Source organism: Anabrus simplex, chromosome 1 (assembly GCF_040414725.1).
Source record: "Anabrus simplex isolate iqAnaSimp1 chromosome 1, ASM4041472v1, whole genome shotgun sequence".
NCBI lineage: Eukaryota > Metazoa > Arthropoda > Insecta > Orthoptera > Tettigoniidae > Anabrus > Anabrus simplex.
In genome coordinates, this window is record NC_090265.1 from 388,016,725 (window position 1) to 388,088,813 (window position 72,089).

The window sequence follows — 72,089 nt, forward strand, 5'->3', positions numbered from 1 at the left end:
ATACGAAGCAGGGTTATTTAACTGTTATACGTGGACAGAATAACATGTATTATTTAAGTTTCATCAAATCAATGTGTATTGCTTCAGGACCAGTGCAGAATCTGTGTATTTATAAGATAATATTTAAGCAAAGAATGTATCTTGCAATTATGACGGGCTAAGTCAGAGTTGGCTGACACAAGGTGAAGCCGAGATAATGCCACACCGAACGGCTACAATTACAGGTCTGTCTAATTTAAATATTATGTCTTGTAGTTAGAGATGTAAATGCTTGTCCCTTTAAATTAATTGATTAATTAATTAATCATAACATCGCGTTGTGTATGTGGCGTGTGTAAATTTAAGTGTTGTGACAACGAGGATTTGCCTTGTCATTCTAGTGCGGAAGCGAATTGTCTATTATTTATGTCAGCGCGCGAAACTTTAAAATGTGGTTAAATTTCTTTGAAAAAATTAAAAGAAGTTAAATATTGCAATGAAAATCAATAAAATTATGTTCGGGCCGGTGCAAGTTACAATAATGATAGCGATAAAATAATCGCTATGAGTGCGTTAAAGTCAAATAACGATGTATCCAAAATAAATAATAATACTAATAGTAATAATAAAAATAATAATATTCACGTCAGGATAAAACTGAGATGATAAATTATGTGTTCAGCAGTAATGTCAAGCGAGATTTGCGGTTTATATCGAAATCCAGTGAAGAAATCATAAGTCAGCATTTTGGTGGGAAAATTCGAGAAGTTAATTGTGCGATTATTATGAATTGATTTGATCATGGGATCGCTTGTATTTAAAAGAGTTTCAAGCAAGAAGAAATGGGTTTGTAATGGAAATGAAATATTGTGAGAATAGTTAGGAAGATGTTAATGGCAAAGTGGGGCTGTATTTTATGAGTGATGTAGTATAAGCAGGATGCCGAGGATAAGAGGCCCTGTATTTCGACGGAGAGGAATTTTGTGACGTGGTGTATAGGTTGAGATATAATATTTCTGAGACAGGCTGTATAAGAGGAACGATGTCCTGTACCAATCCAGAACGATTGATGAATGTAAAGATTGTCAGATCTAAGTGAGCGCGTTGTAACGCCTATTTTAAGTACGAGTTGATGTTCTCCCATGATTACTATTTTATGTAAGACCGTAGGTAACGGCAATTAAGTCTAAGTGCCGGTTCTGTTTGATACCAGCGAAGTGTATTTTGTGATAGCCGACTTCACGAACAAAATGCATTCTGACACACGGTCAATTCTATTCTGTATTTTTAAGAGATGAAAATATCGCTGACTAGAAACAATGCTGGTGTGAAAAATTAATTTTATTAGAGTGATAGTTCAGCTTGAGTAGATTGATGAAAAGGTACTTCACTGGACAGTTCACGATGATACATGATTGGAGTGGTGACACGGAAAGTCAGTTGGAGCCTCACACTAGAGTTGTGCCGTGAATATCGTGATGGTAGTGATTATTGTCTTCAGTAATATTACGTAATGTCACACGAGAGATGAGTTGGTTTTTAGCGAATTTCACTTCATGTGTTAGAGTTTCAACGGGTATCAGATTTAAATATCCGGACATTGTGTTAAAAGTTTCGATTTCACATGACAGTATGAATGAAGTGCAGATACCATAACGCTGGCTCAACGATAGATTTAGGATGCTGCGTGTATTATATAACTTAAAGATAAGTAGACACAGTGACGTAGGCTCAACAACAGGATTAGGATGTTGTCTGTACATAGTCAAGTCATAGGTTAGTCATTTTTGCGAGTCGACTTGAACGATGTTATTGTTTGCCGTATTGGATATGAATGTGAAATATATTAGCAGGTACTATTCAGGCCGTGTTTCGGCGTAATTCTTACTAGCCAGAAGGTGCTCCCATAATAGCGTTGCATCCGTAGCGGCATGAATGTGAGGGTTGTCCTACGATGAAACCTGACTAATGGAGACTGATCCTTACTGCTTAGCCGCCGTGTTCAAGTTCGATGAACTTTTGTTCATATTTATTTACTTTTCTTTACTTTAGGATTTATTGTTCGGGTGTCCGGTATACTATGAAAATGGCGCATATTAACACTTAGTTGATTTTTGTAGGATTTTCACTACGAATGCGGTTTCGATTCGTTAGCTGATTAATATATTTTATTTTCCTTTTTAGTTATGTGAGATGTTGATCTACCGATCACTTGTAGTTTGGTTTAATGGGACAAGTGTAGTTAGACAGATTTGTAATTATAGTCGTAGTTATAGAAAATTGGAAAGATTTTCTTTTGTTTCTTTTATATTGTGGACTTGTATTTTAACTAATTTTAACGACGTAATTGTTTCTTAACCTGAAAGTTGGTTTAGTAAGAACATTTTCAAGTGATTTATCATTTTTCTTTAACTTCAGTGTTTGGCATTTCTTCTAAATGCATAATGAATTAACGTTTCCCTGCATTTCACAGTTTTTCTCTTTCAGAACGATGTAACGTAAGATCCCATCGGATCAAGTGTTGTTGGTTCCTTCTGAACATTTGTTTGGGGTGATGCATGTTTCAGCATCGGGATTTCTCTGTAACTTAAGGGTGTCATGAGATGACGATACATGGTGGAATTTTATTTTTGATTGCGACAATTGCTGTTAACTTGTAATGAACACCATGCTTTCAAGTAATATTTCCAACCTATCCAAGGCAACTTATAGAGGATTTGATTCGATTAAGGATCCATTGGGGGGGTGTTCCAATATCCGATAGGATAGTCGACTGGTGGATAACCTTAATTAAATGTAAATCTGGAATTCTACTTGTTGAAGGTCAGATTTTCCACCGATCGTGTGGATTAACTCTCAGTTATCGTTTGACTTAATGGTGCCCGATTTTCAGGTTTTATTCTCGTTTTCTTATTTTTGCTGTCCACGAATTTTACACTACGTTTTCATTCTTTGATTGACAATAATAAACAATAAATAAAACTTTACCACTCACGTTATGCTATGTGAAATTGTAAGTGATTTTTTGTAGCCTATTTAATAAATAAATTATCGTGATTTACCTTGAATAAATATTTTAGTAAGCACATTTTTGCTCCTCATTTGAAGTAGTTATGCTCTCCTCTGAACCCTATCGTTTGGTCGATGAAGTGACAGAAAAAAACTCGCAACGACCCCAAGATCCAAGAGTACTATATTGCTCTACTGAAGCAGCCGAGGCAGACGACCAACGATGGAATGGTAAGTTCAAGGATTCAGGAACACCAACAGCGTGTTCTTCGATTGTTGATACGCCCAGTTAGGTAGAACCACGCCTCCTCTGTAAAGAACACAAGGTGAGGGTCGATTGAACTTTCAGTCATTGATGACAGAAATCACTCGCAATAATGCACACCTGCTACAGAATCAGCTGGTATTAAACTATGAACACGTGTACATCAGTAAGGTTGGAGTTTTTAATTTTGTTGCTGTATTTGCAGAAATCGCTGAGACCCCAACTTGCTGTGCTAATTTCTGTAGTGATTTTCGTGGTGAACTTTTCAAGTTTTGAGCCAATTTCGTCTAATTTTCGTTCTGTTAACACTGTACGTCTTCGCGTGTGTTTCTCGTTTAGCATCGAATCGGTAGTCTCAGGCATATTCACAAGATCGCGAACTGAAGTTCTGGAAGGAGTCAATTGCTCTGGGAACTTCCTGACAAACTCCGCACGAATGCGACGAACCGATTCGTATTTATAACATACAAGAATACGTTGCTCTAAAGGTAACTGTTTTCTCATCTTCGCAGACGAACGTGAACTACTGACTACAGCGTGGGAAGTGAAGGACAGGAAGTGAGTCAGGCAGCCAAGTGGGCAGCGGGTGTTGGGGAACCCAGCCATCTGGCCGGCCATGGCTCAGTCCCGCGTGAGCAGACAGGTTTTATACGGAAAACCCTGTACATTGAGTTTTCAGGTAGAAGGTTGGTTGGATCATCAACAGATCCTCCATCAGCTGACATAAGTGCCCTAGGCATCACTGAAGAGGCGTACTCGGGAAACGAGAAGTGAGGTAGTTGCCTTCTCCACTGAGCCACAATGTCTGCCAAGTCCACCAAAATTAGTGCACCAACTGAAACTGTTCGTGATTTTTTCTTTTTACACCATCCAAGCCAAGGACTAGCTGCATAAGGAATGACATTACTAGCATCGCTCATACGTCAGTCACTTTCATACTGTCAAATTCACGGATGAGACCGAGACAGAGCAATGAAAGAAGCCACCAGTTTGTCCTAGCCTGCATTTCTGTTTCATATTTTTTGAAACCATGACTTTTTTTTCGTGTGGCTATTTCTAGCCGAGTGCACCCCTTGCAAGGAAGACCCTCCGATGAGGGTGGGCGGCATCTGCCATGTGTAGGTAACTGCGTGTTATTGTGGTGGAGGATAGTGTTATGTGTGGTGTGTGAGTTGCAGGAATGTTGGGGACAGCACAAACACCCAGCCCCTGGGCCACTGGAATTAACCAATTAAGGTTAAAATCCCCGACCCGGCCGGGAATCGAACCCGGGACCCTCTGAACCGAAGGCCAGTACAAACCATGACTCAACAGCACATTGAAGACATTGGCTTGCCAAGACGACTACTTTCGAGGCAGGTGACCTGCAGATACTGAGAGTGCTACGTGGTCAGTGTGACGACTTCTTCAGCTGTATTGCTTGGCTTGAACGTCTGGGTCTGCTGCCTCTGCTATCAGACAGCTCATGTTGGTCACACAGGGTTAAGTGTACCCCGTCCCAGGCCTCAGTCTAGAACTGGACTGGACTGGCCGGGAATTGAACCCGGGGCCTGCGGGTAAGAGGAAGCTATGCTCGTGGATCATGGGGCTGGCCAGTGAATATTGATAGAAATCAACAATATTTGCACATCTCCTATGTTATAACGGAGTGTCCCGTATTGAAGGAAAGAAGTTTTGTCACTGTGTACATGCAAATCTAATATCGTAGAAGTCCGAAGAGCATTATAGTTAAAAAATACATAAGAGGCTTGCAGTAGTGTCTCTACAACGCACTAGCCGCCAGCGTCTTGGAAATGTGTAGTAATCCTACTGATGAGCCTAGTGCTACACTGGGGCGAAACGCTGGCCATTTCACTATTGGAAACGCCTAAAGAGCTAAGGCGACACTCCGGAGATAAAATTCGCTATTTTGGTCATCTTGGTGAAATTTTTTTTAATGACCGAAATTCGAAGGATTGAGTTTATTTTTCTTGTCACGAAGTTATTCCGCTGAATTCAAACCATTTATCACTGTAATAATGCTTTGTTTGCCAATTGTAATTTTATATTTAAATTCTGTTTTCTCCCATAATATTCTTCCAAATGTAACAAAATTTGTATGGTATATGTATCATAGCTATATTAAGAAACCTGCGTATGGAATTTTTCATTGCAGAATGTTTTCAAATAATAGGGATTTTTAAGTCCAAAATTTTAAAAAGTATAAAATTACACAAACTTTAGTACGATATATCTCCTTACATAAATTATGTACAGAAATATTGATACGTAGTGCTTATCTACCTGATTTCGAATTTACATTGAAATGTTAATTAAATTTAATGAAAAATGGGAGTAAAACTTTCAAAAAATGTACTTTGGAAAACCTATTAATTGTACGGTATACGAAAGAAATGTTCGTGATATCTTTACTTTTATGTAGGTGATATTCCCACAAATTTTCGTGAAAACCCATGCATTAGGTAAAAATATATTTTTATCTCCGGAGTGTCGCCTTAATGTTTTTAGAATTATAGTTGCTTAAGGGAGACCATATATGCTATATGAAAGTGAGAAACGTTTTAATAATAAATGAAAACAATGCCAGACTCAGTTATAGGTATCGTAGCCACCAACTCACGCTTACAAGCTGAGACCTTGAAGCAAGTAGTTGAAATCCGAGGAGGAAAATGATAATTCCATTTCTCGAAGAGTGAGGGTGCTGTATGATGTATTCAGGAAAAGAAAAAGGATAATCAGACGCTCTTAATATTAATAGTGGAACATATTTAACCCATCGAAGAATGTAGCCGCTGACTATAGATACGACATGAAAGGCGGGAAAGTGAAGGAGGAGACAGTGTCAAATTCAGATTCCATCGCCATCGAGTATCGAGTAAAAACGTAGAGAGCCATGAAAGGCAGGATGTATGACAGATTCTGGATACAAGACAGACTTAGCAGAGACCTCAAGTTGAGAAAATTTTGAGGAGGAATACAAAGTTGTATAGATATGCCTGTGCATCGGTACCGTTCTGCGTTATAAAGGAGGGGAAAGAGAGGAAGAAAGAAAGGAAATGAAGTATTCTTGACGTTCAAGTACGCGCGCAAAGAACAACAACAAACTCCCCGTAACACGCTGAGGTTAAACGGAAGCTGCCATAGCAGCAGGATGACGGTCGTTCACCCTGTAGCAAAACCTATCCGTTGGTCTGTGGTTTACCGTGAATGACGACGGCTGTCAACCCATATGTCGACTGCAAGTTTTTTTCGGACTCACAGCTCAGAACCACTTGTAGGAGCGCGAACACCACAGCAGTGGCTTCTACTCGCTCACTTTCCACATGCCATCACTAGGGCCTGCATTCACATTCACCCATACGTATTTTTCTCTAACCGCAGCCCGGCTCCTTGGCTAAATGGTCAGCGCAGTAGCCTTCGGTTCAGAGGGTCTCGCGGCCAGGCTGGCTGGGGTTCTTACCACGTTTTACTCGGGACGCTGGGTGCTTTTAATAGCCTTAATACACCTCCAATTACCTCCAACACATGATATCACTCTACAAGCCCCCACAGAAACACGAAATAGTGAATATGTACCAGGGTGTAAAAAAATAATGATTTTGAAAATCAAAAGCAATTTTTTAAATGATTTATTTGATTTAAATCAGATTTTTCTATGTTACTTTTTTACTAATCATTTGATATTATTTTCAGATTCGTGTATGAAACATTATTTACTAAGTACCTAATGTTAATAATGAAGGAACAATCCAAATTCTATTTTAACAATATTTTGAATTGGGGTATGATATATTAAAGTTCATATTTTAAACCAGTTTTTATGTCTCATGACTTATCCTTTTAAATATAAAACACAAACTAGGAACTATTCTTTACACCGAACCCGTTTCTAAACAAGTTCTTCATTTTCAGCCACATTTATAGCTTCCTTATTTAAGTGCTTATAAAAATACAAAATCTTGGAAGATTTTTCTACATCAAGCCTGTTTCTTAACTTTGAATGAATAACACCAAATGTAGAAAACACACGTTCCACACCTGAGAATGGTGCTTTAGCTGTTAAGAGTTGTATAACGTTCACTATTATCAACTTGCCAGTGACATTTTCTTGACATTTCCACCACTACAAAGCAGACACACCTTGCACTACTTCATCGGTGAAATTCGTTGGCATAAAGAGTGGAGATTTTGCTTCATATTTCATTACTATTGATAGAAATGAAATTTCTCTATATTCTTCCCAGCCAAATGGAAATGCAGATTCACGCTCCGATAGATGTAAAACATATTCTGAGTTGATTAATACTGAATGAACAATGAAAGCCAGAAAATGTGCTGCAGCCAATGTTTGACAATAACATATTATTCAATCATATTAGTATTTGTGTCATTACTTCTAGATTTCCTTAACACTTGTAAATTCCTCCAAGTCATACCTCAGTATTCTTTCCACACTTTCACTGCTTGTCCAAAGGTACAGTCACTACTCTGAATTACATCGAGAGCCAATGCTATTGATTTTAACATTTAAAACTTCTTCAGCAATTCGCTTTATTCGAAGATCACTAATATTTATCTTACTGGAATCTTGAATAATCTTATTTTCTTCACAAATCTTCACAAGTATTGGCCATCTTTTAATGTAAGATAATCTTCACAATTAGTGGCCAGTTTTTTTAATTTTTTTTTGCTATTTGCTTTACGTCGTACTGACACAGACAGGTCTTATGGCGACGATGGGATAGGAAAGGCCTAGGAATGGGAAGGAAACGGCCATGGCATTAATTAAGGTACAGCCCCAGCATTTGCCTTGTGTGAAAACGGAAAACCATTGTCAGGGCTGCCGACAGTAGGGTTCGAACCTACTATCTCCTGATTACTGGATACTGGCCGCACTTAAGCGACTGCAGCTATCGAGTTCGGTGCCAGTTTTTAACCCTTTATAGGGCAAAACTTTTTTGTTCATAATGGCCAAAAAGTAACGTACTTACCTTCTAAAGTAGATACTGGAACCAACAAACCTTTAATCAATAGCAGCTAAACCATTTTATGATAATCACTGCTAAAATTGTTTGGCAAAATTTTAACCACAATCCTATTAGGGACATGCATATTTTGTGGTCAATAAATTAACCACATCCATAAATTATATTCATATATTGAATTTGTTTTATTGGACTCATCAACTATGGTTTTGAATATACATTCAGAGAAGAAAATCATAAATATCTCAAGTGGAAAAGCTAAATTCACAATATATTGGGTCCAAATGGGCGAGAGAATACAAAGTTTTGAAAACTATTGAACTGTTTTGCTCTATTAGTAAAATTATACTGTGGGGGGTGCCGAGTTAGACTGGTTCAGTATCAGAATATGAATCGGATGTTGAAACCAAAAATTGCCGGCTCTTATCTGTTGGTCCGGGTCAGCTGGATCATACATGCTCCCATCCGAATCCTCTTCCATCAACTGTGCACTGATGGTACCTGCCAGTGCTTCGCCACTGCTCGTACTAGTACCTGCTACTGATATGACTAAGGCATCCTCAGCATCAGAATCACCACCGGCTTCTGAATCTGTTCCTAGTGTATCCCACAGTCCCTCAATTTCAGATGTTCGTAGACGTGGCATGCTTCTGAGACAGTAAACATAAGAAAAAATATAAGAAAAACTGATTTATCAAAATAAAAGATACAATAATCATGCACCAGCATTATCTCTCTCTTCATCCAAAACTTCATTTTGCACTGTGGACTTTCTATACTATTTCAAAGAGCATCTAAACAAGCTGTAATACGTTTACGAGAGTTTTCAAGTTACTGCTTTCATATTATTATCTCCGTATCATCTAAGCACAATAGATTCTTATCAATATTTCAACTTTAGTCTACAAAACACACTTTGTACTCACCTAATATATCAGTAAAACCACAGGAAACTGGAGAAGAACCAATCATTTAGCAAGAAAAGCAAGACCTGCAAAATGAAAAAGTGAGGTTAGATTGGACAGCTGGTTACAAAGCCTAAGGTATAATCACATATATGGCTACAAGTCTCGCAATCAATTACAGCCATAGCAAAAACTATTACTTTTACTAATAACTCACTGATATAATATAGTATTATGCAAATCAATAACAGACATATTAACTTACCGGCTGAATAAACTTCGTGTGATGCTATTGGCTATCGGAAATGTATTGTGGTTAAAATTTTGACCACAAAAAAACGCGGGCGCTTCTCTCTGATGACCGTACTGAAAAGTAAGGTTGTGGTTAATATTGGGACCACAAAGCGTTCTAGCTGAACACTGATGATGATAAGGTTGAGTTTTTTTAGCTAAATATATATTCAACCTTATACGAGGTGGTTAATTAATTAACCACTAACCTATAAAGGGTGTAAGATTGAAGGCAGTCAGACAACGCATTGCATTGAACTTCGTGAAGCAGGATTAATGATTGTCCTCCTTCACTCCTATATATTAATCTGGCAAAATAATTAATGCAGAGGTATTTCACAATTTCTACTACATGTTTGAAGTGTACTTGGTAAGATCCTCGGGGAGAAGTTTCAAAATATGACCAGAGCAGCCATATGTTGCATAACTTCAATACTTCTCTTGTTCCTTTTCTTTCAGACCACCCCATATTTTCGCCATATTGCTTACATTTTCTGTAATGAAGCTTCTCACATTATACTTTAATTCGCTCTCACAACATTTCACTGAACTTATTGCAAGTTCAATTAAGTAGTCGTGTGCGAAGATGCCCAGATGTATCAACTGTGTTGAACAGATGTACGTTCACGTTTTCACTGATCACTGTAACACATAATGCACATTTGACCATCCAGCTAAGCTCATACAAAATGTATTCTCAAATGAATTGAAATACTTCTCTCTCTCTCTCACACACCCTCTCTCACTTTGATAAATTTCTTCAAGAACGAGTTCTGCTATCGCAGCATACGATAGAAGAATATAGCCAAGTTGCAACATACTTATGAGTCTTCCGAATTCTGAAAGATTAATGGGGCAAAAGGATAACAGAACACTTTACAGCATGTTTATTTAAGTTCCCTTTTTTGTTTTTACTGGTTTGGATAACAAAGTGACTAATCTGACTTTGGTTAATTTTTGGATACGGTCCCTCAGTGGATAGTTGGTCCGTAACTAATGATCTCCAATATTTTGATGTTGAAGGTTAAACTACTGGATCTGTGTCTGAATTTTGATCTTCATTCCCCGATGTTGCAGTATCAAAATTTTTTCTTGATTATCTTTTGTGCTGTTATATTTCTGAACTTCGTTCTAGCAACTAATCCCTGCATTTCTAAACCACAAGATTTGCATTTAGCTTCCATGCCCTTTCCACTTGAAGTGGGAAGTTTTTTAAATCCTCCCCACACTGGATCCAGGTTTCGGCCTGGTTGACACTTGCGACACTTTTACAAGTACAGTAGAACGCACTAAATATAGCGATCCTTCTATTAGAAAATTACTACCTAACTCTATTTCAAATGAACTGGGAGGAAAAGTAAACAAAAAACATGGGAAATGAGTTGGAATAGCCTACCATTTCTCAAAGTATTACAAATACTTCATATGTGTAAATTAATGTTATTTCCACGTTAATGGTACATGTACGTCATATAATGCCGTTTAGCTTCACTATTCACTTCAAAAAGCATTTAAGTTTTCTTTTTTAATCCATACTTGTGCATTAAAGTCAACCGCAGGGCAGTGGCGGCTCCTGCTGAATTATGCTGGTAGTTCTGTTCTGTGACTCCCATTCCATTGTAGCAAGTGTAACAGACACAGGTAAATTCGTATTGCATACGGGAAGTACAGAGCTCGTGTGGATCCGTCCTCCAACTCCGCGGAAATGCCTTACTACATGTTCTATCAGTGTGAAGTTACAGTCTAGCCTAAGCAAGCAACGGGTGCGGACGTGCTGAGTGGCGAGTGCCGAGAAATATGGTGGGAGTTGAGCAATATCGGGCTGCGACTGGGAGATGGCAGTGGAGAATGAAGAAGACTACAACTAAACGAACAGTGTGCAAGCAAGATCTGGGAAAGGTGGGAGAGGCGGTTTTGGTGGTAGCTGTGATAACTGTGTTACTGGTTATCGGGGGCGTGGAATTAAATCCCGGCCCGAATGCTAGTGGCAGCATCAGCTGGGATGACGTCGAAGTGATTAAGGAGGTAGTTAAAGATGCCTGCCCATTGGACCAGATTAAAGAGATGATACAAGATCAGTGGAAGGAGTTGGAAAATATGAGGAAATGGATACAAGAAAAAACGGAAGAATCAATGACCAAGGGTGAAGTAGTGAGAAATAAATTGGGATGGTAAGAGAGAAAGTTAAAAATCTGGAGGAGGAGGTGTTGAAACTGAAGAAAGTAGCAGAAATCAGCAGTCAGGAACGCATGAAGAAATGTATATTTATATACGGTGTGCAGGAAGAAGCGAGAGAAAACAATGTGGACATAATATGCAAAGTAGTGGAAGTTATTCAGAATAAAATGAAAATTAACTTCAGTGAAGTTGACATAGATGACGCGGAAAGGGTAGGTAAAGTGAGAGGACACACACCAATAAAAGTGAAGCTGTTATCTATCTTGATGGCGAACACAGTGCTAAGAAACTCGGGTAATTTACAAGGTGAAAGAATCTGGGTCAAAAGTGATATGGAAAGAAAGGGTGTGAGAATCTGAAAATTTTAAAGAGGCATTCAGTGAGAGCCAGACATCAAGAACTGCACATAAGGGGTCAACAGCTGGTGGTATCCAATGGCAGATGGGTACGAGTTTGGTCAGTGGCGACTGCAAGTAATCGAAGAGAAGCTCAAGCAGGAAGAATACATGGTGACAAGGCAAGATGGACGGCAGGTCGCAGATCGAGCGGTGGGACGAGACGAGGTAAGAGACGAACTCAACGCAGGGGTCAGTGGCCAGTGCAGTGTGAGATCAAAAACGAAGATTCAGGAGGTGGTGGCGGAGGGTGACTCTCAAGAAACGGCAAATATAGAGTGCAGTGGACACGTGCATAACAAAGGTGAAGGTTCGAGGGACGAAATGAAAGGAAGAAAAGCTATGAGCAGAGGGAGAAGTCTGAGTTTAAGAGATATGTGGTGTAAGAAAAATAAAGGTTCGGAGGACAAAGAGAGCAAAGAACGCCGCAAAATGACGAGAAAAGAGGGGCTGGAGGTAGAAGGAGATAGGGCCATAGTAACGACAAGTAAAAATAAGAGAGGAAATGAAGAAGGATGAGAAGGCAAGCTATAACTAGATTGGAACATACGGTTTGTAAATATTGAAGGATTGTTAAGTAAATTAGGTAATGAGTTAAAAAGTGCTGTAAAGTACTGGCACACTTAGAGACGTGGTTAGAAATAGGAAAGGAGATAACATGGGGGGATTTATGGTCAAGTATAAGTCAAGGAGGAAAGAGCGCAATAAGGGGTGAACGCCGGGGGTGGGGGACAGTGGTGTTAATAAAGGAAGAGATTAGTGAACTAATAGATGATATTGAGAACGACCTGGAAGAAGTGGTCTGGCTTATGTTTAATATGGGGAGTGAGGAAGGGAGAGTAGAGAAGGTATGCTTTGCTTTTACATACTGTCACCCCAAGAGCTCCTTATACGCTAATGATGAATTCTTTGAGGATTTATTACTGGAAACTATTATCATTAGTGGGAAATTTGAAGAAGCTGGAATGTTGCTACTTGGCGACTTGAATGCTAGGATAGGTGAGCAGAGCCGGATGTTCAGTAAAGAGGATGAAATGAAAATGGGGGAGAAAGACGAAGTGAAGGTAAATAAATAGTTATGGAGCAAAACTTTTAGAATTGTCTGCAGCAGGAAAATTCTACATTCTGAATGGTTGGTGGGATGGGGATAGGAAAGCGAAATTGACGTATATTACAGCTCAGGGAGGAAGTGTTATTTAGTAATTAGCTCAGAAGACATGTTAGGGGGAATCCAAATGATGGAGGTAGGAGACTGGGCTCAATCCCATCATGCACCGGTCTGGGTGTTGATAGAAAGAAGTGTGCGAAAGGCAAGGGACGGAGAGATAAGAGGAGGACATAGAAAGGTAGAAGTTACATCAAATATAAATCGACGGACAAAGCGAAAAGGTAATTGGATGCCCTTATAGAAACCGAGCCGCACTTAATTAGGTGTGGTTAGGAAGTTGCTTTGAGGGAAAAAATATTGACAGAGCTTCTTTTTCTTTTTTCGGGCGGGGGCCGAAGCCCGCTCCCCCCGCGGGACCATCGACTCAATCTACATGGCCTCCGACATGCTATTAGTTCTAAGAAAGAGATAGCAGGGAGGAGTGGAAGTGTGATACTACAGGAGTATCTGCCTGTCCCCATGCTCAGCATGCTACCAGGCCAGATGTGGTGGTGGTTATTAATAGTGGTGTAATCAGGTAGTAAGGGTCAGGACAAAACCACATAGGCAGAAATAGAAAGGTGCCTACATGTAAAACCTGACATTTTGTAGATGGCACATGCAAGGATGTGGGTCTGGAGAGGTCCAGGTAATTGTGTTAGTTGGGAATAGGTATCATGCACAGTCATAAGCCTATTCCTCGCCATGCCAGTTATTCAGGGGATCAGTCCTTCTGGGCACTGCTGTGACTAGCGCTGGCCGTGCCGGTTGCCGAGCCATGCGGCAATAGCGACTAGTGCCTGCCGCACCGCCCGACCCCCTTGAGGTCCCTCGTACCCAGTATTCAATCTCGGAGAATGAGGCCAAGCCCGCCGAGGCGGGGACCTGCAGGATGGTTGTGGGACATAGCGTCGGGCCTCCTTCCTCTCTGCCCGCGCCATGGCCCGGTAGACAGGGCAACTGCGATGGGAGGCCTGGTGGCCCCCCGAGCAGTTGGCGCACACCGGCGCCTCCCTAAGTGCTGCGCAGGCCGTGTAGTGGTGATCACCAACACAGCGGTTGCACCTCACCTCGAGCCCACGGCTGACCTGACGGTGGCCCCACCTCAGACAGCGGAAACACTGCAAGAGCTGCTGAGGGGGACGTTTTACTCTCACCTGACTGCCGCTACCTGCTGAGGTCCTCTCCTGATTGGCTCCTCGGCTGACTGCTGTCCTGGGAGCAGTCTTGGGTTGCGGCTGGGCGGCCATCTCCTGATGGGCCGGCGTCGCCTTCTGCTTCCTGGTCCGGCGTCGTCTTCTTCTTATTCCTCCCGGGCGTGTCTTCTCGGCAGGGGAAGAGGCCTCGTCCTGGTGGCCCTCCTCCCGGCCTGGTGAACCCGGGGTAGCTGGTAGTACCGCTGCGTCGCCGTCTTCTTCCTTCTCCTGGCTGGCGGTGGCGGCGTCGGTCGGTGCTAACACTCGACTGCATTTCCGGTCCTGGAGGGCGCACATCGAGGTCTGCAGCTCGACAGACACGATAGCAGGCTGGGCCTGGGTGGCAGCCTCCGAACGCCACGGGGCGTCCTTTTCCACTGCTGTGCTGCCATCCGCCATCAGGGGCGCCTTCCTGGATTGCGCCCGGGTGACCGGCCCTTCCTGGTAAGCCTGAGTCTGTGACCACTTCGTGGAGGTGGTCCTTGGAGGAGCGGTCTGCTTCCACTTCGCAGTTCCGAGTCGTTCAGCCTGGGTCGCACAGTTGCGGCGCCAGGGAGTGGCATGCTCCACCTTCGTAGTGGCGTCGCTGGTCTCCGGCTGGGTGGCTTGGACTAGGTCAGTGTTAACCGCCCTATGCCTTAGCCTCCTCGGCGTCTTTGTGATGGCCTCCCTGGTCTCCGGCTCAGCATGCCTCCTGAGGGCGCCGGCGTTCGTCCCTGGCACGCCGTCCCTCCCAGGTAGTCGGACGACCTGAAACAGAGTAGAGAGCTCCATCTCCACGTCGTGCATCCACTCCTGGTCGTGATGCCTTATGATAAGGCCTCCTGGTAGAAAGCTCTCCACGGACATGGTCGTCGGTAGCCTCCTGCCTCCCTGGAGGGGGCGCCGCACTCTGTCCAGGACTAGGGCCCGTTCGGAATGAACAGCGCGACCTGGCCTGTAGTAGACGAGCAGCGCCTCGTACTCCGGATCGGTGTAGCCCTCAGAGAAGAAAAAGCCTTCAGGGGGGTCACACCCGTCCCTGTGCGGCTCCGACTCCACCTCGGTCTGCGACGCGTCCTGCTCCTTCGGTGAGGACGGTGTCTTCGGTTCGGGGTGGTCCTCCATCCATTGCCGCGTTGGGTAGAAGCGACCTCCCCTGTAGATAACTCCTTTCGCCAACGCCATGCCATAGGAAGCGTCCCTGAAGTTCGCCGTGGCCATCCTGAAATAGAATCCTGAAAGAGAGAAGCGAGCACTGAGAAGTGCTCAGCTTAGACAAATGCTCCTTCGAAGATGTACTAATAAGTACAAGTGCCTGGCTGATACTTGAGAAGTACAGAGCGCCTGGCAAGGAGAGAGAGAGAGCAGAGCGAGAGGCACGCGTCCTTCCGCTACGGCAGTCAGCTCGTCCTTATTGACAGAGCGTTAGAATTAATTGTATACACAATTAAAAGGGTAGCTCAGACAGACAGAAGCAAGAGAAGCAAGGTGAGAGTGTGAGAGTGGAGGAAGGGTGGTATATCAAAGAGTGTCGCTAAAATAATACAGAAAAAACGGAAGAAGTGCAAGAAGAGAAGTTTTCTGTAATTTAAGGAAAGAATATAAACTTAAAATTGTTGAGAGGAAAAAATTATGGATGAAGGAACAAACAGAGTCAATAAATTTGGAGAGTAGGATGAATCAACCCGAAAGAGTATGGATAGAACATACAAAATTAATAAGGGAGGGAGGAGGTTTGATAAACCGAGCATTGATTACAATCAGTAGGTGAGCTACTTCCGTGAATTATTAGGACGGAACGACATATGGGAATTGTAGACAGGGGGGAAAAGGTCCTATAGAGAGATATAGATGCAATGATACGTGAACTTGATAAAGAAATTGCAAAAGAGGAATTAAATGAGGTGATAGGTAAACTTAAGGGTCGGTCGGCGAGGGGAAGTAATGATATCAACAACCGTTTTGGAAAGAAATAGGTAAACGTGGGCAAATGATAGAGGGCATAGTAAAATTATTTAACAGGATTTCCGACGGCGGTAAATTTCCAATAGAGTAGAGAGGGGATAATATGCCAAATTTATAATCAAAAAGTTAACGAGAATCTCCCGAGTAATTATATAGGGATAGCTTTGCTGGACTCATTAAGCTAGATTTTCACTGGAGTACTAGCAAATAGACTAAGGGACTAGGCAGAAGGGAATTCGGTATTGTCAATTTTTCAGGGTGGTTTCAGGAAGGTTAGAAGGATATCAAATAAAATAATGACAGTGAAGATGGTCCTAGAAAATTGCCTGAGCAGGGAAAGAGGTAAAGTATACTTAGCTGCCTTAGATTTTGAAAAAGCGTTCGATACAGTGAGTAGAAGAGCATTAATAGAAAAATTAGGAAGGTCGGGGGTGTCAAAACGATATACGAGCGATTGAAGCGATATATCAGAATGTTTATCGTTGCATTAAACTGGAGGAAAATATAATAAGTAGTCCGATAGATTGTATGATGGGATTAAAAGAGGGCTGCAAGTTATCCCTGATTCATTTAAATTATTCATAAACGATATATTGCAAGGACACGGAGGAAATAACTGGGCGGCGCCGGTAGTTAACGAGTTAGAGATCCCAGGACTGATTTTTGCGGTTGACATGATTCTACTGACCTTAAAAGGCGGGGTGCAGAGAAGTTTGAATGCGGTCTCGGAATATGCTAGGAAGTGGTCCCTGAAAATTAATGGAAATAAACCAAAGGTGACGGTATCGCACAAGAATAGAGGAAGAAAGAACGAAATGAATTGGGTGGTTCAAAGGGAGAGGATTGAACAAGTAGATAAGTTAGTATATCTAGAAGTGATTATAAAAAGAAGAGATGGATGGGAAGATGAAATAAATAGAGCAAAATGGAAGGGCGAGGCGGCCCTCTCAGTTGTTGAAATTCTAGAGTCAAAGTTCCCAGGGATAAATTATAAAATATTAAGATTAGTGCTAAGGACATTAGTGTTAAGTAGAGAACTGTATGGAGCTGAATTATGGAGCCTTGAGGAAAAAGAGATGTACTAAATCAAATAAACTGTAAATTTAGTAAGGCGGTAATGCGACTACCGCAGTGTACAGCGAACGCCGGGGCGGTATTAATGTGTGGGGAGTATATAGAATTGGAGTGCGTTAAGAGCGTACTGAACTATTGGATGCGTTTAAAAAGAGGGGACGGGGTGAAGTGCTGCAAGCGACTTACAAACAATAACGGAAACGTATGTATACTGAGAGCCTGTTCTCAAAATTTAAGATGTAGTTGGAGAGGGTGGGAATGGATTTCATTTGGCAAGAGATCTGGAATAGAAGGGGCAGTAGAAGCCAGAGGGTAATCGTAAGGAGTGTAAAGGATATAAAAATACAAAGGCAGGTAGAAGAAAGTAGAATTAGAGCATCCCTTAGTGTATTTAATAAGGTAATACAAGTCTCAGTCATAAATATTAGGAACGTGGGTAGGACGATGAGAGGAGATCTATTGTGGTGGCTTATGGGGTTGTACAAAATAAGGGGTGGATTAAGAATAAAGACAACCTACTATGCATATTATGTGGGCAGACGATTGATGACCTACACTAAGTAGGTCAATGTAAAGAAACAGAGAAGATAAGAGTGAAGCTTTTGAGTGCCAGTAATCAAGAGAATTAAAGTAAGGGGATGAGCAAAAAAATTTAGGGTGGGTGATTAAAGAATGGTATAGGGGATTAACTTGAATCGATATTTATGCGCGGTCAAAAAGCTATGTGTCAATAAATTTAAAGGAGTCGGAACATAAATGTATAAAGAGTGTATCAAAGATAAGAAATGGTTGGGTGGACTCAAAGTGGAAAGGTTGTATTAAAAAGATAAGAAACGGTTGTCTGGACACACAAGTGGTCATGAATTTACATGGAAAAGTAGAACAGTGTCTGTAGTATAATAAACTGCGAAGACAGCAAGTGGATATGCAAGAGAAACGGGGACACTAACTCAGCGGTTAACGAAATGCTATGACTCAATCAGCAAGTCTTGGTGTAGTGGGTAATACAAGGCTTGTTGACTCAATCACGTCAAAAGAAGCAGGTTATTGGCCTCTCATTGGGTGCCGTGTTGCCGTTCTTATCTCCGAATAAGAGAGCTTTTCTATTTTGATTAGATTATGTCATTATTCACTTGGATGCCGAGAGGTATTTTTTATTATTGTTCGTTTGGATATCTTCTCTCCGAATAGGAGAACAATCTCTTGTTTTGATTTGATTGCGTTATTTTTGAATTTTGTGTTGCTGGTAAATTTACATACATGCATGGGTTTGGATATGATGATATTTTTCTCCATCATAAGGGTCGATTAGCTTATATACTGTAAGATCGGGAGGAAAATAAATGTGATGCGATGCGATGCGATGCGATGCGATGCGATGCGATATATTAGTGTGAAGTCCCCGAAAATGTACTGAAAAAATACAGGTAGACGTACATCAATTTGTAAGACTTCGATTTCGAGGGACATCGACGATATAAAAGTTACAAGTACTTGTACAAAAAACAACAATTAAAAGCTTTCAATAATAGAGCCTCTCTTCCGCTTATCGGAAAAATGTTGATCTACTGTAGTATCAACACACTCATATTTACAGAGATTCCGAGATCTGCATGCATCTTTGGGAGGCGGCTTTCTTAACGTCGGTAGATACAGAGCGGGTCTCTGCCCACAAGTGGCCACGGCTGGTCCGTGGTCCAACAGCCCTGCACTCTGACCGGCCAACCGAGCAGAGGAGGGGTGTCCACGGCTCTGCCGTGGCTCTACGCCTCTGTATTCGGGAGACGGGAAAGGGCTGAACCTCACGGATTGTCCCCACCGTCGGCTGTCATGAGAATGGTTTTCAGTGGTTTTCTATTTTTCTGCACTAAGGCGAATGCCAGGACAGTTCCTAGTATAGGCCATGGACGCCAACTCCCTCACCTTCCCCGTGCATCTCCTTTACCGTAATAAATCTCCCGGCCTGAGAGACGGCGTTACAGTCTAAGAAGTTCCCCTCCCCCTTCAGGGGAGGAATGAAAACATTTTAGTAGTAGTAGTAGTCGTTAGTAATATAGTAGTAATAGTAGTAGTAGTAGTAGTAGTAGTAGTAGTAGCTTTCTTAATGGAGGGGAACATCATCTGATGGTACTAACGTTCCTGTTTTCATTTTCATGACTACCTAACTCGGAAGAATTCACTACCATTACAGAGAAACATGTTCATGATTACGTGCAGGCCTAAGAACTCGCTCATTCGCTTCGTACGAGAGAGAATGTTTTCGGTCGATAGATAGAATTATGCTTAAGTCAGGGCCCCTCAAACGCCCAAAATCTCACGCGTGCAGATAGAGGCGCAAGAGCTCCGTGCACTGTGCATCGCTGCCGCTCGGCATGGCTCGGATCAACGCTTCGTCTCTGGGCTACTCGGCTAAGCTCGGCTCAACTCGCCTATGCTCGGCTCAAGTCAGCCTGGATTTGGAGCGCTACGGCGCAAGTGGGGCAGAGGGAGACAGGCGGAGCGAGCGAGACAGGCGTGAGGAAAGAGAGAGGAAGCGCTATTGCTCCAAATCGAAGAGTGGGGGGTCTGCACTCTGTTCAACCAAGCCAAGTTGTCTCTTGCACCGTGCACAGTGCATGCACCACGCGCATGCACCCTGAGAGGCCCTGGCTTAAGTCCAGGCCATTTACACAAAAGGTACAGAAATATACATACCCCCAATCTTAAAGTACGTTGTTTGAAGACTTAACATGAGCAGTAAATTGATTTTGTGTTACTTAATCACAACCATCCTCTTTTATCACGCATTTCTCCTGTATTTAAGCTATTTGGGCTTTCTTTCTACTGAACAGAAGCATTACAACTATACTGTAGTATCTGAGAATGATGACTTGTAAGAATTTTAAACTATCAATATCTACACAGTTTTAAAAATCCTTTATTTACATTGATTATATTTCATTCATACCTTGCAATAGAATTTTAAATACCGGGCGAGTTGGCCATGCGGTTAGGGGCGCGCATCTGTGAGCTTGCATCCGGAAGATAGTGGGTTCGAACCCCACTGTCAGCAGCCATGAAGATGGTTTTCCATTTTTCGTCGTATATGAACCACGTACACCGTAGTGGACTGTACATCCACGATATCCCCTGCCTGTCGTAAGAGGCGACTAAAAGGGTAACTCTTGGGGGTTCTCAACTTAAGAGCGTGAGTTAGTGACCACAGGGCACATAGCTGAGTGTAGCATTGCTTCCACTTATTTCTGCCAGGCTCCTCACGTTCTCCTTTCCTATCCGATCACTCTTTATCATTTTCACACCAGGCTGTACCTTCATTAAGGCCACTCCTATCCCAGCGTCGCCATAAGACCTATGTGTGTGTCAGTGCGACGTAAAACATATAGCAAAAAGATAATTTTTATACAAATTCAGTGAGAGAAAAGGATTTTGAGTGAATATATTGTAATGTGTTCATTGTTCAGGTAACAACACTTCATACTTTGGTCTTATCGTCATAACAGCAATGGTTTCTTCTAGGCAGTCTTTAAATGTTAAATTTTAAATTATCTAGGATAAAAATGTGCTGTGTTATTGTCATGTGGCAAAAATGACTCCGCCTAAAGGATTATTCAATGAAAGAACACTTAGGGGTAATAAATACCCGAATAGCGTGAATAGCTGCCACCCCCGGAGGCTCGGGTTCGATTCTCGGCTCTGCCACGAAATTTGAAAAGTGGTACGAGGGCTGAAATGGGGTCCACTCAGCTTGCACATGTACCACATCGACATTACACTAAGAAAGTACTGCATACCAGGGAGCTGAAATTCCGTCTTTTTGAAAAGCTTCAGAATTAGAACTGCGGAAATCTCTAAATGTGATCCATTTCCTTTCATATCTGGGTGTTGATATCGAGAAGACAGCATATAGCATATTATATCCACTACGAAGGGCAAAGTCTCCCTAGGCCTCACAAACCTAAAATCCTCGGGCTCAGGAGTGAACAATTGATAAAGAGTGATCGGATAGGAAAGGAGAACGTGAGGAGCCTGGCACAAGTAAGTGGAAGCAATGATACACTCAGCTAGGTGCCCTGTGGTCACTAACCCCCAAGAGTTACCGTTTTAGTCGCCTCTTACGACAGGCAGGGGATATCGTGGATTACAGTCCAGTACGGTGTACGTGGTTCATATTCGACGAAAAACTGGAACTATTTTCACGATATCAGATGTCGTGAGGAATAAATTGAAACGTTGCAGTCGTAGAGACTGCTGTTTCAAAGGGTAGTAGAGGTGGATCTTCTTTTAAAGTGCAATACAACGGGAATGCTATCGCTACTTAACACCCACTAATCATTGGAGAAAAAGGAAAGGGTCCATTTCTCTAAGAAATAAGATAGGCCTATCGGAAAATGAAAGGAAAACGAAGGACGTGAAAGATACCCTAAGATACCCAAAACAATTTAAAGACGACCTAAGAAGTTTGATCAGGAAAATCAAAGAAAGGAACTTGTCATTAGTAAGTGGTAGCCAGGCGGAATGGCTCAGATGGTAGAGCGAAGAACTTGAGCCCAAGTTGGCGGGTTTCATCCTGGCTTAGTCCGTTGCTGTTGCCAGCCTCTTGTTGGTAGACTTATCGCCATGCAAGATAACTGCGGAACAAAATTCCGGCACCCCGGCGTCTCCAAAAATCGTAAATATACTTAGTAGGATGAAAAACCAATAAAGATATTAATAATAATAATCATCATCGTATAGCCTCAGCTACCATGTACAGGTATTTTAAAGTGACACCATACAGGATGCCTGCATGCCAGATTTGATACCCCAGTTTTCCACTACGAGATGACAGAAACGCAAATATTCTTCTTGGCAACATGTAACTAAGTTTTAATTAATCTTGTCGTGTGAACACCAATGTGCCACCAGAGAGATATTCTCATGCCGACATCGTACGACATTCAGTGTCGATATATTTTATTCTGCCCTTCAAAAATCCGACTACCTTTAAACCCGCAATATTGGGATCCGGAGGCCGCAGAGGAGTTGTCCTGTTAATGATGCCGATAACCTCTTGCGACGAGAGTTAGGTCGAGGTGGGGTTAAAGACACTGTTCAGTTTGTAAACAAGGTGGTAAATGATGTGTGGAACATTTCTCCTTATCAGTAACGAATCACACAAGTCTACAAAGTAACAATGAGCGCGTGCCGCACGTGTGTACTGCCCGGCGGGAGGAATGGCCGCACTACATCCTTCATTTCTAGCTTAGCGCTGGGAGCAGCCTTTTACAGCCTAAATTATTTCGGGTGATAGGTAAAAGTACTCTTTCATGGGAAGTTACTAACGCTTTCATCTTCTTCTTCTTCTTCATCTGTTTACCCTCCAGGGTTGGTTTTTCCCTCGGATTCACCTCTACCGCCTTAAGGGCAGTGTCCTGAAGCTTCAGACTCTTGGTCGGGGGGTACAACTGGGGAGGGCGATCAGTACCTCGCCCAGGCGGCCTCACCTGCTATGCTGAACAGAGGCCTTGTGGGGGGGGGGGGGAGTTTGGAAGGGATAAACAAGGAAGAGGGGCGAAGGAAGGGTTGTTGGTTTTTTTTTTTTTTTTTTTTTTGCTAGTTGCTTTACGTCGCACCGACACAGATAGGTCTTATGGCGACTATGGGACAGGGAAGGGCTAGGAGTGGGAAGGAAGCGGCCGTGGCCTTGATTAAGGTACAGCCCCAGCATTTGCCTGGTGTGAAAATGGGAAACGACGGAAAACCATTTTCAGGGCTGCCGACAGTGGGGTTCGAACCTACTATCTCCCGAATACTGTATACTGGCCGCACTTAAGCAACTGCAGCTATCGAGCTCGGTGGCGAAGGAAGGAGCCGTGGCTTTAAGATAGGTAGCATCCAGGCATTTGCCTGGAGGAGAAGTAGGAAACCACGGAAAACCACTTCCAGGATGGCTGAATCTGACTCGTTGACTGAATGGTCAGCGTACTGACCTTCGGTTCAAAGAGTCCCGAGTTCGATTCCCGGCCGGGTCGGGGACTTTAACCTTCATTGGCCTATTCCATTGGCCCTGGGACTGGGTGCTTGTGCTGTCCCCAACATCCCTGCAACTCACACAAAACATAAAACACTATCCTCCACCACAATAACACGCAGTTACCTACACATGGCAGATGCCGCCCACCCTCATCGGAGGGTCTGCCTTACAAGGGCTGCACTCGGCTTGAAATAGCCACACGAAATTATTATTATTATTGTTACCGTGTTTTGGTGGAAGTTATGCGCGAAAGAAGGTGCGGGGTGGTGAACAGGTCTCAAGCTACGAAAGAAAAAATAATTTAAAATTTAACAAGGTTATATTTTCTTTTCAAAATAACGAAATAACAAACATGGCAGGTACAGAGTAGCAAGGCAACAAAAGTACAATTACAATATTTAAAGGATTTGGGCTTCGAGCCCCGCGATCAAAATCCTTGAGCAATCAGCTCAGTTTTACCCCAAACACAAGTTTCAACAGAGGGGCAGAAAACCCCATTCATGCCTAGGAGCCCTTGCTCCAAAATACACAGTAAGGCCTCCTTGAGGCGCGCAGAAAACAAAATTTTCAAGAAAGGGTTACTTGCCCTTAAAATCCAAGCCTACCATAGGCCACTCCGAATTCTACCTTCAAGCTGTCCTCTAAGGACATGTACACAGGGGTAAAATACCCATCCTACTGAGGTCTATTAAGTGAGAAAAAGGATAATTATATGACCTCTAAAATAACAATTTGAGAGGAGGCGATCTGCACTCCTAATGCATTTGCTTTAAAACCTAATCTGGCTCTAGGCCACTAATGCAAGGGCTAATCCCATACTACAGAGGTGACTTTAGAAAAGAACAATTTACTTTACGTTAACGAAGAATAGGTTGAGAAAAATAAGTTCACCTCAAAACAATATGATTGGGAGCTCGAGAGGGTTAAGCACTCTCTATCCCGATATGCAGTTTAAAAGATAGAATAGATGCAAGTTTCTTTACATTTAAGGAAGGTTACATAATGGAAAAACTTCGGACCCGCCCCGAGAGTTAAACTGCTGAGCTAGCAAAGAAAGAAGTTATTAAGTGGCCATTACCTTGTTGTTGACCGCCGCCGAAGGAAGAGCCGCTTCCCGCCCCCTGCTATGTACTTTACACACTGAAAGATGGAACAGAAGTGGCCCGGAGACCCTAAAATCAGCAGTTTATATTCTCTCGCGGAAGGTTCGAGGCGTTAGGGGAATGAAAACACCCTCCCACAAGCACTTTATTGGGTAGAATACAGCAACCTATTCAAGTTGGGGGAAGATACATCCGATTGGTCAGAAATTAATAAAAGAAATTCGGGATTGGCTAAATACAAAACAAGGGGAAAGAGAGGGGTATACAGCCAACTTAAACAATAACAGAAAGAAATTTAACAAGAAACAAACTTTTGAAATAAAAATTTCTCCAAAAAATAGTTATTTCACTCCGCACTAGGGTGCACTATTGTTGATCTTCAGTAGTGTCCTCTAGAAGAGAAAGTTCACACTTCTTACTACAAGCAAAACAAAAATACGTCGAAAATGACACAGTTCAAAAACTCCAAAATTTCCAGGTAGTGTCATCTTCTGAGAAAGTAGAAAATTAATACCGTAGATAAAGTTCAGACTTCCTCCAGCAGAGGAGTTTCAACTGGCGCACATTTTAAATTAGCGGCGTGGAGGTGTACCGCCCGGTACAATTATTATTATTATTATTATTATTATTATTATTATCATTATTATTATAGGATGGCTGGGGAGGGAAAAGAACCCCCTCTACTCAGTTGACCTCCCGAGGCTGAGTGGACCCCGTTCCAGCCACCGTATCACTTTTCAAATTTCGTGGCAGAGCCGGGAATCGAACCCGGGCCTCCGGGGATGGCAGCTAATCACAGTAACCACTACACCACAGAGGCGGACTAACATAATGCCACAAATATTAAATACCGGTATTGAGATTTTCTTATGTTCTGGTGTCACGCGGCATCATAAAGTAGATCGAATATAAATATTGAAAATTCTTCAATAATTCTGTAAAATATATATTGCTGTTTGCTTTACGTCGCACCGACACAGATATGTCTTATGGCGACGATGGGATAGGAAAAGCCTAGGAATTGGAAGGAAGCGGCCGTGGCCTTAATAAAGGTACAGTCCCGGCATTTGCCTGGTGTGAAAATGGGAAACCACGGAAAACCATTTTCAGGGCTGCCGACAGTGGGGCTCGAACCCACTATCTCCCGATTACTGGGTACTGGCCGCACTTAAGCGACTGCAGCTATCGAGCTCGGTCTTTAAAATGAGGAAACTTTCGCATCATTCAGACGCCAGCCGACTTCCGCTTTTCCGACAGTAGCGTGAGAGCAAGACATTTAGCATACATACATACATACATACATACATACATACATACATACATACATACATACATACATACATACATACATACATACATACATACATACATACATACATCATTATAGACCGCTGTGCCTTTCAACGTTCAGTCTGCAAGCCTTTGTGAATTTACTAAACGTCGCCACAATTCCCTATTTGCAACTAACGCTGTGGCCTCATTTAGTTGTATACCTCTTAAATCGTTAGAAACAGAGTCTAACCATAGTCGTCTTGGCCTTCCTCCACCTCTCTTACCCACCACCAGAGTCTATTATTCTCCTAGGTAACCTATCTTCCTCCATTCGCCTCACATGACCCCACCACCGAAGCCGGTTTATTGCGTACCTACAGCTTCATCCATTGAGTTCATTCCTAACTTAGCCTTTATCGCCTCATTCCGAGTACCCTCCAGTCATTGTTCACCTGTTTATACTAGCCATTCATTCTCGCCATTTTCATGTCTGTTACTTCTAACTTATGAATAAGATATCCTGAATCCACCCAGCTTTCGCTCCCGTAAAGCAAAGTTGGTCTGAAAACAGACCGATGTAAAGATAGTTTCGTCGGGGAGCTGACTTCCTTCTTACACAATACTGTTGATTGCAACCGCGAGCTCACTGCATTAGCTTTACTGCACCTTTACTCAAGCTCACTCTACTCTAGAACTCATTCTACCATCAAGTGTCACTGTAGCACAATTGTCATCATACATGCCTTTGATTGATTTTAAAAATCGTTCCATGGTGTGGCGAACATCTTTTCCCTCGGTACCCTGTCATATGCTTTCTCTACATCTACGAAACATAAACACAACTGCCTATTCCCCTCGTAGCATTTTTCAATTACCTGGCGCATACTGCTAATTTGATCCTGACAGTCCCTCTGTGGTCTGAGACCACACTGGTTTTCATCCAACTTCCTCTCAACCACTGATCACACCCTCCCTTCCAGGATGCCAGTGAATACTTTGCCTGGTATACTAATCAGTGAGATACCTCGATAGTTGTTGCAATCCTTCCTGTTCCCTTGCTTATAGATAGGTGCAATTACTGCTTTTGTCCAATCTGAAGGTACCTTACCAACACTCCATGCTAATCTTACTACTCTATGAAGCCATTTCATCCCTGCCTTCCCACTATACTTCACCATTTCAGGTCTAATTTCATCTATTACTGCTGCTTTATGACAATGGAGTTTATTTACCACCTTTTCCACTTCCTCAAGCGTAATTTCACGAAAAACATTTAACTCCTCCCCTTGAGCTTGGTTGTTCGCGACACCACTAAGAATATTTTCTTTTACGTTGATAAGATTTTCAAAATATTTCCTCCACCTCTCCCGTGATTCCCTGGGATCTATTGAGTTCACCTGAATTACTCAAAACACTGTTCATTTCCTTTTTCCTCCCTTCCTAAGATTTCTTATTATCGCCCAGAAAGGTTTCCCCGCTGCCTGACCTAGCCTTTCCAGGTTATTACCAAAATCTTCCCAAGACTTCTTTTTGGATTCAACAACTATTTGTTTCACTCTGTTTCTTTCATCTACGTAAAATTCCTTGTCTGCATCATCCCTTGTTTGGAGCCATTTCTGTTAAGCCTTCTTTTTACGTATACAAGCTGCTCTCACTTCATCATTCCACCAAGATGTTCGCTTTTTTCCATCTTTACACACAATTGTTCCCAGGAATTCCCTTGTTGTTGCTACTACAGCATCTCTGTATGCCTCCCATTCTCTTTCTATATCCTGAACCATCATTCTGTCCACTGTTCGGAACTTCTCACTAATCCTATCCATGTACTTCTGTCTAATTTCCTCGTCCTGGATATTTTCTATCCTTATTGGTTTGCAGACATATTTCACTTTTCTATCCTATGCCTAGAGATACATAATTCACTAAAGATCAGATAGTGATCTGTATCATCGAAAAATCCTCGGAAAACCCGTACATTCCTAACAGATTTCCTGAATTCGAAGTTGGTTAAGATATAGTGTATTATTGATCTCGTACCCTTACCCTCCCATGTGTAGCGGTGAATAGCCTTATGCTTGAAGAATGTATTCGTAATTGCTAAACCATACTAGCACAGAAGTCCAGCAAACGCTTCCCATTCCTATTGGCTTCCATATCTTCCCCACATTTACCAGTCACCCTTTTGTATCCTTCAGTTCTATTTCCAACTCTCGCATTGAAATAGCCCGTTAGCACTATCCTATCCTTGCTGTAGACCCATCTACTTCTTCTTCTTTCTTTATTCATGGAGTCTATTTAAAAGTTCCTTTTAGCATCGACCTCAAAGATATTTTGATACCGTGTGTTTTCCTACATCTTCACCTAGTTTTACCTGCTCCCTTCAAAAAGTTGCAGGTCTTCTCGGATGTTTCTTCTCTCTTCACAAAGAAATCCCAGTGTGGAGATTCTAATTCTTCCCAGCGTCTCACATTCAAAGAGTTGTGTGTTCAGCTGATTCTTCCGCATCGTTGCATTTCCTACATAAACTGTCTCCCATTACTCCAATTCTGTGGAGGTGCTTTTTAAGATGGCAGTGTCCAGTCAGCAGTCCTTCTACCCAAATTATATTTTCTCTGCTGAGTTCCAGGAGTTCCTTATTATGCTTCTTGTTTGGTCTCTTTATTAGTTCTTTCGCAAGCCTGCATCCTGGAGCTTTTTTCCTTCCCAGCGTCTCACATTCAAAGAGTTGTGTGTTCAGCTGATTCTTCCGCATCGTTGCATTTCCTACATAAACTGTCTCCCATTACTCCAATTCTGTGGAGGTGCTTTTTAAGATGGCAGTGTCCAGTCAGCAGTCCTTCTACCCAAATTATATTTTCTCTGCTGAGTTCCAGGAGTTCCTTATTATGCTTCTTGTTTGGTCTCTTTATTAGTTCTTTCGCAAGCCTGCATCCTGGAGCTTTTTTCCAGTTTTCCATTTGTTTCTTTTGTACCCATTTTCGTATGTAGAGGCGGGCTTGTCTATAAGAGATCCCACGTACTAGTTCTGGGACCATAAAAGGTGTTTTTGACCTTATTCTTGCCTGTTTATCTGCCTTTTCATTACCTTCTATGCCTGCATGCCCAGGTACCCATATTATTTTAACAACATTGTATTCTGAGAGCTTCAGGAGAGGTATATGACAATACTAAACAATTTTGGATGTAACCCGGACAGCTTCAAGTAACTTAATAGCTGCTTGGCTATCTGTAATTATGAAAATGTTCTTATCTCTGTAGTTCATTTTCAGGTTTTCCTCAAGGCATGTAATGATGGCTATCACTTCAGCTTGGAAAACTGTAGTGTGTCTGACTAGGCTCATTTGGATTGATCTCCCAGGTCTTTCCCCGTTGATCCCTCCTTCTGTTCCCTCCTCAGTCCTTGAGCCATCTATCCACTACACAATATTTTCCCATTAGTTTTCCATCTGTTAATGTCCCAGTCTTCCTTTTTAGTTATCTGGGTCTCAAATGGTTTCTCAAATATATACTTTGGAATCATATGATCAGCTGGCATGTGTAAAACTTCCCTGTTATTACTCTGTTAATTTTACAGGGACCAAGATTGGGCCTTTGAGCCCTCCAGCATCCATTTTCCTCCAATCGATATGAGCGCATTCTAGCCTGTCCCTTAATGGAGAGAGATCTAGTAGAGTGTTCAAGGCTTCTTTCGGCATAGTTTTCATTGCCCCAGTTATGGCTACGCATGCCATTCTCTGAAGGCTATTTAGTTTGCTACTGACTTTTCCTTGACTTGATTTCATCCACCAAATGATTGTTGTATATCCACATTACCATCGCCGGCTTTAGACCCCATGTTGACCCGACTGCCCTCTTGCATGCATACAATAGGTTCTTAGGCCGGATTATGTTTCTTTCTATGTGTAGATTCCAGGTTAACTTTGTGTCTAATATTACACCTAAGTGTAACACCAGTCCTTCCATATAGATTTCTTGCTCAAAGAGCTTCAGTGTCCTCGTCCCCTCCAATGTCTTCCTTCTTGTGAAAGGGACCAGTGTTATCTTGCTTGGGTTGACTGTGAGTTGTTATTCTTCTTGACACCAGTTCTCCACAAGGTTAAATGACCTTTGCATGAGGTCCTGGATGACACTCATCACCTTACCTCTTACCACAATAACTAGACAATATGCGTATCCTTGTGTGTAAAATCCCTGTTCGTTGAGCATGGCTATGATTTTGTTCACCAAAGTTTCCACAGAAGAGGAGAAAGAACTCACCCCTGTGCACAACCTCGAGTAACTCTAACCGTTAGCGTCTCTTCAAACAGAGTTTCCTTTATTTTTCTCCCGCTTGACATGGATCTAATCCATTTTACAACAGTCTTTCTCAACAGCTTTAATCATTGAGTTGTAGGTTGTATTACTGAAGGCCCCTTCTATGTCTATAAATGCCGCCAGAGCAATTTATTTGTATTCTAGGCTTTCCTATAGTTTGCAAACCAATTGATGGAGTGCTGTCTCAGTGGATCTGCCAGGTCTATATGCAAACTGATTTTCATGTACAGTTGAGTTCAGTTTCACCGTTTTCCGGATGTATTTTATCCAGTATTTTCTCCATTGCTTTTAGCATGGAGTAGTTTAAGCATAATGGTCTATAGGCTTTCGCATGGGCATAGTTCGCCCTTCCAGGATTCGGTATAAATACCGCTTTAAGCTTAGACCATGATTTCGGCACGTACCCCAGAGCTAGGCTTGCTCTAAAAAGGTCTGTCAGGGCCTTGATGATTATCTCCCGTCCTCCTTGCAGGAGTACCTCATCTGGCCCCAGAGCCTTTGTGGGCTGAAACGTGTTGATTGCCCACCTCACACGGTTAGGCTTAAGTAATCGGTTGGCACAGTTCCAATCCGCTCTTAGTGATCTGGTCCCGGTTTCAACCATTTCTTCTCATTCTACATCCTCAGCCTCAGGAAAATGACAAGCTAGCAACACCTCCAATGTCTCCTTTCCCGTCTGAGTGTATGTTCCATCCGGTTTTTCCAGTGTTCCCACTTGATTTATATGTATCGTTTTAAGAATCTTCTGGAGCCTTGCTGCTTCAGTGCATGATTCCACTTTCTCGCAGAACAGTCTCCAAGAGTTTCTTTTTGCTCTAGGTATTTCTAGGTTATACTCAGTGAGTTTCCTATGATAAACGTCCCACATACCATTCCTTGATGATATTTTGTACAACGCTCTAACCATTTCATTTTGGTTAGATTGTTATTCCACCACCTAACATTTTTGGCGGTTTTCCTATCTCTAAGGGGACAGTTGTCATGGTATCCGGCTATAATGGCCTCTTCTATTGTTCCACTTCCTCTTCCAATTCCCTCCGTCCCCGTAAGTTCGTTTGGATCTTTTGTATACAGTCTGACCCTAACTACGATAAAATTCAATGCATCATAAAACTTACGAACTTCATCCTCATCTGCACCCTCACATGGTGAATACACCGAGACAATTCTCATCCTAATTCCTCCAGCTGCCAAATCTACCCACATAATTCGTTCATTTATGTGCCTAACAGAAACTATGTAGCATGCAATTGTATTCCTGATAAACAGCCCTACCCCACATTCTGCCATTCTCTTTCTAACACCCGTCAAGTACTCTTTATAATCTCCTATCTCTTCCTCATTATCTCCCCTTACCCGAATAGCATTAACTCCTAGCACATAAGATTCATCCTCTTTGCTAACTCAGCCAGTTCTATTTCTTCCTTCCATAAGCCCCATTAATATTGATAGCTCCCCAACTAATTCCCTTTCGTTCGCCAAGTGGTTTTCAAGGAGTCCCTCGCCTGTCAAATGGGAGTGGGACTCCGTTACTCCCATTTTAGGTCCGGGGCCTTGCTTAAAATGTTCTGAGTTCGGTAAATTCATGAAGCAGGATGCTACCCTACTTACACATAGTCCAAGTGAGGATCGCTCCTATTACGGGTTAGGGACTACCGGTGGATTGTATAGTCTTAGCCGGTTGATCACAAAGAGGGCCACGACTCAGAATATGTCCAAGATGTCCACTCCCATTCCGTAGCAACTGGTATCCCGACTCTCAGGACCACTTACTAGGCCACTCAGCCGTTGTCCATGGTTCACGAACTAGGACGTGACTACAGTAACCCACAAACATGAACCATGACATTTAGCAACTACAGAATAATATAAGCCCACGAACTGAAATATTATTATTTTAAATACTATACATGTGCGCAGGTGTATTACTCACCATTTATTTTAGACTAGCTGTAGTACCCGGCGTTGCCCGAAAAGTTTCTGAATGTTCACCTTGATTTGTATTAGCTGTTAATTATGTCTGAAGTGATTTTTTAGAGAATTCCTTATTTAGATGTTGATTCTTATATTACGATCTATTATGTAGTCTTAGAGTTATTTAGATGTGTTTGATTTCAAGTTTTAGATTATTTAATTTTCGAGAAAAGCATTGCCCATGTGGAATCTCGAAATGACTGGGAAGTATCTGATTCTTTCAAAAAGTAGTAAGTGATGTATTTACCCGTCGCTATATAGATATGATGAACACGATTTCAACTGTTATTGAGACTGTTACTAATCAGCCTTGCGACCCCAAAAGCAGTGGATTCGACACTAATCTTGATAATTTTAGACTATTTACTTTTAACCCCATCTCAGCTCCCTGTCACAATAGAGGCTGAATGTGAACTGAAACGATATCCAGAGAGTCACACTTCATCTCGGCGACACTTAAACAATAGATTCGACATTAATATTGGTTATTTTCCATTAATTTTACATGTCATCCCCTCTCATTCCCCACTCTTAGCAGTGGTATGATGATAAAAACGGGGTTAAAGTCAGGTTGTGAGATTCACAAATAGGAAAAGTCCTCTCAGTTTTAACTACTGCGTTGATGGGGTGAAAGTTCCCTTTGGGGATCATTGTAAGTACCGGTACCTAGGTGTTAATATAAGGAAACATCTTCATTGGGGTAATCACATAAACGGGATTGTAACATGGTTATGAGGGTATTTATGGGTTGTAGTAAGGATGTAAAGGAGAGGGCATATAAGTCTCTGGTAAGACTCCAACTAGAGTATCGTTCCATGTATGGGACCCTCACCAGGATTACTTGATTCAAGAACTGGAAAAAATCCAAAGAAAAGCAGCTCGATTTGTTCTGGGTGATTTCTGACAAAAGAGTAGCCTTACAAAAATGTTGCAAAGTTTAGACTGGGAAGACTTGGGAGAAAGGAGACGAGCTGCTCGACTAAGTGGTATGTTCCGAGCTGTCAGTGGAGAGATGACGTAGGAGTACATCAGTAGACGAATAAGTTTGAGTGGTGTCTTTAAAAGTAGGATAATCATATAATGAAGATACAGTTGGAATCAGGAGGACAAATTGGGGCAAATATTCGTTTATAGGAAGGGGAATTAGGGATTGGAATAACTTACCAAGGGAGATGTTCAATAAATTTTCAATTTCTTTGCAATCATTTAAGAAAAGGCTAGGAAAACAACAGATAGGGAATCTGCCACCTAGGCGACTGCCCTAAATACAGATCAGGATTGATTGATTGATTGATTGATTGATTGATTGATTGATTGATTGATTGATTGATTGATTGATTGATTGATTGATTGATTGATTGATTGATTGATTGATTGATTGATTGATTGATTGATTGATTGATTGATTGATTGATTGAGGTTTGGATGCTTCATCTCCATAGTATTTTTTTCCAGACGGTAAGTCATATGTGTACCAGGTTTCATTGATAGCTATTCTGGAATTTACCCATAATCTCAGTTATTCTTACATTCATTTTCACCCCTTCTCAACGTCCATTCTGACTGCGACTGCAGTGCGACTTAACTGGCGTCCAGGATGTCACAGTTCAACTCAGCGACATTAATATCAGTCGTTTTAGTTTATTTTTAAATTTTACCCCCTCCCCTAGGACTGCTAGGTGTGTTTTACTCCAATAGTATGTTGTTTATTTTTACATTTTACCCCCTCCCCTAGGACTGCTAGGTGTGTTTTACCCCAATAGTATGTTGTTTATTTTTACATTTTACCCCTCCCCTAGGACTGCTAGGGGTGTTTTACCCCAATAGTATGTTGTTTATTTTTACATTTTACCCCCTCCCCTAGGACTGCTAGGGGTGTTTTGCCCCAATAGTATGTTGTTTGTTTTTACATTTTACCCCCTCCCCTAGGACTGCTAGGGGTGTTTTACCCCAATAGTATGTTGTTAATTTTTACATTTTACCCCTCTCCTAGGACTGCTAGGTGTGTTTTACCCCAATAGTATGTTGTTTCTGATACCGTTGAAAATTACCTGCTTCCGCAGCAAGACATACCTCACATCCTTTAAACAAATTATTTGCCACTTTCTGTAACTCCGCTTGCGTAATAACGTGTATTGCACGAGTTATTTCGGCCTTCAGTTCTTCCACAGTACGGAAGTAATGTTGATATAGTTTACTCTTTAAGATTTCCCCAAAGATAACAATCACAGTAAGTTAGGTCGGTTGACCTAAGGGGCCATAAACCTGTACTCATTATTCGGTTATCAAAAACTGGATGCAAAGTGCGATATGTGCACAGTGTGTTTCCGTAGTTTCTGATTTTCGTACTAGGCAAATCATTGAAGCTGTACTTTTTATCGTTTACTGAGCGAGTTAGCTACGCGATATGCATAAGATCGCGTTGTATGTTCGATAGAGACATAAAGCTATGCCTTGAAAGAGCAGGTAGAGGAGAGGGAGGTTATAACAGCCGCTATCTTGCGCATGCTGCTCAGATTCTAGTCTTATTTTTTTCTCTTAGAACAAAGGTATCCCCTGACATGTTCTGAACACATGTTTCGTGTTCTATTCTAGTCTTGTTATGTTTTAATCACTTATTTAGTGATATGAACACACCAAACAATGTTCTGAACGCATGTTGAAGTTAACGACATCGAGTACAGTGTTCGATTCTAGTCTTATTATGTTTCAATCAATTCTTTTGTGATCTGCAAGTCTAAACATGCACAATGATGTAATCGCTGCAACACGTGTACACTCTTGCCTTCGCGATGTATGTTCGATACGGCAATGTCTTGACAGAAGAGGAGGAGGGGGCGGAGGAGGACGGCGCTATCTTGTGTAATTAGCGTCGGGAACCCCATCTTGTCGTAAACTAAGGATAGCCCCCTTCAAGATGGTAGATGATAGGTTAGGTTCTCGAATGCACTAAAGTTTTACTGTTTAATGATGATAGCTAACGGAATTTTTTAAATTGCCCACTACCACGTGTTTAAGGTAGTAGCCGTAAAGATAGCAGCACGGTGCTTTGTTGATTAAAGATGACCGCTGTCAAAAGAGCACGTGGAATTTCAAATTGCCCTCCACCGCATGCATAACAGCAGCCGCTATCTTGTGCAGTAGCCTCTAAGCTAGCTTTCTTCATAAGAGCAGCCGCCATCTTGCGCAAGCGTCCCTAGGGAGTCTCATAAGAGCAGCAGCCATCTCGTGCGAGCACCCCTAGACCGTCTCATAAGAAGCTATGTATAGTCGCCATATTTTAGAATTAGCCACCATCTTGCGCAAGCGTCCCTAGGGTGTCTCATAAGAGCCTATGTATAGCAGCCATCTTGCAGCCACCCTTAAGACGTCTCATAAGGAGCCTTGTATAGCCGCCATAGGCGTCAGGAAGGGCATCCAATCGTAAAACTGAGATTAGGCCCCTCCATGAGGTTAGGCTAGCTCTTTTACGCATAAAAAGTTAGGTTAAGCCCCTCCAAGATGGCGGATATGATGTTAGTTTCGCGCTCTTAGCCAGTGCAGTCAATGCGGCGGAGGCCTCTCCCGAGAGCGTGTGGATGTGGAGGCGGCGGAGGCCTCTGCGGAGGGTACTGTGGAGGTGGAGGCGGCGGAGGCCTCTGCGGAGAGCCTGCGGCGGCGGCGGCGGTTCCAGAACCATCTACTTATACTACTGATGATATTTCTGTGGTAATACTGTGCTACGATTTTTATATATAACCGATGTCCAGAAGTAATTGCAGGTGTATCTTCCAACATATCCAACTCAGGCTTATTAAATATGTAATAACTTGTCAGGTCTCATTAGTGTGAAATTCAAGTTCATCAGTAAAGGTTCTGTTTGGAAACTGCATGAGAAAACGCGTTAAACGCGCGCTCTGCTGTAACACCACTGCACGCGCGCGGACTGACAGTCCGCAATTGTTTGCAGGTTTCCTTTCCTTTCATTTCAATTATTTTTCTAAGAATTCCTTATTTCTCTGTTTTGTCAATCTATTTTACATCGTAATTGACGTAATGATCTACATTTGGAAGAACATTTCAATCCTTTAGGATAAATTCGAAAAGTTACCAACTGAAAATTACAAGACTTAGCAAAACGAATTGTAAATTAACAATAATTAATCTAAACTATAAACAAGGCATTTCTATATTAAGGCACCAAAAACAAATCAAAGCCAAGTCACCTCCCTACAGGCCATGAAGGCCATTGGAGGAGCGGAAGGTAAAGGCTTCCACCATTGTTAACCTCGACACGTGATGGGGTAGAGTGGTTACCTCTACGCCCGGCCGCCTTTTCCCCCAGGAATTAACCTGGTACTCATTTTTGGTGTAGGCTGAGTGAACCTCAGGGCCATATGCACCTCCGGAAGTGGAAATCTCGTTTCTTAGATTTTACGAGTTCCTGACGGGGATTCGAACCCACGTCCTTCCGGGCCAACCGAGCACGCCTTTACCGCCTCGGCCAGGCAGCCCCTATGTTAAGGCACCAAGTCTACTAAACCGTAACAGTGATAATAGTAAACAAAATTTATTATGAGAAACACTTGACGCGAACATGATCTAACGGAATGTGAAGAAGAGTAAACAGGGAAACATCAACTCAGTCTCGTCAGCTACCGACCGTCTTATTTTGACTGTGAACACTACATACAAAATGCATACGAGTAACACTTACACAGTAGAAAAGGTGAGGATATTTACACAGACAAGTTCAAATACTTTTGTATGCACTTCAGTCTTGCACATCATGAACAGAAAAATGAACCCTATCTTGTGAAGGATTCCACTACCGTAGATTGTACCAGTCTGGCTTTATTCGTCACTGTCTGACTCCATGTTGATTTTAATGTTAGCTGTGTTGCAGCAGTAACTGCATAAGTGTGCGGGAGCATGTTCTAGGCAGATGTATTTTTCACAACCTTTGCAGTGGAACCTTGTTGATCTGTTTTTCCTTCGATCGCAGAAATTGCACCGCCTCGGGTCGATTCTACACCAGGCCTCGTTGGAGGTTTTACATGAGAAAGTCCCAAGATTTCCTGAAGACGAAGCTGATTGTGGTTGGGATGTGCTCAAGTTGAACCTTCGATTTCAAGTAGTCGGTGAGGAGCTGCTTGGCTAAGATCTTCAAAATATCTTTCCTTGCGATTGTGCTGTTGGTATTGTCTTTGAAAATTGTATAGGCATTTATACCAGCAATATTTAGGAAAGAGAATAACACAACCAAAGTCCAACGTCGTGATGTTCTTGCCACGGAGTAAGTGCATTTCATTTCATCCACTTTATCAACGCCCGACTTCGTGTCATTATAGAAGGTAATCATTGAGGGTTTTGATCCATCCGAATCTTCATCAATAGAATCGTATTCATGGAAAGTAGATGGAACCAATACAACTTTGTCTCTTCTTTATATGACACAAGGGTAGATTTTTCTTGAAAGCAAAAATGCTCGATTCCACTGGCTGGTTGCTAGCAGTTGTCATAAAATAAAAGGGGCTCTTTCTTTTTTCAGACACACCCGCAATAAATGTGAGCTGCATGTGCCATTTCGACCACATACCATTCTTAAATCTAACGCAGTAACGGGAATCGAACCCGGGCCCCGAGGACGGCATTTAATTTTAACCGTTCACACTTCTGTGATCATTATATTACTTTCTTCATGCTTAGGTACCCTAAATTAGGCCTACTGACTGAAAAATTGATGATAATTTTGTCATACAATCTGTTCTTAATGTTATTGCAACTGCTCAAAATATATAAAAACTGAGTGCTTATAGATGACAAAATATATAAATTAGCATTATTTCACAATTCGCAGGTTATGGTAAAACTATTAATTACATGTAAAAAAAGGCAAAAAACTTATTTTAACAGTTTTTTGTTCTTAAATCCATTTTTAAATCCGAAACTCGCCTGTATCCAACACGGAAGTATTGTGGGGAACGCCCAGGCTTAGTCCCAATATGGCGGCTACTTGTGCGTGTCCTGACCTGGGTATATAGACCTTGGTAATAATTAGAAACGTTTTGCCATCTCTTGAGAATATTTAGAAGCTGGGGAAGGTCAGAGAATAAAAGAATACCTAGCAGACAATAGTATTCTTCCATGACCAGAGGAATTATATACTCACTGGTATGACAGAGAGTAATCAAACATGGCTGTAAGCAATCACATTACTAAGGATTAAAATCACAAACCGGTATGTCAGAATATTACTGAATATGTTAATCGCTTAGCAACCTGCTAAGTACAGAATGTATTGCGGGTTACGGTAAGCCTTCGCCTGCAATTATTGGAGTAGTGATTTCGTTATTTGATTTTCGGATTATTCAAAGTTGACTAAATTTAGAGACCTGTCAATGTTGGATGATCCTCCGGTAGGTATTTCCGGAGAGAGAGGAAACTTGTTTAGAAGGGTTATAGGGAGGTACATTCAGGGAAACGGGGCGGCCTAGTGAACGGTGTTAAGTGAACAGGGAACTGGAAATCAAGTAGGGATGACATAAAAATGTTAGTGCTCAACTGTAGAAGCATTGTAAACAAAGGAATCGAATTAAGTAATTTAATAGATATATACTTACCAGATATTGTAATAAGAGTTGAATCATGGCTGAGAAATGATATAATGGATGCAGAAATATTCTCACGGAACTGGAGTATGTATCGTAGAGATAGGATAAGAATGGTAGGAGGGGGAGTATTCATTCTGGTGATAGAAGAATTTGTAAGCTACGAAAAAGTTAAGGATGAAAAACATGAAATTATAGGTGTAAGGCTCATCTCTAAAGATAATAGGCAACTTGATGTCTTTGGAGTGTGCAGACCGGGAAAGGGTAGCGCTGACGCTGATTCAGAATTATTTGATAAGATAATCAGCTGTGTTGGAAATGATTTGAAAAGGAATGTGATAGTAGCAGGTGATCTCAATTTACCAAATGTCAATTGCGAAGGTAATGCGAACGACAGGAAGCATGACCAACAAATGGCAAATAAGTTAATATGGAAAGGGCAGCTGATTCAGAAAGCGATGGAACCAACTAGAGGGAAGAATATTTTGGATGTGGTGCTGATAAAACCAGATGAGCTCTATAGAGAAACCGAAGTAATAGATGTTATTAGTGATCTCAAAGCTGTTTTTGTCGTAGTTAAAAATAAATGTGAAAGAAAGGAAGATATTAAATTAGGACTAATAGGCAGTACCATATGGCTGATAAAACAGGCATGAGGGAGTTTTTAAAAAGCAACTATGATCGCTGCAAAATGGTAAATAAAAATGTAAACAGACTCTGGGATGGGTTTAAAGCAATTGTTGAGAAATGTGAAAATAGATTTGTACCTTTAAAGTTGATAAGGAATGGTAAAGATCCACCATATTATAACAGAGAAGTAAAGAGACTAAGAAGGAGGTGCAGCTTGGACCGAAATAGAGTTTTTTTTTTTTTTTTTTTTTTTTTTTTGCTAGGCGCTTTACGTCGCACCGACACAGATAGGTCTTATGGCGACGATGGGATAGGAAAGGCCTAGGAGTTGGAAGGAAGCGGCCGTGGCCTTAATTAAGGTACAGCCCCAGCATTTGCCTGGTGTGAAAATGGGAAACCACGGAAAACCATCTTCAGGGCTGCCGATAGTGGGATTCGAACCTACTATCTCCCGGATGCAAGCTCACAGCCGCGCGCCTCTACACGCACGGCCAACTCGCCCGGTCGAAATAGAGTTAGAAATGGTTATGGAGTAAGGAGAAATTGAAAGAACTTACTAGAAAATTGAATCCAATAAAGAAGTCAGCTAAGGATAACATGATGGCAAGCATAATTGGTGGTCATAAACATTTTAGTGAAAGGGTATGTATAGGTACTTTAAGGCAGAAACAGGTTCAAAGAAGGGCATTCCAGGGATCATTATTGAACAAGGGAAGTGTGTATGCGAGGATCTTCAAAAGGCAGAAGTATTCAGTCAGCAGTATGTAAAGATTGTTGGTTGCAAGGATAATGTCCAGATAGGGGAGGTGAGTAATACTAATGAAGTATTAAAATTTACCTATGATAACAATGGCGTTTACAGTAAGATACGAAAACTAGGAAAGCAGCCGAAATAGATAAGAGTTCTGGGGATATACTAAAGGTAATGGGTTGGGATATAGTACCATGTCTGAAAGGGTGATAGACATAATGCTGAAAATTACAGGCCAGTCAGTTTGACATGCATTCCATGTAAGCTTTTGGAAAGCATTCTTTCTGATTATATTAAACATGTTTGAGAAATTAATAACTGGTTTGACAGAAGGCAGTTTAGGTTTAGGAAAGACTATTCCACTGAAGCTCAGTTTGTGGGATTTCAGCAAGATATAGCAGATAACCTGGATTCAGGAGGCCAAATGGACTGTGTTTCGATTGACCTATCTAAGGCATTTGATAGGGTATAACATGGAAGACTACTGGCAAAACTGAGTGCTATTGGACTAGAAAAAAATGTGACTGAATGGGTGGCTATATTTCTAGAAAATAGAACTCAGAGAATTAGAGTAGGCGAAGCTTTATCTGAACCTGTAATAATTAAGAGGGGAATTCCTCAAGGCAGTATTATTGGACCTTTATGTTTTCTTATATACAGTATATCAATGATATGTGTAAATAAGTGGAATCAGCGATAAGGCTGTTTGCAGATGATGTTATTCTGTACTGAGTAATACATAAGTTACAAGATTGTGAGCGGCTGCAGGATGACCTCGATAGTGTTGTGAGATGGACGGTGGGCAATGGTATGATGATAAACGGGGTTAAAAGTCAGGTTGTGAGTTTCACAAATAGGAATAGTCCTCTAAATTTTAATTACTGCGTTGATGGGGTGATAGTTCCTTTTGGAGATCATTGTAAGTACCTAGGTGTTAATATAAGAAAAGGCCTTCATTGGGGTAATCACATAAATATGATTGTTAATAAAGGATACAGACTCTGCACATGGTTAGAAGGGTATTGAGTGGTTGTAGTAAGGATGTAAAGGAGAAGGCGTGTAAGTCTCTGGCAAGACCCCAACTAGAGTATGGTTCCAGTGTACGGGACCCTCACCAGGATTACTTGATTCAAGAATTGGAAAAAATCCAAAGAAAAGCAGATCGATTTGTTCTGGGTGATTTCCGACAAAAGAGTAGCGTTACAAACATGTTGCAAAGTGTGGCCTCGGAAGACTTGGGAGAAAGGACAGGAGCTGCTCGATTAAGTGGTATGTTCCGAGCTGTCAGTGGAGAGATGGCATGGGAGGACATCAGTAGACGAATAAGTTTGAGTAGTGTCTTTAAAAGTAGGAAAGATCACAATATGAAGGTAAATTTGGAATTCAAGGGGACAAATTGGGGCAAATATTCGTTTATAGGAAGGGGAGTTAGGGATTGGAATAACTTACCGAGGGAGATGTTCAATAATTTTCCAATTTCTTTGCGATCCTTTAAGAAAAGGCCAGGAAAACAACAGATGGGGAATGTGCCACCTGGGCGACTGCCCTAAATGCAGATCAGTAGTGATATTTTGAATAACAAAATAAAGTATATCGGTCTAGTAGAACGGCCGAACGGACTGGACAAAGCTGTTTTAGTAATCTTTTTAATTGTATTTATTTATTTATTTATTTATTTATTTATTTATTTATTTATTTATTTATTTATTTATTTATTTGCGGTGGTGCTATTCGAGGATCCAACCAGCCTCTGGCTGGTGACCTAGCAGAGAGACGTTGCTGAGAGAAAAAGGACAGACTACCAATATGGCGATACTGATTTCAGCTAATTAACTTAATGGGGCGTTACACTCTTACTCATTTTCAATATTGGCTAGAGGAATGACTCATAATGTAAGGCAAGTGACCTGTCTGTGGCATACATTATTTTGTTTCTTTCGTTTCGAGAGTCTGTGGTCACTTCAGCGCCCCTGGTGTCATATGTCGTCAGGGATCACCGAGCGGGTACGTTCCATTGTTTCCTGTGTTTGCTTGCTCTTGGCACGCGCGCCTTAACTCGACACGCAATTATAACCAGCGCTACTCCCAGTTTATTACGCTCAATAAAAGTGGGCACGAGCTCTGTCTGAAAGCCTCCACTGCTTCCGTGTTCGGTTACAGTTTCGTCTAACATATTCATGGCTACTTAACGAAGAAGTATTCACATGCGGCGCAGGTGATGGCGGACGAAAACAGTCTCAGGAGTCAATCCTATACGTATTAAGCTGAAATTTACCAGCTTTGAATTAACTACAGGTCAACAAGGATGACAATTGTCTTTTTTTTTCTAGTGGCTTTGCATCGCACCGACAGAGATGGGTCTTATAGCGACGATGGGATGGGAAAGGCCTAGGAGTTGAAAGGAAGCGGCCGTGTTCTTAATTAAGGTACAGCCTCAGCATTTGCCTGGTATGAATATGGGAAACTACGGGAAACCATCTTCAGGGCTGCCGACAGTGGAAGTCGAATCCACTATCTCCCGGATGCAAGCTCACAGCCGCGCGTCCCTAAACGCACGGCCAACTCGCCCGGTGACAATTATCTAGAGACAAGGGGTGCTCAGGAGGTCCAAACACTCCCCCCACCCCTACCACTGAAATTTCTCCTGTCTTTTAGAAAGTACTATACTGTTCACGCCATAAGCTTAAGGCAAGTGACCTGCGGAACACATTATACTTTTCCTCGGTGCTCATCGTGCCGGGACCTTCCGTGGGCATGCGAGACGAAGAATATGGGGCTGGACTAACACAACAACATATCGTTCGTATTCGTCGTAGGCAACTACAGGATCGCATAGCGCGAGGTGCAACGCCCAGCTGATGTTCGTCTCCTGTACAATGGCCCGTGTGCTAGTGTGCGGGTTTTGCCGGATAGCGTCGAACGCATCCTCTTCATTGTGAGTAGACTTCACGGAATGATCTCGAAGAAGCCGTGTCTTTCCCAGGGTCGCAGTTTCACGCAGACGTCTTTCCACACTCCGGAAAGCCATGCCTATCGGTTATCGTCTATCCGGATAGCGTTGTCGATAAGGCGTTGTGGCTGGTATGTATTCTGTCTAGCTTTTCCTTAAGATGAGTTACATATCCAAAGAGTAGTCACTGAAATAAATCGCGAGGAAGTGAATGAGTTTTGTGTTTTGTTGTGACCTGCCTGGAAGGATGTACGTCATACAGGCTTTTGTGACGAAGTAGTGTAGAAAAGTGCTCGGACTGGCAAGGTTCCCCCATTATGATAAATCCTGGGGTGAAATGGGAAAACGACGCAAAACCATCTTCAGACCTGCCAATGGAGAATTTCGAATCTACCATCTTCCGAATGCAAGTTTAGTTACACGGTCTGTACCGCTGTAACTCGCTCGTTAGACACCTATTTAGCATCTGAAAACTTTCTAATGATTAGAAAGATAGCACGTCAAGGTACTTGACATAAGAATGCCTTTGACATCAGTGCATATAGAGTGACTGAGTGTATGTGTTAGCTGGAGGGAGGTGGGTGAGGGTTAGCACAACAGCTTAACTACTGTCTTTCCACTTGCACTGTTGAGTTACGAATCCCAATGAATTCCGAGGTGAAATTTTCACCTAGTAATTACGTTGGATTAGGAAAAACACATCGCCTCAGACGTTTATTCAAAATCCACAGTGAACCAAGGGGGCTACAATGACCCCAAGAATTCAGTATAAACTGAGGAATGGTTTACGTTTAAGTGAAATGTTGTCCATGACTGTGTATACAGACATTTCCCTTCTGATTTCTGTCATAGTGTAGATAGCCTACCCTTAGTGATATAAGTAGGCATATACACTGAGTGGCCAAAAGACACGGGAAAGGGCGTCCCATAAGAAAATGTGCCGTGTATGAACCCTGAGCGTTGCGGCTAGCTGCGGCGCAACTGGTCAGTCTGTCACAAACACCAGTGTCGTGAAGATGGCAACACGTCGTGAGTTAACCGACTTTGAACGTGGGATGATCAACGGCGCACAACTCATGGATCATGACATTGCGGAGATTATATGTGAATTAGGTTTTCTGAGGTCAACAATGTCGAGGGTAGTTCTTCAATATCGCAGAGAGAATGTTACCACTCGCGTAAACCGCCGCATGGGAAGACCACAGGTGTTTAACGAACGGACAGCACGTCACCTACCAGAACCATACTCAGCGCTCGACGGGATACTGTGATTCAGGTCACCACCCAGTAGAATTTTGGGAGTCAGGAACCCATTTCTACCAGAACTCTAAGGATGCAACTGCACCACATAGGCTTCACCAGCCGACGACCAACTCGTGCCCCTTTGCTGACACCACGACACAGAACTCAACGACGTGCATGGGCCTGCAAACATCGGCAATGGACCCTGGAATAGTGGCGGCGTGTGGTACGGTCCGATGAATCCTGGTTCCAGTTGTATCGAGCTAATAGCTAGCCACACAAGAAAAGGAATTGTGACAGACGAAGCCTCTTGTGACGCGTACCGACAGGCTGGGATTGCTCGTTAATGAGCGAGGCTGGTTTGAGGCGTTATCTGCTACGGGCGAGACCTGTTTTCAGCACCTCAACGGAAGTACCTCGCCTCACAGATCAAGCCTCTTGTAATGAAAGCATCGAGTGGACAAAGGCACTGCTGGAGAAATTTATTGAAATGTCTGAACAGCAATTCCTGTTGTATATTTCAAATCTTAGAAAGACCGCCCGGTAACTCTAATACTCAGTGTCGCAATCGCGTGTTCCTCGGGTGGTGATGTGACCGTATGCTCTGTCTCAGCTGGTTGAATATGGGGCAGTGTGTCATGAGTCTAGTTCTTGTCGGCATGGCACGCGCTTGTCCTTGGGCAAGGCGGCCAACAGTTCCCAACCTGAAGGGGGAGCTCTAGCTGGTTCGGAAAATAAAAATAGAAATAAAAAAGGAAGAAAGAAGAAAATAGCTGGAATATGTTGCCGTGCAGTTGTGCTGGATTAAAAGTAATGAAAAGATTATTAATAATATCGACGGCGTGATATGTGTATTTATGAAGGTGTATAAAAGTGAAATTTGACTGGACAGTATTAATGATATCACGTGTGAATTATAATAATTAGTAACTGAATTTATATTTAATTTGAATGGTATACTGGCAGAAAGTAATGTGAATTTAATTAAAGAAACTGATAAGAATTCAGTACTTGAACTGAGTCGTACTTCCTACGATGAGTGGAGTACTACGTTACTTAAAGCGAGTCATACGCACGCACATTCTCACTTCGCCTCACTTCTAGCTGCTGCTCACTTCAGCTCACTTCGTTGTAGTCATTCTTTAGCTATATTTGGGACATCGATCTACGTGAACGTCAGTGGAGATGCAGCCATCGCCAAGTTATAGTGGACGCATTTCCAGCGTTAAGCCTCTACTTAAATTGTGCCAGCCTAGACGACTACAATTAGTGTTCAACCAACAGACGTCGAAAAGATACAGATAACTAATAAAAGTACGTGTTTTTCTATAACAACTTGCAGGATTCTGCTTAGGACTTTTTCTAATTTAATCTATACAAGTTTCAGCAAAATTATCGGGAAGTGTAAAGTGGAAGAGGACCTCTACAGCATTCATCACAAGATGATAGGAGTTCGTGCCGGATTCTACAAATATTCCATTATGAATTACTAAGTCAACGGACCGGCGCCAACAACAGAGAAATACAAGGATTTCAACCCTAGAATGTTTGATTGAGGACGCCAGGAGCTCAACATGAAGACTACAGTATAAGTTAAGTCGACAACGTATTATTTATATTTGCTCTTTGTAGCACTTTATTTCTACTCTTCTTCTTTTGGTGTGGTCTTGTAGTCTTGTAGATGATTTATTTCTCCTGATATTTTACTAATTGTTCCCTAATATGTGAGGTAGGACTTGGAGTTTAATTCGTGTACTTGTTCAGATTCCTAACCACGTGTTATTAAGTTCTGAAATGACAGATCAGTTGAAGTTATCCATGTGTTATCGTAACCATCCTTTCTTATTTAACGAATTTTATTATATTAGTGAGTTAATCTGTGTCGTAGGAATTTATTGAGGTAATATTTTCCCAATATTTTTCAACAGTTCCATGATATTTAGACTTACATTCGTACCTCGTGGTAATTGTAGTATGTCATCAGGATGTGAATTCCGGAATGAGATCATAGATTTATTAGGAGTGCATGAGCAGTGATATATCATTCGTAATGGTTTATTTAGTCATCAAGACGAATTTAATGGGAGTAAGGATTGTTTCTTGGACGATAACATGTTCTTACATAATTTTCTGACTACACATTGTGTGATATGCGGTTGTATGAATATTAGTCGTCATTATAATGTTGTTATAGTACGTGGAATTTATGTGGATTTAGTACTATACCCTACAGGGCATAAACAACAATGCATAATCGAACTTACCTGCTTACCTGTTACTAAATAAATGCACCAGCCTAGCTGCAGTCGGCGGACGGTCGATTACTGGGTTCTCGTGACGAGAGTATGGGGTTAGGAAAATATACTATATTTCTTTTAAATTACGAAATGAGGAACTCAGTTGCATTTTAAATATATAATTTTACAAAGCCTTTCTGTGTTCATAATGAGTTTTTCTTTACAATAGATAGCACTCGTAGTGCAAGAAAAAAATGCCATAAAAGCTTACATCTATAATTTCCAAAGACAACTTAAAATAGCGTGATGATTATGCGCGGAGGTGTAGATCAGTGAACCCAAAGAAAAAAAAGGAACGTGTCCCCTACATGGAACAGCACCAATAGACCTATAAAATGAAAAGACATGATGGTAAGATCAGGACTGTTTCGCAGAAATAAAGCCATTGAAAAAGGGCCCCCGCACATATTGGGGAGTACACACACAAATAGCAAGTTCGGATCTACTACTACTGGCATATCTCTCCCTATCCCGCATAGAAATATATATATGGATGTGAACTCAGGTCCACCAAGCGATCATTATATTTACAAGATATACAAATACAACTAATTCCTTATCGTCAAGATGTCCTATGTATAATTCATGACAATATTAACACGTAACCGGAAAGAGAAAAGAAAAAAACAAATCAAAGAAACATCACTGTCAAATGCCTCTCTGCCTGAAGGGGAATGCCTTACCATACAAATAAACATACACACGGATGCCAACAATAGACATCAAATTAATCTTCTGGAATAAAAAAACACAAGAGAAGCAGAACAAAATTAACAATTCGCATGCAGACATACAAGACGAAAACTCCTCTTTAAACGGGTGTGGGTCGTGTCTTTGACCTGCTGAGTGGGTTGAGGATGTCTCCCTGGCTAGCAGCAAAAAAACAGTAAACAAACACACCTCCTCGACCCAGTTCCTCTCAGCTGATGCGAACTTGACGTGACAAGGACTCTCATTCTTCCACTCTTACAAGCAGGCATATCGGCTTCTTCGGCCATTCCCAACACAAGGGATCATTTACTTTCACAAATACAAAAAAAGCTCAATCGCCTGGCCGCATCTAGGGCCTATCTCATTAAATCAGGATACTCTAACATACCAGTTCATAATGAACGCTAGGGCGCATCCTTCATACCGCACAACATCTCTTCCTTGAGTCCCAGGTTCAAGTCAAGTGCACAGTGAAAAACTCCGTCGGAAATTCAGATAATCTTACTGTTACGACGTTGCTACAGTTCATATGCCACCTCACCCAAATCACTGGAAAGCATGCAATAACCACATGCAGATCCCGACATAAATTTAACAAACATTTTATTCCTACCTAGACTCCGTATTAAATTATCAGAACTTTCCTTTGACGACACTTACGTTGCGCAGATCCCTCTATCCTACCCAACAGAGAGAAACGATAAACTACACTGAGTAACTCTCATTTACAAGAAAATTGTATACAGATCCTAAGGAATATACTAATCTAATGTACGCAAACAAACTCCCGTAATACTAGGCACTCTTCTTCCTATCATGTAACCTAATTTCAACCATTGTTGCTGCATAAAAATATATATATGCTTTACACATTAATATTATAAAATCATCTTAACGAATGGCCTGATAGGCTATAATCACATCATCTACCAATTATTTATAAATTTAACTACTGTATTTCTGCGCAACAACCCCCGATCTTAACACATGCTTACTGTAAGTATGGTTCACTTGTCTATCATTCTGGAGACATCTTCCTCTCCTTCCGGGTTGAATCGCCTGCTTAAGCCATCATGGTAGTAGTATGGTCCTGAGTCGATCTTCTAGGTCCAGTCTCCATGTGTAGCTCGTTCATGACGTCTTCTTCTGTAAGGGCGTCTCGTCGGTCGTCTTCTTGGGGTTGTGGCCGGAAGGTCGTAACACTCGTCTCTGGCACACGGCGCAGGTCTTTACTAGAATGAAATATCTACTTTATTCACAGCACACCATCTCCCGATATATTTTATTCCCTTTTGACATGGGAATCAGTACTGGCTATATGTAACCTCAAAACTGAAACCAACACTGAGTCATTCGTGGCAATTTACTATTTCCTGCTCCTCTGATCTAGTCTTCTAAGTCTAATAGGAATAATACCGATTGCTCTAGCTTATTATTATTATTGGTACTTTCTTTGCACTTCGCCAACTTCACCCTCACTGCTTCATAATGAAGTCTATAAATACGGCATTCTTTAGCGTCAATTAATTAGGCACTCGTGATATCACTGCAAAGCGTCTAAATGTTATCGTACACTTGAATTACTACTGGAAAGTTTATAAATCTCCGATCCACTGAATCTAAGTTATCGCTACTACACTTAGTATGCACAGTCTTTGTCGTAAACAAAGGTTTCTGGCGTAAATACAAGCAGACGCGCGGCACGCACGGACAGCAGTCTTATCGTCGAATGAATCCCCTCCTTCCACATCTTTCAGCTCTTATAGGAGACAGGAACCCACGCGACGCCCTGGGAAGCCCCTGGAAAGAACTTGAGATTGGTATGCAGCCACTAAACAGTTTCCCACGGTCGGCGGCTGGCCACGTAGTTATTAATCTGATTATTTATTAACAGCATTACACGTATCGTTGGCTTCGTAAAATTCTAGAGATAGTTTCTATCCTCTTATTATCCTGGAAAACCTTCAGATAGAGGAGATATCGCTCAATTCCCGTGATGTGGTGAACTTGACTGCTCCCGCTTAAGATTGTTGTTAGGTTAGCATGGTACTTCCCCAAACAAATCCTTCTCTCTTTCTCTCTTCCACATATTCTGTCTCGCTCATGCATCGCCTAGGGAAATCACCTTCTGAGTTCCCGCATTCTGTATGGCATCACGCCCTTCCAGTTGGCGTCATATTGCGCAATATTATTTCTGCGTTAAATATCGTTTGTTAATGACTGAACAGAATGGTACAGTACATGTGTCAGGTGTTAGTGCGACGATATTTTAATACATGATGTTGATCATGGTAGGAAATAGATAATGGTTCTTCGAGATTATATAAAGTGTAGTCGCTGTGATAAAGTCTTACTCCAGAATTCTGTCTAAATATTTAGGAATAAGCTTATCCTGATATAACTCATGCAAGTCACTAATTCAAAGCTTCGAATGTATGTGTGAATCTTACTGGAGGGCATTAAATTTGGAAAGTAGATTCTCAAATAAATATCCTGATAAGATTATAGTTCGATACCAGGCGATCTCACTTTAATCGCCAGAATTCATACTCACGTGGAGACTTCACATTTTCAATGGCACTTCTAAATGGGCCTAATGGAGAGTGATGATGTTAATTTGTACATGGACGCGATGTAGATATTGTAAATGTTTCTTCTTTAGAAATTTTCCTGTGGATAGTTGGTAGAATTAGTCAGATTTTCTAGTGATAAGATATTTCTTGTGCATTTCAGATGTGATGTATTAACAGAGGATAATCTGTGACAGTTTAGTGGCGTTTAATTTATAATTTTGGACAGCATTCCAACGTCGATGAATTATTTTAAATGATTTTTTAGAGGATTAATAATTTCGATTCCTTAGATGACCACGTAATAATAACGTTAGATTTTAGTTCTCACGAGGAGATAAGTGGGAAATACTTTGAGCAGATATACTCGACGTCTCGAATTCACTCTGCCAAGCACTTTCAAGGTACAGTTAATGATAATAAATATTTAATGAACGTAATTTCACTAATATTTTGATATGAGAAGAAGTGAATTTTGTAAAATTTGAATATCTTTTTATCTCATACACTTCATTAAAATTTAATGTGTTTTTCAGGCTGTTTGCGGAATTTGATACACCATCCTCATTTTTCAAGAGTCCAAAAATGTCAAATTATTAAATTAATATTAACAGACGAAATATGTAAAATACTGAAAATAACTCTGTTAGAATTGTAGGGCAAACAAGTCACGTGTACCACCTCATTTGTTTGAATTATTTTTATGTCACGTCAACAATCATCAGTAATTTAACGTAGCGATCATTTCCCATAATCATTGGTATCAGGATGGCAAAGTTTATTTTATTTTGAATAAATTATGTTATAATATTCATTGAATATCAAATATTCTTATTTCCGAACCTCATGTTAATCCTGCCATGTGTATTTATCCAGTCAGTAATCTTGTCGAACTGAGTTTCTTGTTCTTGTCTCTTGTGTCTTGTTCAACGGCTAGACCTAGTTACGGGTACAGTATGCTTTGCCGCATTACAGCACGGTATCCACTTTCTTCAGCTTAAAAACTACAATACCTACAATAAATACGCTATCAACAAATCATTATGTATCTGTGTTACAAATCAAATATTTAACGTAATAACGAGAAAAATCGATACATGCTTACGTAACAGCATATCGTAATCGCTCTGGTCCATTCTCAAATAAGTCTTGAAATCGTCCGGTTCATTTTCTCTCAGGTGTTGTATGAGGCGCATATGACTAAAGCTGCCTCGCTCTCTTATCCATTATTTCATCCACTTCGATCGGTTTTCCTTTTTGCATGATTTAACATACAGCGAAATGCACATTCCAACAAACGCAACAACAAAATTTTCTTTTCCTCTGGACATTGTCTGCTTCGACGTCCATCACACAGTTCTAAGTACGGCAGGTCCGATCGGCGAGGATTTCAAACTAGTTTGAAAGACCAGCGGATGAGGCTTGGCTTGCCGAGACGTCACGGAGCATTCAATTAACGGGTGGGTCTGGACAGTTGACAGATCATGTTGCACAACACGACAGGCTTGGCGTCACAGTTGATGGCGAGCAGCGGGCCTGGTCTCTGAAGGTCACGCCTGACAGGCGGCCCGTCGGATCTGGCCCCAAAGGCGAGGCCTGCTAAAAAATATTTCCGTGTATGGCCAGCTATAATGGGCGCGTGAGAGTGTGGTGTATGCCCCATGAAACTATGGATCCTGCGTGTCAACAAGGTTGTGTCCAGGCGGGAGGTGGCTCAGTTCTGGTCTGAGCGGCGTTCTCATGGTTACAATTAGGCCCCATTTTCCGGCTGCAGGGAGCCCTGACAGGTGCACGTTATGTGGACATTCTTTTAGACCATCTGCATCACTTTCTGGCCCTAGAGTACCCTGATGGAAATGCCATGTTTCAACAGGATAATGCGCCATGTCACCGCTCTGTAGTTGCAAGCAGGTGATTGGAGGAGCACTCCAGTGAAGTTACGACCATGGATTGGCCCTCCAGATCTCCCGATATTAATCCAATCGAGCATTTATGTGATGCTGTCGATGCTGGTGTACGCTCCATGAACCCCGCACCAACTACCAATAAATTATGGGTAGCAGTGCAAGATGCGTCGGCCCAGATCCCTCCAGAACGATTCCAACACCTTGTAGAGTCGGTGCCTCGTCGTATTGATGCTGTTTTGAGGGCTCGCGGAGGAGCAACTCGTTATTAACACCACATCTTCCCATGAACTTCGGCCACTCAGTGTTTAAACAGAACAATATATCGTTACTTCCAGGTGACTTTCAATCTATTTTAGTTTTGAATATCTCTAGTGTAACGTTTCGAAGTATGTTTTGAAAGTCATCAACGACGGTAAGGTAAAAGTAAATTTCCCTGTTTCATAGTTCAGAAACAAAGGAATGGAGTTCAATTTAACTTATATATCCCATAATTTGTAATAATGTTACTGGATTTACGTCCTGTTAACTACATTTACGGTTTTCGTAGACCCCGAGGTGACGGAATTTAGTCCTGTAGGAGTTCTTTTACGAGCCAGTAAATCTGTCGACACGACGCACAGTGTGCCGAATCCCCGTTCTAGGTGGAAAAAATTAATAGCATCGTTAATAGTGTAGGGATCATATTAAAAGTTGGCACTATACCGTTTTCGAGGTCGCTGAATTCATATCTGGCATCGTCTAAAGTGTACGATGTTCGGGGGTAAATATATAGGGGCGAGGGGCAAGGGGGGGGGTTTAAAATGACCGAAAGCAACAAAAGAATCGTCTATTTACGGGAGTAAAAACACGATTTAGATGTGTATAGTTTATAACAGTGGTAAACATACTATTTAAAACTGGATAAAATTTGAATAACAATGTGAATATCAGTCCAGTATTCTTGTTAGATCTTATTTGAGGGAATAGACGAAGGCACTGTATGTACATTCTTCCAGATTGAAAACGTATTTTAAATTGGTATTAAACATAGAACAACGAAATATGAACAAAAAATAACATTTATTTTTAAAATAAAAATATATTCGTCAAAACCATAAGAATATTCCTTTATAACAAAATTTCATTTTCGAGTCCTGTTAATGACGTCGTTTTAGTGAAACACACCTTACACACGAAAACAATAATATATATATATATATAATATTTCCATATTAAAAAGTCAACATTACACTCAGAAACATTTCGTAGAAGACGTGAAAGGATCATATTACAGTATTTACAAGTAATTGTCTCATCAATCCCATCCCGTTCATAATAACAACATGTCCAATGTTCATTCGTCCCCTGATTCGTCTGTAGAGTCCAGAGAATCATAGTCGTTGCTATACTGGTCTTCTTCATTTGATGTGAAAGGATCTTGGGAGTCAGTAAGTAACTCAATAGCTTCCATAGGTATATTACCAGGAGTTTTACGTGGCATTGTTCGGTACTTGTTTAGTAAGGGATTTGATGTAATCATCGACATCTTAAGCAAGTCTCTATTCGTTGAATTCCTGCTACATTTTCGAGTATGAAGTTCACGAAACCTCCGACAATCTTTATTTCTAGCTTCTTGAGCTTCTTCAGATAAAGTTCTTATTGGCACAAGAAAATGTTTAATTACTTGAGTACTGTGTACTAAAATGTTATGCAGTTACCGGCATATAATACCATGGATATAGTTTAACATACAAAACCGCAGTTTGCGCACCTAATTCTTTGAATATATTCACATTTATTTCAGACCCAGAAGGAAGAACAGCTAGTAATACATGATATATTTTTATTAAGCCTTCATCTTTTCCCGCTTGATCGAAAATAATCTTCAGCAGCAAACGCGACTTCCTCCAAACTACGCGATTCGGTAATATCACAAACATTTTGCTTCTTCGTCTTTACGGAAGAGTCCTTAAATTCCTTAGGGTGACGGCCGGCTTTGTTAGGGACACAACTTGTGTTCGGATCATGCGCTGGATCAATGTCGTCTTGTTCACTTAACACGATGAAATCCATCACATTTAACCAATCACCGAATTTCCCTCGTGCACTCTCCCATTTTGTTAATATTACGGGATATCAATTTAATTTTGTTTCTTAGCTCCTGAAATTGATTGTCAGTAAGAGTTGTAGGCTCTAATTTATCCATAACATATTGAAATATGACTTCTGAACGACTTCTTTACGACATGACCGCCACGCGTTGAAATATTCTTCTCGCGGTAACGCCCACCTAGTCACTGAAAATAAGAAAATAAACCATCATGCACATTCGTGCGCAACCAAACCACTACAGATCCTGAATCTACATTAAATTTCCCATCGAATGACGTTTAAAGTAAAGTGGCACTATGAGGCACTCATAAAGTTTTCTTCGAGCAAATCCTAAAAAAATCTAATTTTCTACAAGTGTTTCCTTTTACAACGCACTGTAAATAATTTATTTAGTGCAGAACGCTTGTATTATGTTTGAAAGTGAGAACACATACCTCTTTTCACTATTCCATGAGCCACAGAATACAATACATCCTTGAAATTACTAGAAACACAACGTTCGGTTCACTCTGACACCTCCTATCAACTGAGTTGATAACCGCCAGGAAGACGTTTCAGCACCTGTCCCCACCCTCGTACGCACCAGAAAGCGGAAAGAAAGACTGAAGGTCACCATCTGGTTTATTCACTATCAAATGAGCCAGGTTTCGCTTTGATTTGCGACAGTGAATTTTTTCCACCTAGATATGGGATTCGACACACTGTGCGACGCTGACGTATCTGAGCACCTTCAAATACCACCAGACTGAGCCAGGATTGAATCTGCCAAATGGGGGTCAGAGGGCCTCTCAGCCCGGCCCCATAATTTGTAGTTACACCGATAGATTGCGCATAGGTGCACAAGTTGGTAAACCAGAACCATGGCATGGTAACACTTGCAAAATGGCGAAGTTACTGGAGGAGTCACGGGAGGGGCTCCGTACGATCGTCCACTTTCTACGTGCAAAACCACGAAAACTAGCCAAATTCTCGGAAGGACTGCGTCTGCATATGAAGAGAAAATGATGTTTGTCCAACAAATGTGGAAGTAGTGTCGTGAATTTGCAGAGGCTAGAAGGACTTTGAAAGACGACGAGCCGAATGGCCGTCCATCAATACCCGATGCATTCTTTAACACCATTCATGTATGAAACAGGTCGACAGACGTGTGACGGTTAATCGGAGGTTTTCTACTAACAAGACGCTACTTTCTATCTCGTGCGGATGTACGCGGTAGAATAATAATACGATATCCCCTGCCTGTCATAAGAGGCGACTATACGGGAGATCATAAGGGCTCTCAACTTGGGAGCGTTAGTTGGTTACCATGGGTCCCCTAGCAGGTTCGAGTATTGCTTTCACTTACTTGTACCAAGCTTCTCAATTTTATCTTGACTATTCAACCTCCCCTGGACAAATCTTGTTCTCTTGTGTACATCAGTCATGGTGTGTGGAAATGATGCAGGTTTGTTTAGGGTCTCGAACCACCGAGGTGGCCCTGAATGAGATCGGTAGTGGTTATTGAGGGGTTTGGGGAGTAGTAGTACAGTAAGAGGTTGTTAGTGTCATGGTTGGTTGGAGTGGGGGAGGAGAGGTGGGGGCCGTTTGGGAAGGGTATTTGTTCGTGTGGGTGGGTGTGTTTGAGCTTGGCGGTGGTGTTTGGTTTAAATTGCCTGATTGATGTACGGACAGCCAGGGAACGAGACTGCGTGAATGCATAGGCAGTTCACGCATCTCGCCTGGTCTCGAGGCACCTTGCACTCTGTATGACGGTGAGAACCGCCACATCTATTGCCTTTTTTTTTTTTTTTTTGCTTTACGTCGCACCGACACAGATAGGTCTTACGGCGACGATGGGACAGGAAAGGCCTGGGAGTGGGAAGGAAGCGGTCGTGGCCTTAATTAAGGTACAGCCCGAGCATTTGTCTAGTGTGAAAACGGGAAACCATCTTGAAGGCTGCCGACATTGGGGTTAGAACCCACTATCTCCCAGATGCAAGCTCACAGCTGCGCGACCCTAACCGCACGACCAACTCGCCCGGTCACACCTCTTGCAGCGGGCGTTATTTTTGCAGCTATCTGCACGATGGTCCAGTGTTAGGCAATTTAAACAGAGTATTGTGAGTGAGGGTTGAGAGGGACGTGGTTGTGGCGTGTTTATGTTGAGGGTGGGGTAGTGTGTGTGTGTGTGTGTGTGTGTGTGTGTGTGTGTGTGTGTGTGTGTGTGTGTGTGTGTGTGTTAGTTGTGGTGGGCTCCTAAGGCTTGTTTAGTTGGTCTGAAGAGGGGGGGTGGGGGTTGCTTCTCAGGAGCATGTGTTGGGGAGATGACTTGTTTGTGATTGACAGTGACTCGTGTGGATTTTTGAGCGGTAGGGGTGGGGTGGGGGTTGGAAATGCTTTGTGATTGCATATCTTGGCTGGGAGGCGAGACCTGGAAGGATTTTTCATTTGTTTGCGGATTAGTTTGAAAGGATTTTTCTTCTGTCAGTGGGCTGGTTTGAATGGAAAAGTCTAGAGTAGGAGCGGGGACTGTTAGGTCTTGTTTAGATTTTCTTTTTGGAGTGATGGCATCTACTGTGGGTGGGGTGATTTGAATACAGGCGTCGTTTGAGGGTGGAGTAGCTTGAGTGTAGGCATGTTTTCCTGATGTGGTGGGTAGGTGGGAGCGAGAGGGGACTTTCCTTAATGGGGTTCTTCAATGAGCACGAGATGTTCATTGAAGATGGGCGTAAGGGTACTGATGATAGTTTTGCTTGTTAGAAGAACTGCGTCAGGATCTGTGAGGGGTTGGATTTGTGGTGATAGACCAACATCTGACGCTGTTCACGCCCCTTATATACCCTACTAGACCTGGAAACAACACTGAACATGAACAACTCTAATGCACTCTGGTGGCCGTTCTACCTGACACCGAGAATTTCATCTCTAATTATTTACATACCCGCCGATGGTGTGTACGTACGAAGTTACATTGACTTCCGAACATTTCTTCTGGGCGCTTCAATTATTTTGTCAGGCAGTGTATTTAATAAGCCGGGCCCGTGGTGTAGGGGTAGCGTGCCTGCCTCTTACCCGGATGCCCCGGGCTCGATTCCCGGCTAGGTCAGGGATTTTTAACTGTACCTGAGGGCTGGTTCGGGGTCTACACAGCCTACGTGATTAGAATTGAGGAGCTATCTGACGGTGAGATAGCGGCCCTGGTCTAGAAAGCCAAGAATAACGGCTGAGAGGATTCGTTGTACTGACCACACGACACCTCTTAATCTGCAGGCCTTCGGGCTGAGCAGCGGTTGCTTGGTAGGCCAAGGCCCTTCAAGGGCTGTAGTGCCATAGGGTTTGGTTTTTTTAGTGTATTTAATAATTTGCTTTACGTCGCACCGGCATAGATAAGTCTTATGGCAACGACGCGATAGGAAAGGACTAGAAGTGGAAAAGAAGTAACCGTGGCCTTACTTAAGGTACATCCCCAGTATTTTCGCAGTGTAAAAAATTGAAAACCACTGAAAACCATATTCAGGGTTGCCGGAAGTAGGGTTCGAACCCACTATCTCCAGATTGCAAGCTCGCAGCTGCGTGACCCAAAGCGGGCAGCCACTCGCTCCTTCCTCATACAAATAAAATGGTTCCAGTGGTGCATCCTCAAGTATATGATCAGTATTATCCTTTGATAATCTATTCATTTGTTGACATTACAATAAATATTACTTATTCAATAAGGTTAAGTTGGTGATCATTCGTGCCTGGGAGAGTGAGCTTTATTTTTTAGACAGTCCATTCATTCATCCAGTCAATCATGAATGCGCTCTCTCCCCAGTTGGTGGCTATCCGTGACTGGGTGAGGAGACTGTTTACGGATTCATTTATGCACAAACACGATTCAATGATGTAATAATTCATTCAGTTCAGTCACTCAATTTTTTCATCCATTCATGCATGAAATTCTCCCAAGTTGGTGATTATCTGTGACTGGGAGAGAGGACTTTATATTTTTATACAGTTCATTCATTCATTCATTCATTCATTCATTCATGAACGCTTTCTCCCCAGTTGGTGGCTATCCGTGACTGGTTAGGAGAGTGTTTATTCATTCATGCACGAACACAATTTAATCATGAAATCGTTCACTCACCAATTCATGTAGTCATTCATTAATTCATTCATTCATTCATTTAATTCGTGCAAAATGTACGTTGTAATTGTAGGATAACTCTATAAAGACTGATGTCACAGAAGTAAGCAATAATACAATTTAGGGAGGGAAAGATACATTTTTGTCTTAGACTATAAGGTAAGGTAAGGGTTATTCTGCCCGAAGGCAGGTCCGCACCTCCGCAGAGGTGTTACTGAGCCGGAGTTTACGTGCGGTAGGGTGGCCAGTTCCTTTCCGCTCCTCCATTCCCTTACCCCCCACCAACAGCGCGTGGCAACCCATCCAACTCCTGACCACGCCCAATGTTGCTTAACTTCGGAGATCTCACGGGATTCGGTGTTTCAACACGGCTACGGCCGTTGGCTTAGACTATATAACTCTGATTTTTTTTTCCTAGAGAGCCTCCGTGGCTCAGACGGCAGCGCGTCGGCCTCTCACCGCTGGCTACCGTGGTTCAAATCCCGGTCACTCCATGTGAGATTTGTGCTGGACAAAGCGGAGGCGGGGCAGGTTTTTCTCCGGGTACTCCGGTTTTCCCTGTCATCTTTCATTCCAGCAACACTCTCCATTCTCATTTCATTGCATCTATCATTCATTAATAAATCACTTTGGGAGTGGCGACCCCATCGTACTAACAGCCTATATCTGCTTCATTCATTACATCCCTGACCCGGTCAATGACTGGAAAACAGGTTGTAGGTTTTCATTTTTTTTTCCTAGACGTTAGCAAACTTTAAAGAAAAAAACTACAATTTAGAAATTGGATTGAAATAGTTAATAAGCTTAATTGTAATGCTTATTATGGTAATATATAATTAGTAACAAGGAAAAGAATGCATGTATGAATGAAAATAATACATTTTGGATTACAATAAAAGATTACTCCTTCTCCAGTTTCAGATAAACCGTAACTGAGGGATGGGAGTATTCGATTCTATTCAATGGGTTCAATCCCCGGCCAGGTTGGGGATTTTAACTTCGTCTAGTTAATTTCTCTAAGTCGGGGACTGGGTGTTTGTGTTTATCGCCCTATATTCGTCTTCACATAAACACAACATACCCCACTACAGATACACCACTCAATAGAGAACGCAGCCCTCCACACAGAACTAACGTCGGGAAGGGCATCTGTCCGTTGTCTTGTTTTTCAATTGTTTGACGCCGCACCGACGGAGACAGGTCTTCTGACGACGTTAGGATAGGAAAGAGCTAGGACTAGGAGGGAAGCGACTGTGACCTTAATTAAGGTGGAGCCTGGTGTGAAAAGAGTAAACCACAGAAAGTCCGGCCCCGCGGTGTAAGGGGCAACGCGTCCGCCTGTCACCCGGCAGCCCCGAGTTCGGGGGTTTTAAATTGTAAATGATTAATATCCCTTGCCTGGGGACTGGGTGTTCGCGTCGTCCTTAATGTCCCTTTCCTCACATTCAACACTCTACACTTCCGCCATTCTCAAATACACGCAGGTACACAACATATGGAGCAAAGTAGGGGGAAAAGATCTTCTTTGGTCGACGTCCCGAATGAATAGCATTTTAAAACCCCACAGAAAACTATCTTCAGGGCTGCCGACAATGGAGATCGAACCCACCATCTTCGGAATGCAAGCTAACAGCTATGTGACCCAAACCGCGTAGCTACTCGCTCGGAGCATCAGACTGAGGGCCAAATCCATATGTACGGTATAATTCGTACTCATCCCCAACAGGCTGTAGGAAAATTTGAAGAAGTAGAAGAAGAAGTGTTGCCTAATTTAGTACCCTATTTTAAGACTACATTTGTGCCTAAAATTCCGATGTCAACACAACATCTCAGATCTAAACCATACCAGCTCTACTTGTGTACCCCTGAATAGCACGCACACACGCGCGTGCATACTGGACTGCCGACCGGTCAGCTGCGGCATGGAAATCGGCGCGCCGACCAACAGCAATATTCCGTCTGCAGTTTGGCCAGCAGCGCAACACGATGCCCATAAAATAGCAGCAAGTACCTCATTAATGTACCTACACCCTCACTTTCATCTAGTTATTATTTTTATTTTTTTGGCTTAAAAAGCTAATGAAAGTTTTACTTTTGGCTGTGCGACCGAGCACAATGGCGCCTGAACACGTGGTCCAACCACACACTTCTCCAATTAACGACCGTGAAATTCATGTAAGGCAATCCGCCGATGGTTCAACTTAACACCCACAGCAGCTGCACGAGCAAGTGATACACTACGAAGGCATAAATAAAATATTGACAGGCTAACTAACACCGGGACGTCGCGTCGTATAGCGTCCATCTCACGCCCAACATCTAATGGGTTGTAGAAATTAGCTACTGATTGATATTTAGGTCTGAGAACTTTGTTATCTAGGCCATCCACATCAAGATTTAAAAAAAAAAATGCAGTGGTTGTAGCAGTCGATGTTTTATGAAGGTCAAGCTTCTTAGCTGAATGGCCAGCACTGAGGCCTTTGGTTCAGACGCTATGAGGTTCGATTCCCGGCCGGTTCGGAAATTTTGGTGATGATGGTAGTGGCCTAATTGTTCTTTTTTAACAATTTGCTTTAGTAGCACCGATACAGTCCGCCTCTGTGGTGTAGTGGTTACTGTGATTAGCTGCCACCCCCGGAGGCCCGGGTTCGATTCCCGGCTCTGCCACGGAATTTGAAAAGTGGTACGAGGGCTGGAACGGGGTCCACTCAGCCTTGGGAGGTCAACTGAGTAGCGGTGGGTTCGATTCCCACCTCAGCCATCCTGGAAGTGGTTTTCAGTGGTTTCCCACTTCTCCTCCAGGCAAATGCCGGGATGGTACCTAACTTAAGGACACGGCCGCTTCCTTCCCTCTTCCTTGTCTATCTCTTCCAATCATCCCATCCCCCCGCAAGGCCCCTGTTCAGCATAGCAGGTGAGACCGCCTGGGCGAGGCACCGGTCATCCTCCCTAGTTGTATCCCCCGACCTCGAGTTTGAAGCTCCAGAACACCGCCACTGAGGCGGTAGAGGTGGGATTCCTCGCTGAGTCCGAGGGAAAAGCCAACCCTGGAGGGTAAGCAGATTAAGAAGAAGAAGCACCGACACAGGTAGGTCTTTGGCGACGACGAGATAGGAAAGTGCTAGAAGTGAGAAGGAAGCGACCGTGGTTTTAATTAAGTTACAACCCCGGCATTCGCCTGATGTGAAAATGGAAAACCATCTTCAGGGCTGCCAGCAGTGGGGTTCGAACCCACTATCTCCCGAATGCCAGCTGATACCTACGTGACCCAAACCGCGTGGCCACTTGCTGGGTGCTAATTATTTTAAAAAGTAGTACATTTGGACAGCCAACCTCTCCTAACTCCAGTCAGAGGAGAAAATGAAAAAAGGTCGGAACCTTCGAAGAAAGAAAGAAAGAAAGAAAGAAAGAGAGCGAAGGGCATGAAAATTAAAGGCTGCCTAGGGCTAACAAACACAATACCTTCGGGATTAGAAGAGAATAACATTTCAGCAAGAGAAGTAAGATAGGAAAGGTGAAAGCCCTTTTGCTAGTGACTTTACGTCGCACCGACATAGATAGGTCTTATGGCGACGATGGGATAGGAAAGGCCTAGGAGTTGGAAGGAAGCGGCCGTGCCCTTAATTAAGGTACATCCCCAGCATTTGTCTGGTGTGAAAATGGGAAACCATGGAAAGCCATCTTCAGGGCTGCCGATAGTGGGATTCGAACACAATATCTCTCGGATGCAAGCTCAGAGCCGCGCACCCCTAACCACACGGTCAACTCGCCTGGTTGAAAGGAAGCTGTCGTGGCCTTAATTAAGACACAGCCCCAGCATTTGCCTGGTGTGAAAATGGGAAACCACTGAAAGCCATCTTCAGGGCTGCCGATAGTGGAATTCGAACCCACTATCTCTCGGATGCAAGCTCACAGCCGCGCGCCCTAACCACACGGCCAAATCGCCCGGTAAAGGTGAAATTGAGCAGCCTAGCACAGTTAAGTAGAATCAATTCCAGATTCAGCTAGGGGCTTGGTGGTCACAACATGAGGCCGCTGGGGGTCTTCTTTCTTGTCACCTCCTACGATAAACGGGGGTATCGTGGATGTATTTTACCACTCTTACTCATAAGGGGAGTGACGGGGATTTTAGCCACGCCTGACTAATTCCTCTGGTTCGAGGACTGTGTACTTTTGTACATCTCAATGCACCTTTCTTCATATAAGAAAACACATCACATCAACTACCACCACAGAAATACGCAATAGTGAATACATTGGCGTCAGGAAGGTCTTCCAGCCGTAAAAATGGCCCAATCCACATGTACGACACATATCACACCAGCGATACCGCCCACAGTGTGGAAAATGCGGCGCAAAAAGAAAGAAAGAAAGAAAGAAATCTGCATGCTGACTGCGACCTTTCGTACATGTCGCTACATGGTATGCGAAACATATACAGTACAGTAGGCAGGCGCAAGGGATCAGTGTACATTGCCCCATAGCACGTCACAATAAAATGGAAGTCGAGCATTACTTACATCACATAATATTACATAGGGCCTAGTACGAAATAGGTTTAAAGTATATTGCAGTAATGTATTACATTTCGTTGTTACAGGAAGTGTACGTACAGTATTATAATATGTCCAGTATTGCGAGAGGATCAGTTATTTGCAGCGATAGACGTTTAAGCATTTTCAGTAGAACATCGCATCTTATAAGACACGACGTTTCGTTCGTGATGACAAGCGTGTGGATGAACGTTCCCATGACCGTTGTCGATGCGCCGCATGAAGTACGATTACCCATTGTGGGAGTCCTACACCACTGTGTGTGTACGTGCCATGCAAAACGCCAGAGAAGTGTACTAGCTCCATAATGGACGTTCCAGGGTTATTGAGTTTGTATGTTCATTATCAGATGACTTCTATTTTTTCTTTTTACAAGTTGCTTTACGTCGCACCGACACAGATAGGTCTTACGGCGACGATGGGACAGGAAAGTAGTCGACTTGTCAGAATGTATATCTGATGCTATAGTTGAGGCTTTGGAGAAATGTCTATGTAATAAAGGTTTGGATTTGACTAAATTACAAGCAATAGGAACAGACAATGCGTCTGTTATGGTAGGCATAAATCATGGCGTGTATGTAAAGTTAAAGGCTAAAGTGCCAAATCTACAATTAATCAGATGCGTTTGTCACTCTCTACAATTGGCAGTTTCACATGCATCAAGGTGTTTACCGAGGAACTTAGATTTCCTCATAAGGGAAAGTTACAATTGGTTTTCACAATCATCTCTACGGCAGGTTGTATACAAAGAACTATACGAGACAATAAATGAAGGCGACTCTCCCCTGAAATTAGTACAGTTAAGCCAAACTCGGTGGCTGTCCATCGAAAGTGCAGTGACAAGAATAATGCAACAGTGGACCGAGTTAAAAACACACTTTGAAATCGCTCGTCTTAAAGATCGCTGTTATACAGCCGATATTTAAATAATAATAATAATAATAATAATAATAATAATAATAATAATAATAATAATAATAATAATAATAATAATAATAATTGCTTTACGTCCCACTAACTACTTTTACGGTCTTCGGAGACGCCGAGGTGCCGGAATTTAGTCCCGCAGGAGTTCTTTTACGTGCCAGTAAATCTACCGACACGAGGCTGTCGTATTTGAGCACCTTCAAATACCACCGGACTGAGCCAGGATCGAACCTGCCAAGTTGGGGGCCGATATTTTATATTCAATGTATAGCGACCCTCAGAATTACTTGTACTTGTCTTTTCTGAAGCCAATTTTGGTTGAAGTGCAGACCGTAAATAAGAAGTTCGAAAGTCGAAACCAAGATCCTACAAAATTATTAGGTGACCTAATCCTTCTCATTCATTATGCACCAAGGTTCTACTGCCCACTGTCAAAGTAGATGTCCTGAACACAGAAATTAATAATCATCTGGACCCAAAGCCCTATCTAGGTTATGATTTCGAAACTAAAGTATCATCGTCCTCGCTTTCTGAAGACCAACAGAAACAACTACGCGATAGATGCGTGCAATTCATTGTTGAACTTATCCAACAATTGAGGCAAAGATTACCTGAAAATATAGGGATCCTTGAAAATATGTTGCTCTTTTCACCCGAAAATTGTTTAAGGCCTTTTAAGCTGCAAATTATTGATATAGCACAACTCTTTTATGCTGACAATAATGTTACTGCGAAAGTAGAAAACCAGTGGAGAAATCTGCATCATATCCAGTGGACTGAAGTTAAGGACACTGTGAAATTTTGGGCAGAAGTTGATATGTATAGGGATTCAAGTGGTGAAAACCCTTTCAGCGAACTTGCAAATTTAGCTATATCAACTCTCGTACTTCCTCATTCTAATGCGGATGTAGAACGAGTGTTCAGCCAAGTCAATATAACTAAAAATAAACTGAGAAATAGAATGTCAATACAAACTCTCCATTCTGTCTTGTGTGTAAAATTTGGATTGAATAGGACAGGGAAATGCTGTTATACATACGATCTACCGAAAGAAGTACTGCAGAAAATAGGCACATTAGAGTCATACAACTATCCGGGTCAAGTACCCTCAACTTATACAGATCAGCCATAAATAAGCAAATATAGTACAGTTTTTAATTTGTGTATATACTTATGTTAGGATTACGACAATTGATAACACGCAGTGAGCATTTCATTATTATAATAGTGCTAGTGTTTGAGTGTGACTTGTATTCAATTGATCATATGGCTATAATATAGGCTAGACCTATCTTTACAAGAGGACACCATTAGACTTACTAAACTTTAGAGGCAGAACAGCACAACTGAAAGGAGGTAAGTGTAAATTTAATGCATTATCTTACTACATCTGGAGAATTTATAGAGTTTTCAAATCCAGATCTGGAGATTTCTGGTGTTTTTCAAATCCATATCTGGTGATAATGAGTATCTAGGAGTTGGCAACCCTGCATAAGAAAGTCACTGTCCCAACAGCTTATACTCCAGGGTTGGTTTTTCCCTCGGACTCAGCGAGGGACCCCCACCGCCACAAGGGCAGTGTCCTGGAGCACGAAACATTGGGTCGGGGGATACAACTGGGGAGAATGCGGCAGCCTCACCTACTATGCTGAATAGGGGCCTTGTGGGATGGGAAGATTGGAAGGGATAGACAAGGAAGCGGCCGTGGCCTTAGGTTAGGTACTATCCCAGAGGAGAAGTGGGAAACCACGAAAAACCACTTCGAGGATGGCTGAGGTGGGATTCGAACGCCCCTCTACTCAGGTGACCGCGCAACGCTGAGTGGACCCCGTTCCAGCCCTCGCACCACTTTTCAAATTTCGTGGCAGAGCCGGGAATCGAACCCGGGCCTCCGGTGGCGGCAGCTAATCACACTAACCACTTCACCACAGTGTGGACGTAAGTTCAACTTTCTGATGAAAAGACCACATTCCCGCTTCAAGGAGTTGTTGTTTTGTTTGGAAAAAAAAAACTGGAACATGTGATTTTCAAATAGCCAGGATGAATCTGAATCTGGAAGGCTCGAAGAGAAGAAAGAAATAATGTACCGTATTTTAGTCGAAAGAATCAAAAGGGTTACAGCTAAATACGAGGAAACTGGAGAATAATCAGAATAATCTCTTACTTCATCAAAATGGACTGAAACCTGTGACAACATTCTGTCGAAAATATTGTATTTTTGATGTTCACATTCTTAAATGATGGTCATGTCTGACAAAGCATTTTTTTTAATGGGGCACAATTTTGTAAGCCTAACATTGCGTGGGTTCATAACGTCCGCGGGTCTACTGATCCCTGTCGTATATGATTGTGTGAGGCTATAAGGCAATGTCACCTCAAGATTGTTATACCAATTTTAGAACACGGCACGCAGTCCCAGCTTTTGTTAACAATGAACCTTTCCGCATATGTTTGCATTACTTTACGCATATTGCGATATTACTGTATACATGCAGGGTGTTTGGAAACAGCTCCACCATTGGAAATTGGGACATTTTGAGACTCGTCATCCAGGTAGCAAACGGTCTTGTTAAACTGTTCTCTGGAATTCGGAGACTCAGATATTTTGAGATGATATCCTGGATTCAGGAAGTCAAATGGACTGTATCGCGATTGACCTACCTAAGGCATTTGATACGGTAGATCATGAGAGACTACTGGAAGAAATTAATGCAATTGGAGTTGACAAAAGAGTGACTGAATGTGTGGCTTATGTTTCTACAAAAACGAACTCAGAGAATTAGAGTAGGCGAAGCTTTATCTGCCCCTGTAATAATTAAGAGGGGAATTCCTTCATGTTTTCTTATATATATCAATGATACAGTATGTGTAAAGAAGTGGAATCAAAGATAGGCATTTTGCAGATGATGTTATTCTGTACAGAGTAATAAATAAGTTACAAGATTGTGAGCAACTGCAAAATCACCAAGATAATGTTGTGTGAGATGGGGAGTAGGCAATGATATGATGATAAACGGGATTAAAAGTCAGGTTGTGAGTTGCTCAAATAGGAAAAGTCCTTTCAATTTTAATTACTGCGTTGATGGGGTGAGAGTTCCTTTTGGGGATCAGTGTAAGTACCCAGATCTTAATATAAGGAAAGATCTTCATTAGAGTAATCACAAAAATATGATTGTAAATAAAGGACACATCTCTGCACATGGTTATGAGGGTATTTAGGGATTGTAGCAGGGATCTAAAGGAGAGGGCATATAGTTCTCTGGTAAGACCCCAAGTAGAGTATGGTTCCAGTGTATGGGACCTTCGCGAGGATTACTTGATTCAGGAACTGGAAAAAATCCAAGAAAATCAGCGCGATTTGATCTGGACGATTTCCGACAAAAGAGTAGCGTTACAAAAATGTTGCAAAGTTTGGGCTGGGAAGACTTGGGAGAATAGAAACGAGCTACTCGACTAAGTGGCATGTTCCGAGCTGTCACTGGAGAGATGGCGTGAAATGACATCAGTAGAAGAAGTAGTTTGAATGGTGCCTTTAAAAGTAGGAATGATCACAATATGAAGATAAAGTTGGAATTCAAGAGGAAAAATTGGTGCAAATATTCGTTTATAGGAAGAGGATTTAGGGATTGGAATAACTTACCAAGGGAGATGTTCAACAAACTTCCAATTTCTTTGCAATCATTTAAGGAAAGTCTAAGAAAACAACAGATAGGGAATCTGCCACCTGGGCGACGGCCCTAAATGCAGATCAGTAGTGACTGATTTGACATACTTTTTCAATTTTTAAAGTGGGTGTTCAGTTGGTAAGCTTGTCGTATAAACATGTTAGCCGACTTCGAGTTCACTGAGGAACAGAACTTGCAGCTGGACAATGAAGATAATTGTGGCATGTGATGAACATGTAGATGTGGATGAAGTGGACGAAGCTTCCACTACTGTGGGTAGCAGTAATGAATGTTATTCAGCAGACATACACCACAAGAATGAACAGATTCATCTGGATGTTAAAAGCAAAGTTGTAATTATTGTCGGGGAATACCCAATGTGGACTCTAAAAACGCTTCAGGCAAAAAAGCTCCAAGACACTGCGAAGTAAGAGTTTGCTTTCGCACTTGACCAACGATATCAGAAAAGTGAGAAACGCGTCTGGATAAATACGAGCTGATATCAAAATTGATGCATGGTAGATTTCCGAAAGATAGAGGACGAAATGAGCATGTCACAACGAGTATATTGCAAAAGAGGGCATTGGCATTTCCCTCGGACTCAGCGAGGGATCCCGCCTCTACCGCCTCAAGGGCAGTGTTATGGAGCTTGAGACTTTAGGTCGTGGGATACAACTGGGGAGGAGGACCAGTACCTCGCCCAGTCGGCCACACCTGCTATGCTGAACAGGGGCTTTGTGAGGGGATGGGAAGACTGGAAGGAATAGACAAGGAAGAGGGAAGGAAGCGGCCGTGGCCTTAAGTTGGGTACCATCCCGATATTTGCCTGGAGGAGAAGTGGGAAACCACGGAAAACCACTTCGAGGAAGGCTGAGGAGGGAATCGAACCCCCCTCTACTCAGTTGACCTCCCGAGGCTGAGTGGACCCCTTCCAGCCATCGTACCACTTTTTCAAACTTCGTGGCAGAACCGGGAATCAAACCTGGGTCTCCGGGGGTGGCAGCTAATCACACTAACCACTACACCACAGAGGAGGACATGTATCTCCTACCTTCCATTTTACGGCATTTCACTCATGGCTTACACAGTTTAAAGCAAAACACCGGATCCGACAGCGGAACGTGACGTTTTCTTTTTCTCCCGACATCGGCAGAACATGTATGCAGACACATTTAAAACTGCGACAATTTTCAAAAGCAGACGTCATAATTAATTTCCCACCTTCAATCGCCATTCAATGCAGATCAAACAGGATGCGAATATCGTTTTGATGTGAAACGTACCTTATTGCATCAAGGTGACTAAAAGTGTCAGTGTACACTAGGGATAGGAATAAAGTTACGTATTCTTACACTGCCCAATTCGCTGTTACTTTTTGTGGCCAGTGTTGCTAAATGTATTTGTAGTGTCGAGGAAACTCCAGAATAAAATTCAATGTTTGTGTAAGCGAAAAGATGAGAATTCAGAGGAACAGTGCAGGAATGTGTGTATTATATGCTCCAAACACGAGTCCGGCTCCATGGCTAAATGGTTAGGGTGCTGGACTTTGTTCACAGGGGTCCCGGGTCCGATTCCTGACAGGGTGGGGATTTTTAACCATCATTGGTTAATTTCGCTGGCACGGGCTGGGTGTAGGTGCCTTCATTATAATTTCATCACGACGCGCAGGTCACATACGGGCGTCAAATCAAAAGACCTGCACTTGATGAGCCAAACATGTCCTCGGACACTCCCGGCACTTGAAGCCATACGGCATTCCATTTCCAAATAACAACAGCTATTCTTAAGTCATAACTGGAAAATGGTATAAAACTATTTGTGTCAGATAATATATTCCACGATGATGCAGACATACCTACCTGCGTAAAAAATTTATCCCCCCCTCCCCCCCTCCCCACTTGATGCACGCCATTTTGCCAGCCTTGCATTGCTTATTTCTACAGGCAAATGAAACTTATAATATCGCGGTTTCCCCTTTCCAAAGCAACTCGCGAAAAGATGGTGAAAAGATTCCTTCACCGATACATTTTCTACTTTTACGCAGATGATTAAATTAGCGTAGTGCGCGTTCAAGTTCGTAGCAAACCGGAGTATCTTCAAAAATGTCCGTGAAGTTCCTGAAGCCTTACGCAAAGTTAGCTGTGCATACGGAAGTGTCGTTTATCAAGTGTCCATTGTGACAAGTATTTTTATGTTTTACGAATTCCTACGATTCCATCCAGTCCAGAATTTCGACATTGCACTGCCCGGGGCAGTCGTTATATTGCCAGCCCCACTCCTTACGCGACTAATCGAGTTGTACTGAAACACAACCGACAAATGTTTAATGAGTAGCAGACAGCGCGCGTTTCTCATTCGTCGCTTCATTGCTTTCTTAATGTGTCTTTATTAACTGACAGATGAAATTGTGTGCTAATAATTATAATCAATCAATCACTACTGATCTACATTTAGGGCAGTTACCCTGGTGGCAGATTCCCTATCTGTTGTTTTCCTAGCCTGTCTTAAATGATTGCAAAGACATTGGAAATTTATTGAACATCTCCCTTGGTAAGTTATTAAAATCCCTAACTGCCCTTCCTATAAACGAATACTTGATCCGATTTGTCCTCTTGAATTCCAACCTTATCTTCATATTGTGATCTTTCCTACATTTTTTTTTTTTGCTAGTTGTTTTACGTCGCACCGACACAGATAGGTCTTATGGCGACGATGGGACAGGAAAGGCCTAGGAATGGGAAGGAAACGGCCGTCCCTTAATTAAGGTACAGCCCCAGTATTTGCCTGATGTGAAAATGGGAAACCACGGAAAACCACCTTCAGGGCTGCCAACAGTGGGGTCGGAACCCACTAACTCCCGGATGCGAGCTCACAGCTTCGCGCTCCTAACCGCACGGGCAACTCGCCCGGTTTTCCTACTTTTAAAGACACCACTCAAATGTATTCGTCTACTGACGTCATTCAACGCCATCTCTCCACTGACAGCTCGGAACATACCACTTAGTCGAGCAGCTCGTCTCCTTTCTCCTCAAGTCCTCACAGCGCAAACTTTGCAACAATTTTGTTGGAAATCGCCCAGAACAAATCGAGCTGCTTTTCTTTTGATTTTTCCTGTTGTTGAATTAAGTGCCATGCTGAGTGGCTCAGACGGTTGAGGCGCTGGCCTTCTGACCCCAACTTGGTAGGATCGATCCTGGCTCAGTCCGGTGGTATTTGAAGGTGCTCAAATATGTCAGCCTCGTGTCGCTAGATTTACTGGCACGTAAAAGAACTCCTGTGGGATTAAATTCCGGCACCTCGGCGTCTTCGAAAACCGTTAAAGAAGTTAATGGGACGTAAAGCAAATGGCATTATTATGTTGAATCAAGTAATCCTGCTGAGGGTCCCATACACTGGAACCATACTCTAGTTGGGGTCTTACCAGAGACTTATATGCCATCTCCTTTACATCCTTACTGCAACCCCTAAATACCCTCATGACCATGTGCAGAGATCTGTACCCTTAATTTACAACCATTTATATGTGATTATCCCAAAGAAGATCATTCCTTATTTTAAGACCTTGGTACTTACTTACAATGATCCCCAAAAGGAACTTCCACCCCCATCAACGCAGTCATTAAAACTGAGAAGACTTTTTCCTATTTGTGAAACTCACAACCTGACTTTTAACCCCGTTTATCATCATACCATTGACTACTGTCCATCTCACAATATTATCGAGGTAATTTTGCAGTTTCTCACAATCTTGTAACTTATTTATTACTCTGTACATCATCTGAAAAAAGCCTTATCTCTGATTCCATTTCTTTACTCACATCATTTATATGTATAAGAAAATAGGAAAGTCCAATAACACTGCCTTGAGGAATTCCCCACTTAATTATTACAGGGATAGATAAAGCTTTGCCTACTCTAAATCTGTGAGTTCTATTTCCTAGAATTGCATTCAGTTTTGCCAGTAGTCTCCCATGATCCACCGTATCAAATGCCTTAGATAGGTCAATCGCGATACAGTCCAATTGACCTTCTGAATTCAGGATATCTGCTATATCATGCTGTAATCCTACAAGTTGAGATTCAGTGGAATAACCTTTCCTAAACCCAAACTGCCTTCTATCAAACCAGTTATTAATTTCACAAACTTTTCTAATATAATCAGAAAGAATGCTTTCCCAAAGCTTACATGCAATTCATGTCTAACTGACTGGCCTGTAATTTTCAGCTTTATGTCTATCACGCTTTTCTTTATACACAGGGGCTACTATAGCAACTCTCCATTCATTTGGTATAGCTCCTACCTGCAAGCAGTAATCAAATAAGTACCGGTACTTCAGATATGGTATTATATCCCAACCCATTGTCTTTAGTATATCCCCCGAAACCTTATCAATTCCAGCTGCTATTCTAGTTTTCAACTTCTGTATCTTACTGTAAATGTCATTGTTGTCATAGGTAAATTTGAATACTTCTTTAGTATTAATCACCACCTCTATCTGGACATTATCCTTGTAACCAACAATCTTTACATACTGCTGACTAAATACTTCTGCCTTTTGAAGATCCTAGCATACACACTCCCCTTGTTCATTAATGATTCCTGGAATGTCCTTCTTGGAAACTATTTCTGCCTTAAAGTACCTATACATAATTTAATCTTCCATTTTTCACTAAAATTTGTACGACCGTCAATTATGCTTGCCATCATGTTATCCTTAGCTGACTTCTTTGCTAGATTCAAATTCCTAGTAGGTTTCTTCAATTTCTTCTTACTTCCACAGCCACTTCTAACTCTATTTCTTTCCAACCTGCACCTTCTTCACAGAATCTTTACTTCTTCATTATAATATAGTGGATTTTTACCATTCCTTACCACCTTTAAAGGTACAAATCTATTTTCACATTCCTCAACAGTTGCTTTAAACCAATCCCAGAGACTGTTTAAAATGTTATTTACCGTTTTCCACCGATCATAGTGACTTTTTTTAAACTGCCTCATGCCTCTTTTATCAGCCATATGGCACTGCCAAGTAGTCCTAATTTTAATACC